The following is a 72,089-nucleotide window of genomic DNA, read 5'->3' on the forward strand; positions in this document are numbered from 1 at the left end:
CATCGAGAGAATGGAGGTACCCAGCCGACTGCTGGATGTGCAGAGGTTCACCGGCTGCTTAGCGTCCATCAGCCGATTCATCAGTCGGCTGGGCAAGAAAGCTCTCCCCTTATACCAACTCATGAAGAAGACCACTTTTTTCGAGTGGAACCATAAGGCGGACGAAGCTTTTCACCAGTTGAAGAAGATGCTGACTACTCCACCCGTCCTGGCGGCTCCGACTCCCAAGGAACCTATGCTCCTGTACATCGCCGCCACCAGCCGAGTAGTCAGCACAGTCATGGTAGTGGAGCGCAAGGAGGAAGGCAAGGCGCTGCCTGTCCAGAGACCAGTATATTACCTGAGCGAGGTACTGTCGACCTCCAAGCAGAACTACCCCCACTACCAGAAGATGTGCTATGGCGTACACTTTGCTGCCAAGAAATTGAAGCCTTACTTTCAAGAGCATCCAATCACAGTGGTCTGCACGGCCCCACTTGCCGAGATCATCGGTAGCCGAGATGCCTCTGGTCGAGTGGCCAAGTGGGCCATAGAGCTGGCTCCTTACACCATCTACTACCAGCCCCGCACCGCTATCAAATCACAAGCGCTGGCCGACTTCCTCGTCGACTGGGCCGAGACCCAGTACCTGCCTCTAGCGCCTGACTCCACCCATTGGCGAATGCACTTCGATGGCTCCAAGATGCGCACCGGCTTGGGAGCCGGCGTCGTCCTCACCTCTCCTAAAGGCGACAAGCTCAAATATGCACTGCAAATCCATTTTGCCGCCTCCAACAACATTGCCAAGTATGAGGCGCTCATTCACGGGCTCTGGCTTGCCAAAGAACTTGGCATCCGCCGGATCTTGTGTTATGGCGACTCGGATTTAGTGGTCCAGCAGTCATCTGGCGACTGGGACGCGAAAGACGCAAACATGGCGAGCTACCGTTTCCTTGTGTAGCAACTCAGCGGGTATTTCGAAGGGTGCGAGTTCCTCCATGTTCCAAGAAACGACAATGACCAAGCAAACGCCTTGGCACGAATCGGCTCTACCCGCCAAGCGATACCATCTAGCGTCGCCCTTCAACGCCTCCTCAAGCCGTCTATCAAGCCTTCACCAGAATCAGACTCCATTTTTGTGTCGGCTCCTCCCGAAGACGGCGGATCCGACTCCAGAGCTCCGGCAGACGGAACGGGGACTTTGGTGGATGACTCCAAAGCCGCCACAGTCGAGCCCGGCCCGGGGACTGCGGTGGCGGACTCAAAGATTCCAGAACTCGGCCCAAGGACCGCGCCAGTCAGCCTGGGGACTTCATCAACCCAGCAAGCGGCTGTTGACTCCAACCCGCCGCCTCCCAGCCTAGCCGCCCTCGTCCAAGTCGCAGTTCTAGTAGTCGAAGAAATAGCAGCACCCTCATGGGCCCAGCCCATCCTCAAATTCCTGGTGAACAAAGAGCTACCAACTGATGAGACCTCAGCTCGGCAAGTACAACACCGGGCGGCAGCCTATACCATAGTCAACAGAGAGCTGGTCAGGCGCAGCGTCACTGGTGTCTACCAGCGCTGCGTAGAGCCAGAGCAAGGCCAGTCGATTCTCAAAGACATCCATCAAGGTGAATGCGGCCACCATGCGGCTTCAAGAGCACTCGTCGCCAAAGCCTTTTGGCACGGTTTCTTCTGGCCGACTGCCTTGGAAGAGGCCAAGGAGTTGGTCCAAAAATGCAAAGGGTGCCAGAAGTTCAGCTCCAAGCGGCACCAGCCGGCTTCTGCGCTCAAGACCATCCCCATTGCCTGGCCTTTCGCAGTTTGGGGTCTAGACATGGTGGGACCATTCAAGACAGCACGAGGTGGTTTAACTCACCTAGTTGTCGCAGTGGACAAGTTCACCAAGTGGGTGGAAGCGAAGCCAATTAAGAAACTGAATGGTCCGACTGCCGTGACCTTCATCACCGATATCACAATTCGGTACGGCATACCACACAGCATCATCACCGACAACGGAACAAATTTTGCCAAAGGCGCCTTGGCCCGTTTCTGCGCAACACAGGGCATCCGACTGGACCTAGCGTCCGTTGCCCATCCGCAGTCAAACGGCCAAGTGGAGCGAGCAAACGGCCTCATCCTGTCCGTCATCAAGCCTCGGTTGATCGAGCCTCTGGAGCGCTCGGCTGGCTGCTGGCTCGACGAGCTGCCAGCCGTCCTCTGGAGTCTGCGCACGACTCCAAACAAGTCAACCGGCTTCACGCCCTTCTTCCTCGTCTACGGTGCCGAAGCCGTCATCCCAACAGACATAGAGTTTGACTCCCCACGAGTCACCATGTACACCGAGGAGGAAGCAGAAGAAGCACGACAAGACGGCGTCGATCTGCTGGAAGAGGGCCGGCTGTTGGCACTCAGCCGGTCCAGCATCTACCAGCAGAGCCTGCGCCGATACCACAACAGGAAGGTCAGGCCAAGATCTTTCCAAGAAGGCGACCTTGTGCTCCGGCTGATCCAGTGAACAGCCGGTCAACACAAGCTGTTGGCGCCTTGGGAAGGCCCTTTCATCATCAGCAAAGTACTGGGCAACGATTCCTACTACCTGATCGACGCTCAGAAGCCCCGAGCACGCAAGAGGGACGACTCCGGCAAGGAGACAGAGCGGCCATGGAATGCAAATCTCCTCCGAAGATTTTACAGTTGATGCAGTATGTACCACGCTACCTTTTGTATTAAAGCACCAAGACTTCGGGCCCCCCGAGACGAGCTCGGGGACTGCCCTCTTTTGTCTGTATGATAAAAATTATGCCTACAAGTATGTTACTCTTCGTCATGCCGTTTGGCACCGGGCTCGACAAGTCGACCCAGGGACTTGCCGCCTTGCACTATGAAATGCTTCCTGCAGTCGGATAAGTAGTGTGTAAACGCCTAAACCATCTCCTGTCAGAAGCCGCAGCTCGCAGAGCGACTGTACAGTGGGCAACAGTAAGGTAGAATGGGCACTCGCATGAAAAAATGGCTAAGCACTCAAAGCATAAAACATAGCTCAAGATGGCCTCCAGCCTTTCTCGCAAACCGACTCTCAGATAGTCGAACTGCCGACTCCTATCCAACTTGCTCAAAAAAAAAATCTCTTGAAATCGGCTAAGTACTTGCTTTCCCAAAGTAGCCTAGCACTTGATCCAGCAACAGTCCGCAGAGCGGCTGTCTGATTGGCAAGGTAGGCAACTAAGAGAAAGCGGCAAAGGAAAAAAGCCAAAAGAACAATGAGCAAGAAAAGATAGATATATATATTTACATAACATAGGCCCTTGGCCGAATTGTCGAGTAGAGGTTCAAAATACACCCCGCGGGTGGAATTGTGCGAATTAACAAGTTCTTCAAAGACTACTGAAGCAGATAAAATAAAAGATACAGCGGCAGCTCAGGAGGCAGCAGACGGATTCGGAGGGTCGGAGGAGGCGCCAGCATCAGGCGTCGGGGCAGCCGGCCGGCTAGTCTCGGCTTGATCACCTCCGGCGGCAATCGACTCGGTCGCACGCGGCTCGTTGCTGGAGGCGCGGTCGGGATGAGGCTGGCCTTCTACTCCGCCTTCTGGTGCCTCCGCCTCGCCCCCATCCTCCGCCTCGTCCTCCTCCTCGAAGCTGGAGCCAATCACCTCCACCGAGTCTTCGTCGTAGTCTGGGTTCATCCCAAACCACTCCGGCGGTACCTCCTCGCCATCTTCAGACTGCTCGGGGACGAAGATGCTGGTGTCGGTTGTTGGAAATATGCCCTAGAGGCAATAATAAATTGCTTATTATTATATTTCATTGTTCACGATAATCGTTTATTATCCATGCTAGAATTGTATTCATAGGAAACTCAGATACATGTGTGGATACATAGACAACACCATGTCCCTAGTAAGCCTCTAGTTGACTAGCTCGTTGATCAATAGATGGTTACGGTTTCCTGACCATGGACATTGGATGTCGTTGATAACGGGATCACATCATTAGGAGAATGATGTGATGGACAAGACCCAATCCTAAGCCTAGCACAAAGATCGTGTAGTTCGTATGCTAAAGCTTTTCTAATGTCAAGTATCATTTCCTTAGACCATGAGATTGTGCAACTCCCGGATACCGTAGGAGTGCTTTGGGTATGCCAAACGTCACAACGTAACTGGGTGGCTATAAAGGTTCACTACAGGTATCTCCGAAAGTGTCTGTTGGGTTGGCACGAATCGAGACTGGGATTTGTCACTCCGTGTAAACGGAGAGGTATCTCTGGGCCCACTCGGTAGGACATCATCATAATGTGCACAATGTGATCAAGGACTTGATCACGGGATGATGTGTTACGGAACGAGTAAAGAGACTTGCCGGTAACAAGATTGAACAAGGTATCGGGATACCGACGATCGAATCTCGGGCAAGTATCGTACCGCTAGACAAAGGGAATTGCATACGGGATTGATCGAATCCTCGACATCGTGGTTCATCCGATGAGATCATCGTGGAACATGTGGGAGCCAACATGGGTATCTAGATCCCGCTGTTGGTTATTGGCCGGAGAGTTGTCTCGGCCATGTCTGCATGACTCCCGAACCCGTAGGGTCTACACACTTAAGGTTCGATGACGCTAGGGATATAGGGAAAGTATGTACGTGGTTACCGAATGTTGTTCGGAGTCCCGGATGAGATCCCGGACGTCACGAGGAGTTACGGAATGGTCCGGAGGTAAAGATTAATATATAGGAAGTATGGTTTTGGCCACCGGAAGTGTTTCGGGCATCACCGATAGTGTACCGGGACCACCGGAGGGGTCCGGGGGTCCACCGGGTGGGGCCACCAGCCCCGGAGGCCTACATGGGCCAATAGTGGGAAGGGACCAGCCCCTAGGTGGGCTGGGGCGCCTCCCACCAAGGCCCAAGGCGCCTCCAAGAGGGGAGGGGGGCAAACCCTAGGGCAGATGGGCCCTAAGGCCCACCCCAGGTGCGCCTCCCCCTCTCCCCCTTGTGGCCGCCACCCAGATGGGATCTGGGGGCTGCCGCCACCCGTAGGGAGGGAACCCTAGGTGGGGGCGCAGCTCCTCCCCTTCCCCTATATATACTTGAGGTATTGGAGGCTGCAAGACACACGAGATCCTCTCCCTCTTGGCGCAGCCCTGCCTCTCTTCCTCCTCGTCTCTTGTAGTGCTTGGCGAAGCCCTGCTGGAGTCCCACGCTCCTCCACCACCACCACGCCATCGTGCTGCTGCTGGATGGAGTCCTCCCCATCCTCTCCTTCTCCCCTTGCTGGATCAAGGCGTAGGAGACGTCACCGGGCTGTACGTGTGTTGAACACGGAGGTGCCATCCGTTCGGCACTAGGATCATCGGTGATTTGGATCACGACGAGTACGACTCCATCAACCCCGTTCACTTGAACGCTTCCGCTTAGCGATCTACAAGGGTATGTAGATGCACTCTCCTTCCCCTCGTTGCTAGATTACTCCATAGATTGATCTTGGTGATGCGTAGAAAATTTTGAATTTCTACTACGTTCCCCAACAGTGGCATCATGAGCTAGGTCTATGCGTAGTTTCTATGCACGAGTAGAACACAAAGCAGTTGTGGGCGTTGATTTTGTCAATTTACTTGCCGTTACTAGTCTTATCTTGATTCGGCGGCATCGTGGGATGAAGCGGCCCGGACCGACATTACACGTACTCTTACATGAGACTGGTTCCACCGACTGACATGCACTAGTTGCATAAGGTGGCTAGCGGGTGTCTGTCTCTCCCACTTTAGTCGGATCGGATTTGATGAAAAGGGTCCTTATGAAGGGTAAATAGAAATTGGCATATCACGTTGTGGTTTTGGCGTAGGTAAGAAACGTTCTTGCTAGAAACCTATAGCAGCCACGTAAAAACTTGCAACAACAATTAGAGGACGTCTAACTTGTTTTTGCAGCATATGCCTTGTGATGTGATATGGCCAAAAGGATGTGATGTATGAGATTTATCATGTTCTGGTAATAGGAATCACGACTTGCATGTCGATGAGTATGACAACCGGCAGGAGCCATAGGAGTTGTCTTAATTTATTTATGACCTGCGTGTCAACTTAAACGTCATGTAATTACTTTACTTTATTGCTAAAGCGTTAGCCATAGTAGTAGAAGTAATAGATGACGAGACAACTTCAAGAAGACACGATGATGGAGATCATGATGATGGAGATCATGGTGTCATGCCGGTGACAATGATGATCATGGAGCCCCGAAGATGGAGATCAAAAGGAGCAAAATGATATTGGCCATATCATGTCACTATTTGATTGCATGTGATGTTTATCATGTTTTACATCTTATTTTCTTAGAACGACGGTAGCTTAAATAAGATGATCCCTCTCTAAAATTTCAAGAAAATTGTTTCCCCTAACTGTGCACCGTTGCGAAGGTTCGTTGTTTCGAAGCACCACGTGATGATCGGGTGTGATAGATTTTAACGTTCGAATACAACGGGTGTTGACGAGCCTAGCATGTACAGACATGGCCTCGGGACACATGCGAAACACTTAGGTTGAGTTGACGAGCCTAGCATGTACAGACATGGCCTTGGAACATGGAAGACCGAAAGGTCGAGCATGAGTCGTATAGAAGATACGATCAACATGAAGATGTTCACCGATGTTGACTAGTCTATCTCACATGATGATCGGACACGGCCTAGTTGACTCGGATCATGTTTCACTTAGATGACTAGAGGGATGTCTATCTGAGTGGGAGTTCATTAAATGAACTCAATTATCATGAACATAGTCTAAATTGTCTTTGCAAATATGTTGTAGATAAATAGCTCACGTTGTAGCCCCTTGTTTCAATACGTTCCTAGAGAAAGATTAAGTTGAAAGATATTGTAAGCAATGATGCGGACTAGGTCCGTAGTCCGAGGAGTGTCCTCACTGCTACACATAAGGCTTACGTCTTTGATGCACCGCTCGATGTGCAAACCCCTACAACGTCGCCTGTGAATGTTGTGAACACCTGACAGACACATCCTGATGACTACTTGATAGTTTAGTGCACCATACTTTACGGCTTAGAATCGGGATACCAATGACGTTTTGAACGCCATAGAATATATGAGATGTTCCAAGAGCTGAAATTGGGATTTCAGGCTCATGCCCGTGTTGAGAGGTGTGAGACCTCTGACAAGTTCTTTTGCCAACAAGATGGAGGAGAATAGCTCAGCTAGTGAGCATGTGCTCAGAATGTCTGGGTACTATAATCACTTAAATCAAGTGGGAGTTAAACTTCCAGATAAGATAGTGATTGATAGAGTTCTCTAGCCACTATCACTAAGCTACTAGATCTTCTTGATGAACTATGACATGCAAGGGATGGAGTTGATCCCGGAGCTGTTCGCGGTGCTTAAGACCGCAAAAGGTAGAAATCAAGAAGGAGCATCAAGTGTTGATGGTTTAATAAGACCACTGGTTTCAAGAAGGGCAAGGGCTAGAAGGGAAACTTCATGGATGGCAAACCAGTTGCCGCTCCAGTAAAGGAACCCAAGGTTGAACCCAAACCCGAGACTAAGTGCTTCTATTGTAAAGGGGACAGTCACTGGTAGCGGAATTACCCCAAATGCATGGTAGATAAGAAGGCTAGCAACTTCAACAAAGTATATACGTGTTATTAATGTGTACCTCGCTAGTACTCCTAGTAGCACCTGGGTATTGGATACCGGTTCAGTTGCTATTGCTGGTGACTTGAAGCAAAAGCTACGGACTAAACGGAGACTGGCTAAGGGCAAGGTGACGATGTGTGTTGGAAGTGTTTCCAAAGTTGATGAGATCACCATCGCACGCTCCATCTGCCTTCGGGATTAGTATTGAACCTAGATAAATGTTATCAGGTGTCTACGTTGAGCATGAATATGATTAGATCATGTTCATTGCAATACGGTCATTCATTTAAGTTAGAGAATAATGGTTATTCTGTTTACATGAATGATACCTTTCATGGTCATGCACCCTATGTGAATGGTTCATTGAATCTCGGTCGTGGTAATACACATGTTCACGCCAAAAGATGTAGAGTTAATAATGATAGTACCACTTTCTTGTGGCACTGCCGCTTAGGTCATATTGGCGTAAGATGCATGAAGAAACTCCATGTCGATGGATGTTTGGAGTCACTTGATTTTGAATCGCTTGACACATGCGAGCCATGCCTCATGGGCAGGATGACTAAGACCCCGTTTTCAGGTACAATGAAACGGGCAAGTGACTTGTTGGAAATCATACATGCTGATGCGTGTGATCCAATGAGAATTGAAACATGCGGTGGATATCGCTATTTTCTCATCTTCACTAATGATTTGAGTAGATATAGGTATATTTACTTAATGAAGTACAAGTCTGAAACGTTTGAAAAGTTCAAGCGATTTCAGAGTGCAGTTAAGAATCATCATAACAAGAAGATCAAATTCCTACGATCTAATCAATGAGAATATCTGAGTTATGAGTTTGGCAAACACTTAAGACATTGTGGAATTGTTTCACAGTTAAAGCCACCTGGAACACCACTGGGTTATGGTGTGTCCGGACGTCGTAATCGAACCTTATGAGATATGGTGCGATCTATGATGTCTCTTATCAATCTACCATTTTCATTTTGAGGTTATGCGTTAGAGACAGCTGCATTCACTTTAGATAGGACACCATCTAAGTCCGTTGAGACGGCGTCGTATGAACATTGGTTTGGCAAGAAACCAAAGTTGTCGTTTCTTAATGTTTGGGGCTGCGATGCTTAAGGTTTCAGCCGGAGAAGCTCGAACCCAAAGCGGACAAACACATATTCATAGGATACCCAAAGGTGACAGTAGGGTATACCTTCTATCTCAGATCCGAGGGCAAATTGTTTGTTGCAAAGAACGGGTCCTTTCTCGAGAAGGAGTTTCTCTCGAAAGAATTGAGTGGGAGGAAGATAGAACTTGATGAGGTTGTCGAACCTTTATTTCAACCAGAGAATGATGCAACACAGAAAGATGTTTTCTGTGGCACCTACGTCTGTTGAATAGGAAGTTAATGATAGTGATCATGAAGCTTCGGATCAAGTTGCTATCGAACCTTGTAGGTCGACAAGGATATGTACTACTCCTGAGTGGTACGGTAATCCTGCCTTAGATATCATGTTGTTAGACAACAATGAACCTACGAGTTATGGAGAAGCGATGGTGGCCCGTATTTCGACAAATGGTTAGAAGCCATGAAATCCGAGATAGGATCCATATATCAGAACAAAGTATGGACTTTGGTGGACTTGACCGATGATCGGCAAGCCATTGAGATAAATGGGTCTTTAAGAAGAAGACGGACGTGGGCGGTAATGTTACCGTCTATGAAGCTCGACTTGTGGGAAAGAGTCTTTTCACAAGTTCAAGGAGTTGACTACGATGAGAATTTCTCACCCGTAGCGATGCTTAAGTCCGTCGGAATCATGTTAGCATTAGCTGTATTTTTCGATGATGAAATCTTACAGATGGATGTCAAAACAAGTTTTCTTACTAGTTTTCGTAAGAAAAGTTGTATGTGATACAATAAAAGGTTTTGTCGATCCTAAGGATGCTAAAAGGTATGCTGGCTCCAGCAATCCTTCTATGGACTAGAGCAAGCATCTCGGAATCGGAATATATGTTTTGATGGAGTGATCAAAGCTTTTAGGTTTATACAATGTTTGCTAGAAACTTGTATTTAGAAGAAAGTGAGTGGGAGCACTACAACATTTCTGATAAGTATATGTGGATGACATATTGTTGATCTGAAATAATGTAGAATTTCTGGAAAGCATAAACGGTTGTTTGTAGAGTGTTTTTCAAAGGAAGACCTGGATAAAGCTGCTTACATATTGGGCATCAAGATCTATAGAGATAGATCAAGACGCCTGATGGTACTTTCAAAGAACGCACACCTTGACATGTTTTTGAAGGAGTTCAAAATAGATTAGTCAAAGAAGGGGTTCTTACCTGAGTTGTAAGGTGTGAAGTTGAGTAAGACTCAAAGCTTGACCACGGCAGAAGAAAGAGGAAGGACGAAGGTCGTCCCCTATGCTCTTGTCATAGGCTCTATACGGTATGCCATGCTGAGTACCGCACCTGATGTGTGCCTTGCCACATGTCTGGCAAGAGGGTACAAAGGTGATCTAGGACTGGATCACCAGATAGTGGTCAAAAAAATTTATCCTTAGAGGAATAAGGAAATGTTTCTCGGTTATGGAGGTGATAAAGAGTTCGACGTAAAGAGTTATGTCGATGCAAGCTTAACACCTATCCGGATAACTCTGAGTAGAGATACCGGATACGTATAATGGAGCAATAATTTGGAATAGCTCCAAGTGGAACGTGGTAGCAGCATCTACGATATAAAGTTTTGCGAAATACATAGGGATCTGAATATGGCAAGACCCGTTGACTATAACCTCTCTCACAAGCATAACATGATCAAACCCAGAACTCTTTGAGTGTATATCACATAGTGATGTGAACTAGATCACTGAGTCTAGTAGACTCTTGGATGTTGGTCACATGGCGATGTGACCTGTGAGTGTTAATCACATGGCGATGTGAACTAGATTATTGACTCTAGTGCAAGTGGGAGACTGTTGGAAATATGCCCTAGAGGCAATAATAAATTGCTTATTATTATATTTCATTGTTCATGATAATCATTTATTATCCATGCTAGAATTGTATTGATAGGAAACTCAGATACATGTGTGGATACATAGACAACACCATGTCCCTAGTAAGCCTCTAGTTGACTAGCTCGTTGATCAATAGATGGTTACGGTTTCCTGACCATGGACATTGGATGTCGTTGATAATGGGATCACATCATTAGGAGAATGATGTGATGGACAAGACCCAATCCTAAGCCTAGCACAAAGATCGTGTAGTTCGTATGCTAAAGCTTTTCTAATGTCAAGTATCATTTCCTTAGACCATGAGATTGTGCAACTCCCGGATACCGTAGGAGTGCTTTGGGTGTGCCAAACGTCACAACGTAACTGGGTGGCTATAAAGGTTCACTACAGGTATCTCCGAAAGTGTCTATTGGGTTGGCACGAATCGAGACTGGGATTTGTCACTCCGTGTAAACGGAGAGGTATCTCTGGGCCCACTCGGTAGGACATCATCATAATGTGCACAATGTGATCAAGGACTTGATCACGGGATGATGTGTTACGGAACGAGTAAAGAGACTTGCCGGTAACGATATTGAACAAGGTATCGGGATACCGACGATCGAATCTCGGGCAAGTATCGTACCGCTAGACAAAGGGAATTGCATACGGGATTGATCGAATCCTCGACATCATGGTTCATCCGATGAGATCATCGTGGAACATGTGGGAGCCAACATGGGTATCCAGATCCCGCTGTTGGTTATTGGCCGGAGAGTTGTCTCGGCCATGTCTGCATGACTCCCGAACCCGTAGGGTCTACACACTTAAGGTTCGATGACGCTAGGGATATAGGGAAAGTATGTACGCGGTTACCGAATGTTGTTTGGAGTCCCGGATGAGATCCCGGACGTCACGAGGAGTTACGGAATGGTCCGGAGGTAAATATTAATATATAGGAACTATGGTTTTGGCCACCGGAAGTGTTCCGGGCATCACCGGTAGTGTACCGGGACCACCGGAGGGGTCCGGGGGTCCACCAGGTGGGGCCACCAGCCCCGGAGGCCTACATGGGCCAATAGTGGGAAGGGACCAGCCCCTAGGTGGGCTGGGGTGCCTCCCACCAAGGCCCAAGGCGCCTCCAAGAGGGGAGGGGGGCAAACCCTAGGGCAGATGGGCCCTAAGGCCCACCCCAGGTGCGCCTCCCCCTCTCCACCTTGTGGCCGCCACCCAGATGGGATCTGGGGGCTGCCGCCACCCCTAGGGAGGGAACCCTAGGTGGGGGCGCAGCCCCTCCCCTTCCCCTATATATACTTGAGGTATTGGAGGCTGCAAGACACACGAGATCCTCTCCCTCTTGGCGCAGCCCTACCTATCTTCCTCCTCGTCTCTCGTAGTGCTTGGCGAAGCCCTGCTGGAGTCCCGCGCTCCTCCACCACCACCACGCCGTCGTGCTGCTGCTGGATGGAGTCTTCCCCAACCTCTCCTTCTCCCATTGCTGGATCAAGGCGTAGGAGACGTCACCGGGCTGTACGTGTGTTGAACACGGAGGTGCCGTCCATTCGGCACTAGGATCATCGGTGATTTGGATCACGACGAGTACGACTCCATCAACCCCGTTCACTTGAACGCTTCCGCTTAGTGATCTACAAGGGTATGTATATGCACTCTCCTTCCCCTCGTTGCTAGATTACTCCATAGATTGATCTTGGTGATGCGTAGAAAATTTTGAATTTCTACTACGTTCCCCAACATCGATGTACTCGGCGATCGCCGCAGCACGTTTAACGAGGGCATCTTCCGCAGCCGCCAGCTCCGGCTGGGCCTCCGACCGAAGCGTGGCCAACCGGTCTAGATCCAACCCCGGGTACCACGCCTTGACGAACTCCAAGGCCCGGCGCGCTCCAGCCTGGGCCGAAGAGCCCTTCCAGGCCTCAAGACGACCAGCCGCGACCTCCAGCCAGTTGGCCGTCAGGCTGGGGGTGCGCGGAGCCTGCATGTCTGGCCAAAGGGCGGCAATCGCCTGGGCACCGACGCGCTGGAGCCGGCGCAGCATCCGGTGAGCCGGTCGGAGGCGAGCCTCGATGCTCAGGATGTGCTCGTCAAGAGTTCGGGGGGCATCGGCGGCGATCTCTGCGCCCTCCGCCCTCCGACCTTCACGGTCAGCCTCGATGGCTTGGATGGCGGCCTGCGACTGCCCAGGGAAGAAGTCTAGACAGACACGAAGAAACGAAGAAGCAAGTCAAAACCAGGAGTCAGCACGATCTAAGTCGGAAGCTCGAAGAAAGAAAATAAAGAGGCTCACCATCAACGATGTCTTCAATCTCATGGAAGCCGGAGGACAGCAGCGCCTCCTTGTCAGACCAGGAGGAGCGCTCGCTCGCGAACTCGGCCAAGAGGGCGGTTTCCGTCTCCTCCGCCTCCCTCTGCGACTTCACAAGCAGCTCCTTCTGCTCTGCCAACTGAGTGGCCGGTAGATCGCGCTCTGTGGCGAGCTTGCTGCACTCCTCCCCTTTGGCGCGCAGGGCGGAGTTGGCTTCGCTGAGCTGCTGTTGAAGAGCAGCGTTGGCTCCTGAAGGAAAGGAAGAAAGACAACAGTCGTCAATAAAGTGGGTCGCCGGGGAGATCCGACCTGGCTGCTCAGCAGCCGGCCCAAATCTCGGGGACTACAGCCCGCAGGTGCGCTAGCGCGCCCCCGCAGAGAAAAAAAAGGGGGACTTACTCCGGCTCTCCGCCAAGTCGGCGGTCCGCTTGCCCAGCTTTTCAACGTTACGGTTGAAGGCAGTGACGCGGAGGTTGTGGTAATCCTGTGACAAGCATTTCAGACAAAGTTAGTACCCAGAAGTTCATCAATTGAAGTTTCGGGCCGCCTGCTCAGCAGTCGGCCCGAAACTCGGGGACTACACCCAGTGGGTGCGCTGGCGCGCCCCCATACAGAGGAGCAAGAAAACAAAGACCAAAGGAAAAAAAACATACCCGGACGGCTGCCCGCGACGCTAGGAACGCCTTGGTGCAACTCTGGAGAGCATCGCCCTCAGCACGGAGCTTCGCCTGGACGTCCAGGAGCGCCCGGTTCAGCGGCCCTGTGCCGCCTCCTCGCACCCACCCAACAGGTGCGGCGCTCATCGCTTCGGCGTCTGGGGCCGCCGAGCTGGCGGTGCCGGCTTCCAGGGGGCGGGGTGCCGAAGTCGCCTTCTCCAGACGACGGCGCGTTGGCGAGCCGACTTGGAGGAGTAGCCTCGTTACGGCCTCGTCTTCGGTCGGCGGCACCAGAGGGTCCGCTGGCCATACATGCTCCAGATCCTAGCTAGACTTATCTTCAAAGGGGCAGGCCACTCAGGGTCAACCCACATAGCTGCATTTAGGCCTTCCTATTTGTTAAAAAAAATAGTTCACTGCCAATATTCAGTTCTCTGCTAAAATTCATATAACTTTTAGCACTGAACTTGTAGAATTACTAAACTAAAAAGATGCAACAAATCTTCTTCAAGAGCAACACTCGCTTAAAAATATTCAGTTAATTGAATTTTTAACATTGAAAACTGAACTTTTAACACTGAATGGAATTCAATTTACTGCAAAGATTCAATTAACTTTCAACACTGGACAAAATACAATTTATTGCAAAAACTAGCAAGATGCCCGTGCATTGCATGGAACATCAAGATGCATTTTTTTTTACAAAACACCTGTTGTGATTGACCCATGCAGGAGTAATCCCATGTATAAAAACTAATGATATCTCAAGAATTTTATCGGAAAAATGGTATCTCGAGAATTTCATCAAAAAAATTATATCTCAAGAAAGATGAGAGATAAGGTGAGGAGGAGTGGGGCGTGGTTGTGACTGATGGTCGGACTGGGCAGAGGCATTGGGATGGACGGCGCCGGCAGCGGCCACCATGCCAGATTGTTCCAGAGACTTCCTTTTTTAATTGCTCAACAATGAGTTCGTGGGAGATAAGGATGAACGAGGCAAGGCCTTATCTGTAAATATGAAGAGCGGTGCGGGTATCTTTTGTAAAATTGTCATAGTTTGTTTTCTATCCGTCAGATATAGATCGGACGGTCTATATTACAAGATGGCAGGCACACCATCATCACCAACTCGGTTTTTTATAAGAGTAGAGATACATTTAACTGCAAAAGTTCGGTTAACTTTTAGCACTCAAGATCACAAAAGTTCACTGCAAGTTCTTCAACTAGCTGCAAATTCAGTTAACTGTCATTTAACTGCACAACTGACCAATTCTTCTATAGAAGCACAAAAAAGCACATGGTAATGCTAAATCATTTAGCTACTCACCTTCTATGCATAAGCTAGGAATCCCCTCCCGCTATCCAGTGATTCAAAGGCCACTAGTTTCTCATAGACGGCTCCATGCTCACATCTAGCAGCTAGATCTGTACCTAGGCCTCTCCTTTCAGCGCATAAGATGGTGGCAGGTTGCTAAAACGAAAGGAAATCAGCTTCAATGCTCACTAAAATTCCCTATTTCCCAACAAAACCCTAACCCTAGCTGCCCGAGATAGAGAACTAAACCTGGCTGGTGACGGAATCACCGTCGGATGAGCTGGTGGACAGATCGTCCCAGGAAACCATGGTGATGAGCCGCAGATGAGCTGGTGGCAGCGAATGGCGATGAGTTTCTACCTCCAATGGCATCGAGAAGGAGGAACACAGAAAGGGAAAGGGGGGAGCAGGGGGCGTACGTGAATGAAGGAAATCAGACGAAATTAATTCAGATAGGTCGTCCTGCGGGTTAATTAGTGAAAATGACAAGGGGGTGTCTATAAAATGTGCGGCAACCACTGGCTCGGGCCAACTGGTGCCACTTGTCTCGCTGTGATTGGCTTTGGACTGAATTGCCACATTGTGAGCAAGTTATAGGATGGTGGAGTTAGCATTTGCAAGTTCTGTGACTAAATTATCACATTGTGTGCAAGTTCTAGGACCTCTTATGCTTTTACGTCTACACAAGATTGCCACACTTGTGGATTCTCTGCCTTGGGGAAGCAAAGGCAGTGAGGAATAGTGCCTCTACCTTAGTTGGAGAGCCGTTGGATCAAAAGAAAGCATCCAGATCAGACGAAGTACTGTAGCATGCAAACTATTCACGTGGTCCTGTTTAGATCACTGTTTAACGGTACTGTTCAGGTCCTATTGGATCAGATCTGGGCGGCCCATTATTAATCCAACGACTGAAAGACTAGGAAAGTTAGAGGCATTGTTCCTCTGTGTGTTCGCTTCACCATGGCAGAGAGTCCACAGCCGATTGCCACGCCATCCTTGCCCATCATCGGCACCGACCATCTTTGTAGTAGCAGTAGCTATGCACCTATAGGCTCTTTCTGAGGAGCAATGCTACATCAACGAACTTTTACAGGCGTTTTATGGGGTGAGGATTACTTGGCAATCTGTGATTGGATCAAGAGGGAGGGAAGGGCCCCACCCCGACCTAAAACGAGGGGAGGGGCAAGTTTAGTTGGTTGGGAGTGTCCGTTGATTCTCCGTATAAGCCTGTCGATGTAGCATTTATTTTTTGCTTTCTGAGTGTTAGATTAGTTGAGTTCAAGTCTACTTTTTCTTGACAATCAATACCATGATATATTATAGTAGCAAACTGTACATGGTAGAGATACATGAGCTGACTTCAGAGATTACAAAATAAAGTCTAAAAGAAACGAGCAAATCTTCGAGATCTTCAAACTCTTCTTTCTTCCATGACACAAGCTTGTATTTTCTGAAGGCAGCCATATGAACATAACAACAGTATCAAACCATAGACTTGTAAATACTAATGAGGGTTCTCCCATTGTTTTAATTTGAGCCGCAATGCCAAGGATGCGATGCACGCACGCCACCACTAAAGTAATCAACCAATATCAGCAAGAGTACCACCAGTATTTCAGGGACAAAAACCGAAACAACCAGGCTGACATTGCTGAGAGCTGAGAGTATGAATCACCATTGTCGAGGACGTAGGAGTTGGGACAGATACTGCGAGGATCCTCCTCGCGGCGACCATGAGAAAAAAAAATCGAAAACCAATCAGGTGAAGCAAGATTTGAAGGACCATACCTAGATAAATTTAATCTTCCAACACCACCATTGACGCCGGGAAAAAGATTTCGTCATCGAACGAAGGAACGAAGAAGACGACTACCAAAACCCCAAATCAATCTAATGAAAACATTACTATTATTAAGAACTCCACACATAGACCGGGTTTCCCAGCCCTCCTGACATCGGTAAGGCCGACAGGAGGAGGGGGAACCGATCTATGGTGAAGGCGGAGATGGTGGCGCCGGCTAGGTCTTTTTCAGTAGGAGGTGGCGGCGACAAGAAAGCGTCTCCACAGTTCAAAGCCTACTTTTAATAACCCAACATTATGTTCGGCCCCTCCTGTTTTGTGTCTACCCTTGTCTATTCTGCATTGTAATCCTGTTTAATCAAACTTAATTATCTCATGGCTGTTTAGAACATGGTCTCACGCGTGTGTTAAAATATCGGTTTCGCCAACCTAGCTACGTACATGCCCCCTCAAGTCAAGTCAAGTCAAGTCAAGTCCTCCTCCACGTGACGAGAGTCAGACACACACTCCACCATTAACGACCGCTGTCCAACTCTTGCCTAGAATGAAATTCTTACGAACTTACCGCGAAGTATCCCCACATCATCGCTCAAGCAAATGGCCGTAGCAGTATTGCAAGCTACTCGTACTTATTAGAGCCTCCGAGGTCGTCTCCGAACTACGTAGTAATTCCTCGCTCTAGTTCTGATCTCCGTACTGTAGATTCATCACGGGTTGCCCAGATCGGGAGATACTTCGTTCGATTTGTCCGCCCATTCGTCCCCTAGCGGCCATCCGAGACTGCAAGCTGAGCTGAGCCACCCGGCCGGCAATGGCGGAATCCGCGGTGGCCTCGGTGGTGCGAGCGTTCGGCACGCTGGCCGCCAAGGAGGCCGCCTTCCTCCGCGGCGTTAACGCCGACGCCGACCTCCTCAGGGCCGAGCTCCGCCGCATGCAGTGCTTCCTCCGCGACGCCGACGCCAAGCGCCGCGCCGGGGGGCGCGACAGCGAGCGCCTCAAGAACTGGGTCGTGGACGTGCGCGATGCGGCGTACGACGCGGGGAACGCGCTCGAGGAGGCCGACTTCCTCGCGCGCCACCGCCACATGCGGCGCGGGTTCTTGGGCGCCCTACCATGGCTCGCCAATCTCGCCGCGCTTCACACGTTCGGCGTGAAGATTAGGCGCGTCCGGGCCAGGATCCGTCAGATCTCCGACAGCGCCGTGGCCTACGGGATCACGGACCTCGGGGAGGCCAGCGCCTTGGCTGATGTCGAGGAGCAAGAGGTGACGCCTTATGACCTCAGCTGGAACAGTGCAGATAGTGATTTTTTTTGTTGGGTTCCACGAGGAGAGGGATGCTATATTCAAGGAGTTGTTGGATCCTGAGATTTCGCCGATTTGCGTCGTCTCCATAGTTGGGATGGCTGGATCGGGCAAGTCCACCCTCGCAAGGAAAGTTTACAACGACCCACGGGTTAAACAACACTTCCATTCCTCGTGTTGGATTTCAGTGTCCGAGAATTACAGGTTTCTTGATCTGATCAAGGATATTGCTAGGAGTGTCCTGGGCATTACAAGGGAAAATGTAGTTACTGCAGAGCAGTGATGGTGGGGCAATCAGTGGTGGCAAGTGGAAGCAAATGACCAGTGAAAAATTGGAAAGTATGGGCGAGGAAGATGTCAAGGAACTTCTGAGCGATTTCCTGGCTCAAAGAAAATTTCTTGTAGTATTGGATGATGTTTGGAAGAGTAGTTCTTACGATAAGATAAGTAAGATCCTCAGTGTCTTGCCGGATGTGAACAATGGTAGTAGGATCGTTTTGACCACCCGAGATATGGATGTCGCAAGGCATGTCAACAGGAGAAGCAGCATTCATGAGAAGAAGCTTTTGGATGAGAAGGAGAGCTGGGAGTTGCTTGAGAAGTGGTCCTTTCCGGAGTACCGAGATGTAAGCAGTGCTGATCGATCACGGTTGATGGAGATAGGGAAGAAATTGGCAGTGAAATGCAAAGGGTTGCCGCTTGCTCTTGTGGTCTTGGGAGGTTATCTTTCTAGGAACTTGGACTATGACATTTGGTCAGGATTGGTTGGTAATCTAGACTGGGAAGCTCGCAGGAATGATGAGCCATTCTGGAAGATCATAGATAGAAGTTACAATGACCTCCCAAACCATCAATTGAAATCATGCTTTCTTTATCTAGCCTCCTTTCCAGAAGACTATGTCATCCGTGTAGCAAGACTTTGCAAATTGTTGATTGCTGAAGGACTTATTCCACATCGGCAGAATCGGACAATGGAAGATACAGCCAGAGAGTACATAAAGGAGTTGGTACAGAGGTGTATGCTCCAAGCCGTTGAAAGGAGCAAGTGGCATGGCTCGATAAAGAGTGTGGTTCTCCATGACGTGATTCGTGAATGGGCTATTGCAGAGGCAAGGAGGGAGGGGCTGTTCAACATATGGAGCAATCCGACAGATTGCGATCAGGCACTCTCTGATTCAGTAACGGCTTACCGAGTTGCTCTCCATAACTTTGCTGGACGTACTGAGATTAATGTGGCCATGCCCAAGTTGCGGACCTTGTTGGTGTTTTTCAAGTTACCGGCAGTATCTGTACTGTGCAGGCTGAAATTTCTCAGAGTGCTTGATCTTCACGGCCTAACAGGTATCAAGTTATTACCATCTGGCGTTGGCATCTTGATACATCTAAGATATTTTGGATTGAAAAAATGTGGATACAGATCGGTTGGCGTTCCTTCCTCAGCTAGCGATCTCTTAAACTTGCAAACCTTTGATGCAAGAGGGTCCAGAATAAGATCACTGCCACGGTTCTTTTGGGATATTCCAACCATGAGGCACCTGTATCTTGGTGAGGTCAGGCGCTGGGTTCCTCCGGAGGTTGGATGGCTTGGCTCGTTGCAGAGTTTCTACTTTTGTGAAAAAACACAGATGCGTGCTGTGAGCGGGCATATGACAGTCAAGGAACGACGATTGGCTGAAAATGGAAACAAACACATTGCTCGCAGAAACGTGAAAAAATGGGCAGCCTTATTCAGAGCTTTGGAGGGAATGGAGCAGCTCGTGTTCTTACACTTGGAGAGTTGGAGAACACAAAGGCGCACAAAATGGCTAGGGCGGGTCTTCTCGACACAACTCTTCGACAGCATTTCGCGCCATAGGCATCTTCAAGTGCTAGAGCTCGCCGGAGACTGGCTGTGCGGGGTTGGCCAGCTAAGCAAGCTCCCTCATTGCCTCAAGAAGCTCAAGCTGATAGCGTCTGAAGAACTGAGTAAAGACCCGATGCCTGTGCTGGGCATCCATCCGAATCTGGTGGTGCTTGTCTTGGAGAGCGCTTTCAAAGGGAACAGCATGATATGCCATGCAGGAGGATTTCCTAGACTGCGCCACCTGACGTTTGAACACGTCGGGCGTCTCGAGTCTTGGAATGTCGAAGCTGGGGCATTTCCTTCACTAACCCATCTGAATCTTAGTGTATCGAGCTTCCCCGTCGTTCCTCCTCTTGGTCTGTTTCATGTGACTTCGCTGCAGACGTTGCTGTTGAAACAGCACCCTATGGACGAGAGCAGTATTTGCTTAAGTACTGTTGGCAAACTAGAGGAGAGGGGGTGCGAGGTCATCATCAAACGGTTGGGTTAATCATGCCAAACTATCCTTGTCAAAGTACTGGGTTAGGGAACTTCAGTGTACTCTTTTCTTTTCCTCCCATGATGACTCCTTTGATTCCTTTGCAAAAGATCAGCTAGTTTGTAATGGTCTCATCCTTTCTTACCGGGCTTCCTGGTCTCATCTTTGTTGACCCAGCATTTGGATAACTTAACCTTGTTTTATTTTCACTCATTTTGTAATGTTAGACCTACTACCTGGCAGTGGCACACAAGATTTTCAGATCTTTGTTATGAAATGCAAGTGTACGGCATTCCATACTTCTTTCAGTAGTGCAGCAGCATAGCCAAATATCGTTCTTGCTTGTGTCTTGCGATTCCAGATGTGCAGCAAATACATGGATGCATAGTTGTTGCTCTGGCTTAGCTGCCCGAGAAACATCTGTTACATGCTTTCTCCCAAGTCCCAATGGCATGTTTTGTCTGTGCAGCTGATGTGCAGTAGAAACAATTGTGTTCAGTGAATGTTGTTGTAAGTACTGAAGCATGAACAGATTTACATAGAAGCTCTCTATTTATCATTATTCTGTATCCGGTTTGCTTTATTTTGATTTTTGATTTTTTTGGAGGGATTTGACATAGAAGTGTTGGCCGTTATTCTTTTATGTCCCACTAGGCGTAATGAATTGAAGTGTTGCTGTTAACATGATCATTGAACCACTGAAGTGAAGATCAGTTTGGGGCTCTGGGCACCCAAAGAACCTCTGAGATGTAAGAGCATCTCCGCCCGTTGCCCTCCTAGGAGGCGCTAAAAATCGCCGCCTGGGGCGTACCGGCGTTAAACCGCGTGCTGGGGGCGTGATGCTCCTCAGTCGCCGCGCCCATGTTTTTTTTTGAAAAACAAAATCCGGCACAAACAAGGCGCAAATTTAACCAAACTTCGGAGAGTTCATAACATATTTAAAATATTTTACAAAAGAAGAAAAAATCACTACTAGACCCGCCGTCGCCCTCGCCTATCCTTGCCGCCCGCCGCCTTTGAAGCTTTACATGCCGAGGAGCCTGTAGAACTTTGTGTAGTCGCCGCGGCTGCCGTCCCTGCTGCTCCCCTGCCCAAGGTCGCCGACGCGCGGCGGGTTGGACGGACCGGGGGCGTCCTCGTCCTCGTCGCTGTCGAGGATCACCACGCCGTTCTCGCCCTCGCGCCCACGCTGGCGGGCGGCTATCTCCTCCAGGCTCGGCCCTGCCGGACCATCTCGTCGCGGAGGTAGTCGTCCCGCGCCCACTTTAGGGCATCCTCGTCGGAGAAGCCGCGCCAGACTATGGCTTCGTACTCCGCGGGGAGGCCGGGCTCCACCTTCGGCCTGACGAGCCGGGCGGAGGTGGGGGAGGGCTCGGCGATGCGGACGTCGGAGCTGCGGGTGCGCTGGTTGATCGGCGTGTCCTGGGGCTCCAGCTTGACGGGGAGGAGGGAGGGAGAGCCGGACGAGCGGCCGGACGAGGAGGAGGACGCCGGGTCCATGCGTCTCGGCGTCCACGAGCTCCCACACCGGCGGGAGAAGGAGGGGGGAGCGGGGTACTCCAGCCTGGGCGTGTTGCCGCCCTCTATGTACTCGAGGACGGCCTCCAGCGTGTGGCCAGGCTCGCCCCACCTTTGGCGGCGGCCGTCGGAGTTGAGCCTTCCGGAGGGCACGACACCGTTGGTGGCCTTGAGCTGCTCGGTGTGGCGGCGACGGAAGTACTACTCCCACAACGGGCTGTCGGGGACGTACCTCGGCCCTTCCCTCGCCGCCTGCGGCAGAGAGGCACGGATACGGGCGATCTCCGCACGACGCGCCGCCCCGGTGGGCGGCGGTGGCACCGGGACCCCGCCGGCGCTGATCCTCCACACCCCGGGCACCCGCATGTCCGGCGGGATGGGGTACTCGGCCTCATAGAGAAGCCGAGCTTCGTTCTCATGAAGGTGGCGGTGGCCGAAGCCGTTCGCCGCCGCGCCGTCGCCTGGAAAGCGCTCGGCCATTGGGTGAACTGGAAACGGCGAGCGAGAAGAGAGGGAGGAACGAGGGCGTCGAGGAACGGGGGCGTCAGCGGTGGAGAGTTTGTGCGTCACCGGTGCGGGAGGGGTCGGCTTATATAGGCGGCGCCCGCGTGGCCGTCGTGTGTACGCGTGGCGGGCGAAGGACGCGCGTCGTCCCGTCTTCACTGCGCCGCCCGTGAGGTATCAATGGAGGAGGCTGACCGGCGCGGCAGCTTTGGCATTGATTCCGCCGCGGGAACTGAGGCGATGAGAACGACGAAGCGACAAGAAGAGCCGAGTCGCTGCCAAGGAGGGCCCGCCGATTTTCGCGCGAAAAATGATTCGGCTGGCGCCCCCAAGCGCCCCCAGCGTGCCTGGTTCGGGCTGGATCCGCCGGCGTCAATTTCAGCTTGAGCAGGCGAAAAAATGGTCGTTAAAAGCGTGACTGGGCCGATTTTTCAGCACCGGCGGCCGAAAAATCACCTGGGGACCTTGTTGGGGACGCGGTTGAAGATGCTCTACAAATGGGTGCCTTGATTTGACACTGTTGCAACTAATGCGAAAGACTCGTAAACAACATTACTTGCAGTTTTCGTCAAGCAGAGTAGGAGACCCTAGCTGTGGATTGGTGCGATACTAATTGTATCTTGACGTGATCCAGGCGACACATGTGTCTACTCCCTCTACACCAAAATGTAAGACTTATCACAAATTGTGCCAAGGGAGGGCACAAAGGGAGGCTAAAGGACTCTGGCAAGCATGCATCCCGCTGAAGATTAAAGTATTTCTTTGGCAGATGTTCCGTGATCAACTTCCTACATCTATTAACATAGCTAAACAGAACGGTCCGGCGACGGGTCCGTGCGCGTTATGTGGGAACCCTGAGACCGCAAACCATGTCTTCTTTCTATGCCCACTTGCTAGGTTCGCCTGGAGCGTTGTGTGCAAGGCGGCGGGCGTCCGCTGGGACCCGCGTTCCTCCTCCGAACTTGTAGGGCTACTTGATTCGGTCCAGGGATAGAACAAGCGTGTGCTGTGGATTAGTATAGGGGCGCTGTTATGGTCCTTATGGCTCACTCGCAATAAACTTACCATTGAGGCTGAGGGCATTCTTCCGTCGCACCCAGCTAATATCATATACAAATGATCTATTCTCATGCAACAGTGGAGTCCATTGGCGAAGCGGAAGGACTTTGAGATCGTGAAGCACGCGCAAGAACGAATTCACCAAGTGTGTGTGACGGCTAGGGAGCCGGCGATGCCTGCCTAGGGTGGGAGTGCCCTTTTGTTTTGCGAGCCTGCGTTCTCAGATGCTTAGGCCTTGGCCTTGTAACTTGCTCACTGCCCTGCTTTGAACCCTCTAGACTCTCTTGATGCCGGTGCGCCTAGGGCTTTTGGTTTGTGAAATGTTTCAATCGGTTGCTACTCTGCCTGTTGTGTGGGCTTTATTAATTTAAAGCCGGACGCTTCTAACTTCTTCATTCTAAAAGGAATGTAAGATTTTTTGCAGTTCAAATATTTTGGTCCAGACGTAATACTTTCTAAGGAACATTATATACAGTATGTCATGTGACATGAATCAATAAGATATTATGGATAATGATCTCAGTTAGCAAATGTATTTACAGATTTGGGCTCGTGATTGAAAAAGTTGTGCTTCTTGCTAGGACACTAGAAAATTCTTCTGGTAGTAACAGCGTGCGAAATTCCTCATGCATATACCACATCCAAAAGGCAACAAGAAATATCCTGAATTCCGCTGGTGCCAGTTTCTCTGGTCCGGGTCCGGTTTTCAAATTATGATCCTGATGCTGGTGTGTCGGAAAGGGTACAATCAGAGAAAACTGTGTCAGCATGAAGATGCACGGAAAAGCCGACGGGATTCAGATGTCTACTTTGGTGCAGAGAACTTTGTCTCTTCCAAATTAACCGTGTGAACTAGATTGCATTTTGTGATAAATCATGTACTACAACTTTCTCCCGCGATGGAACTCCAGGACGAGTTACATGCAATGCTTCCCGCCCAGGACGAGTTACATGCAATGCAAGCAACTCTCCCCAGCCTTTCCCCCCCTGCATGCATGCGAAATTAACGTGTCCACATTTGCTCCTCCAGAAGCAATAGCATTATCCATTTCACCACTGTTGCAGAAATCCATCCACGCTTCTCAAAAGGGAGAACTAAAAATCTCTCTTTGCAAAAGTTTCATGTAGCTAGTTTGACGAGAAGAAAACATTTTCTGTTAAACTATCAATATCAACGAAATGGTTTTTTTAAAGGATCGCAATAACTGGTGATCGTTCCTCTTCTAGGGACAAGTATGAACGATCCCTCCCTGCGAGACCGAGAGCGTGCGATAGGGTGCGAGGCCGAGCCGTGACCGGTTCAACAGCCGTGAGTGATTAACACTGGCTATGGCTAGCCGTACTTCGCGCGTAGGTCGCTGGATAGCAACCTAATGCGTACCCTCCTGCGAACCAGTCCTCTTTATAGGCCAGCCCATTTTTGGTTTTCTTCCCACATATTAAAGGAAGGTCCTACTTCCCTGATCAGTTGTTTTTTTTCTTTTTTCTTTTGTTTTTCCTTCTGGTTCATTCTTATTTTTTATTTTCTAATTTCATAAACATTTTTTCATCCATGAAAAATTTTGAATTTGCGAACATTTTTGTAAATCATGAACAATTTTTTAATCACGAAACATTTTTTCAAATTCATAATTTATTTGCAAATTTTATTTAGAAAAATTGCAAAATATTTTGTAATTCATGATTTTTTTTTTCAAATTTGTGAAAAAAAATTTATTTGCAAATGTTTGCGAACACTTTTGAATTCATGAACCTTTTTTTAAATTCATGAATATTTTTAGAATTTGTGAACATATTTTTGAATACATGAACATTGATTGAATCCACAACCATTCAATAAAATTCATGAACATTTTCCCAAATACACATATATTTTTCAAATTTGAGAATATTTTCTAAACCCGCAAATATTTTTCCAAATTCACACACATTTTTTATTTTTTAAACATTTTCAAAATTAATGAACATCTTTTGAACTTGTGAGCATATTTTCAAATTCACGAATATTTTTTAGAGTCTGCGAACATTTTTGGAAATTCATGAACAGTTTTTGAGTTCATATTGTTTTTGAAATTTTTGAACATATCATTGAAATTGCAAAGATTTTTTTAAAATCTCGATCATTTTTTGAATTCATGTTTTTAATATTATTCTGCAAAAAAAATGAATTTTGGAACATTTTTTGAATTCATGATTTTTCTTAAAATTTCTGCAGTGGCCGGCCTTTTAGAGGTTTTAGAACAGGAAACAGAGCTCTAGCCTATGTAGCAATAGCACACGCCAGCAAGTGAATAAAACGACAAAATGGGTCGGCCCTCTACGAGCCGACCTGCGCTTTTGGTCGCTATGCATCGACCTGTGTGCTAAATAGGGGGTCCCGTCAATGCTGATCGATCCTGGAGACGACAACGTGAAGGCGTACTCCACGCTGTAGGCTCCTTCTTCAGCACTGAAATGTGCCAGCAATGCCATCAATTCTTTGGGTTGCTACTAGGATTGCCTTATGCCGTAGGTCGTACTTGGGCATTTGGTTTTGGTTGGATCACGCCTTTTCGGCAATGTAAGGGTCATGGTGGTGTTGCGGTAGTGCTTTCTTCGGCAATGTATATGGGCCGTGCCGTCTTCGCCCTTCGGTGCTAAATAGAAAGATCACAAGTCAGAACCGCCCTAAGGAAAGACTAAACATGACCGGCCGAAACATAAGGAAAATGCCCTAAGCCAAAACGGGAAAGAAATTTGGTGGATTGATCGCAGCGTGCCGCGGCTCCAGGAACCTTCCAAGCCATGTTAATACGGCATGCAATCTCGTGTGATCTCCTATACTATAGAAAGAGGAGACGCCATGCCTTGTGTGCTCGGCGATTCCCCGACCGCGATCTCCACCCCTCCCTCGCTTTCCACTCCACGCATAGGTCGATCGATCGACATGCCTCGCACGAAGCAGGTAATGAAGCTGGTCGACAACGGCAAGAAGCGGGATCTGACGTACAGGACCCGCCTGGGCAGCCTCGTCAAAAAGGTCTCGGAGCTCTCCACGCTCTGCGGCATCGACGTCTTCCTCCTCTGCGTCAAGCCCGGCCCGGCCGGCGGCGAGGTCACGGCCTGGCCGGAGGACCGCGACGCCCTGCGGGAGCTGGTCGCGCGCTTCCGCGGGACTCCCCCGGAGAGGGTCAAGGAGAACCTCAACGCCGCCACCTACCTCCAGGGCGAGCTGGCCAAGGGCCAGCGCAAGCTGGTCAAGGCCAGGCACTGCCGGCTGGACGGCGTGCTCACGCAGTGGGACCGCCACCTCGACGACCTCTCCGTCCACGACCTCAACGAGCTGTACCGGACGCTGGGCGAGACGCTGCAGAGGGCGCAGCGCCGGATCGCCGAGCTCGGCGTGACGTCGTCCGCGCTCGCGGTGGTGACCGCGCCCGAGCAGCAGCATGGCCCGGCGTTCCCTGGCAACGCCTTCGACTTCGGCTTCGGCTGCTTGTCCTCGGGCGCCACCTCCTCCGTGGCCCTACCCCTACTAGGAGCGCAGGACTACCACTACCTTCCCCGAGACATCCCGCCGCCGCCGCCGCTCTCTGTCCAGCCGCCCTACCTCGGCTTCCACATGCTGCCGTCGGGCATCGCCTTTGGGTCCCCGCTGCCGCTGCCCCTTCAGATGTCGGCGCCGTCGGGTTTCAGCTTTACCAGCGCAGCAGGCATGAGCATGACGATGGACCGCCTGCATTACGACGCCAACGCCGTCGTCAATGGGGGCACGGCGGCAACCGGTGCGGCGTTTTATGATGATTTTGGCAGCAGGCAGGGGCAGGGTTTTGGTACTGGTGCGGCATACCACCACCAGGATCTACTTGGGTATGGCTGCTTTGACGCCGGCTACGATGTTGAGCCCCGGGCTGCTGCCGGGGTTTGGCCGCTGGCTACTCCGAATAATAATCAAGTGGTGGACGCTGCCGCCTACCAGCTGCAGAATGATCCATCTGCGTTATGGTCGGAGAATGGCGCCGGTCACCTTGCCCTGCAGGGCGGACAAGAAGAGCGGGGTCGGCTGCGGCGGTTTCACGGGAGGGTGTAGCGTCAGCCTGAACATGCATGCATGCATGATGTGTTCAAGGTTATTTTGTGTCTATCCACAAGACTACACAGTTAGATAATGTTAGTAAAATGTTTTTCTTTGTTGCACCAGAGTACTAGTATAATCAGATATTAGTCTCTTTAAAGCATGCATGCAGTCATTAAATATTATTTAATAGAGATAGATGCCTTTCTTATCAGCGTATGCGTGCTCTTATTAGCATAACCTATCCTGAATACATGCCCTTAGTTAATTAGCATAACCTATATAGGTTGCTGCATTATATGAAAATTTTGAACTTGGTATAATATCTAATAACAGGATGCAAATATTGTTTTTTTTTGTAAACTTTAGTTTATAAAAGTTTTGAGTTCCTACTTGATATGTACAGAAAAGTCTCAAGACACAAATATCCACCTTCTATGCAAGTGTGATCACATACAAGTCTGCTTAGGTTATGTTCACAATAGATGATGCAGCACTCAAAATACCCAATTTTGGTCATAAGTCTCATCAGAATAAATTCATACGACCAAGCAGTGAACTCCCAAATGCGACTACAGAGATGCGCCAACACCGTTGAGCGAGCCAATCGAATGAATTTCAATCAAGCAAAGTTCGGACGATCCATGCAATACCATGGTGTTATAATTAGTGGCAAGGTAGACACAAAATGAGTGAGTGAGCGACTGTGGTGGTGGTGGGGTGGTAGGGGTGGGGGGGGGGGGGGGTAAAAAGAAATTCCAACCGTCCGTTTTTATGTCCGGACGTGGTCCGTGGACATGATACGGGAGGAGGCCATCTAACGCTATTCACAACTTAATCCCGTTGGGAGGACAGAGAGTGGAGAGGAACCATCCATGTGGTGTGATATTGTGGTGTGGTATCTGGCTAGGAGGAGAGAGAGGAGAGGGGGACCATGCATGCGAAGATAAAGAAAAGAGAGGATGACCATGTGAAGGCTTTTTGTTGGTCAATTGCATGTTCGGACTCTTGCATATCTCTCCTCAGTTTAGTTTTGATTTGCGGGGAAACAGACGTTTGAACCACTTTGCATTAGATGTCAAAAGTTGACACAAGTGGCCAGACACCACAATCCAGACATACACCTAAATTTTGAGGGTCTCCTTTGAAGATGCCCTAAGCTGGTGTTTGCTAATGATCAGGGTGGGGGCAACAACCCCCTCCGGTCCTCCCCCAACTAAGCCATAGCTCCACCAGTAGTTACAAAGAAACATTTAAACCTTATTAATGTTGGGATGCAGTATTTGAGGAACTTTAGGGGAATCTTGTGTTGATACCAAGAACTACAGTACCGCCACCGCGAGCAGTCCTATCAGTCCTCCCTGCAGAGCAAAGCAACAGTGAAGCCACAAACAATAAAGTGATATTTACTGCGTACACAGTAGATGCTCAATATTAATCCAATCCATGCTGAAATTACAATACAAGATTACCTTTTTCTCTTTCTTGACTGCCTCCATTTTTGCTATTACGCTACTGAAATTCTGCTCGTCCCCCATCGCATCCATAATGATCTTGCCTTCACCTGCTGTGAGGTTGAATGCGCCGATACGTCGGCCCTCTTTCAAATACTAGGCTCTTTAACGCATGCACGCAATCCTTATTTAATAGAGATAGATGCCTTTTCTTATCAGTGTGCATGCTCTTATTAGCATAACCTATCCTGGATAGATGCATTTCCTCTCAGTTTACATGCCCTTAGTTAATTATCATAACTTGTATAGGTTGCTGCATTATATTTAAATTTCGAACTTGGTATAATATCTAATAGCTGAACGCAAATATTTTGTAAAGTTTAGTTAATAAAAGTTTTGAGTTCCTACTTGATCTGTATAGAAAAGTCTCACGACACAAATATGCAACTTCTATGTAAGTATGATCACATACAAGTCTGCTTAACTTATGATTACAATAGATGATGGACCACTCAAAATAGCCAATTTTAGTTATAAGTCTCGACAGAATAAATTCATATGACCAAACAGTGAACTCCCAAATGCGAGTCGCAAGGCGGCATAACAAATTTCTCAAGACACAACTATGCACCTTCTATATGTAAGTTTGTTGATCACATACTAGTCTACTTAGGTTATGATCACAATAGATGATGCAACACTCAAAATACCCAATTTTAGTCATAGGCCCCATCAGAATAAATTCATACGACCAACCAACCAGTGAACTCCCAAATACGAGTCGCAAACCGACGCCAGCGCCATTGAGTGAGCCAATCAAATGGAATTTCAATAATGCAGAGTTCAGATGATCTACGCAATACTAATATGTCTGCTCGCGTTTACAAACGCACCCCCCCCCCCCCCCCCCCCACCCTCGCGCGTGACTTAGCCGTAGCTCTACCCTGGTCACAAATAAATATTCAAGCCTTATTAGATGTTGGGATGCGGCATTTGGAGAACCTTAGAAATATAGGAAAAGAAACGAGTTGCCCCCCTCTCCTTCCCCACATGCACATGCATGGATGCAGGAGTTTAAAACGAATTTCAATCAAGCATAGTTCGGGCGATCTAGGCGAATACCATGGTGTTACAGTTAGTTGCAAGGTAGACAAAAGAATACCTTGGGGGCGAAACACAAAATATGAGTGTATGTGAGTGTGTTGATTGGGCCGGGGCGGGGGGAGATTAAAAAAACATAACCTATTACTGGGCCTGGCCGGGGCAAAGAGCACGCTTGTTCAAGGGGAAGCGTGAGGTTTCCCGCTGTGGCGCTCATATACCTTGTCAGTACCAACCCATATACCCGTCTAGAAAAACAAAGTATTAGCCCATATACATTCCATAAAGAAGTGGCAGCCCATACTTGACAAAAACACCTCCCTAGTCCCTAGAGACAAAATGGGGACCTCAAATTCTAACGCAACGAACACAGGCGAGCCCGACTTGACCCGCCCATCAGCATCGTGAGACATTGTAGCAAATCGGACCCTAGCAAACCGGGTTTTAAAGTTTTCTATTTTATTTTGTTAAACGCAATGATTTTTTAATTCAATTTTTTTAAACATCAAAATGTTTTGAGTTTGTGAGAAATTTCTGAAACAAGAATATTCTTTTAAATTATGAAGAAAATGGCTAACATGAACATTTTATGAAAAATCCCGAACATTTTAATTTATGAGGAAATAAATATAATAATAATATGTTTTGAAACTGCAAACTATTTTGGAAAAACAATATTTTCAAGAATCCCCAAACATTTTTTAATTATAAATAAAGCTGGTAAACAGAAACATTTTTTTGAAGTTTTGAACAACTTATGGAAAACATTTTTTTGAAAATAAAAGGAAAAAAGAAACATAAAAGAGAGGAATGATAAACTGGCGAGCATCAGATTTCTCAGGCCTCCCAACAAACACCCTCAAAGTTGTTTGATGATGACCGAACGAACGACAATTTTTCTGGGAAAGTTGCATATTTTTTTTTGCTTTATTTGCGGACATGGTAATTTTCACCTCCTATCATGGCAAATCCTACAAAGTTGTCAATAGCAACTTTATTTGGTTTAGCATTCGATGGGAAAATGCTCCCTGGGATGTTCACCAGTTTTTCCGGTCCAAAATAAACAAAAAAACTACAAAAAGGAAGAAAAGGAAAATATAAAACAAAAAGTGGGCCAGCCCATCTCCCGCACTCGGGGTTAGATCCCTTTGCTAAGCCCTGACTATGTGCCGCAGTAAGCGGCACATAGGATATTCCGGGAAATAGGGAAACTGAGCACCGAAATTAGTTTTCTCAAATAAATTTATGAAATAAAATCTGAATAAAATACAAAAAGTAAACAAAACGTAAGTTCGTAAACTACTCTTATATATACACCGTATTGTACTACTGCCGCTTTATAAAAAGAACTGTGGGTGTTAGTAGCATGTTGAGAGAACTAGTACCGAAGTAACATACGTGTGCACTAGACCCAAGTTCAAGCATGCAAGAATATATGCGCTCATTTTTTTCAAAAAAAAGAAAGAAAAGAATTCCTGCGCACACGGCATTTCTTGCTTCCACCGTCTTGCAGAGGACAGATTTGACACTTTCCACAAGAAGAAGAAGAAGAAGAAGAAGTCCCTCTTTTGCAGCAGACGTGTACGGGTACCGATTGAAAACGTTGCGTACAGTACATACTGGAGAAGCTGCTTCCTTCATGCACAGGGTGTACGACGGCCGGCGGTACATTCAGACTTTCCGGAGTGCCTTAATTCACGGCAGCAGCGAGACTTTCAGCCAGGAGTCGTTAAAACGTTTGATTTGATGTGGTCGGCCGGGCAAAACGAAACGAGTTTGCCACCGCGCGCGGTCAGCAGTCGTCGTTCACCCACCACCATGCAATGCATACCCGCCGCATGCACTGCGCGCTGAGGTTGGTCTACCACCGCACACGTACTGCTGCTACAGGACTAGTAGTACGGGGTGAGGAGGCGGTCGGCGTCACATTAGGTGACCCGAAAGCGACGCCGTCGATCGTCGTCACCATCAATGCACGTATATATGATCGGCGACACGCGTGCACATCATCAGCTCCGTTGTCATCTCTCATCAGGGCAAGCAAAGCAAGTGGACCGAGGCTGGGTCCGATTCGATTCAAACTTGAAACCTTTGAATTACTAGTGCGGTCTGATCTGTGGCCCTACGCGTGCCGGGCAGAAGAGTTCGATCGCCACCGGCCGGTCCCGTCCGGCCCTGTTGCGAGTAACTCGCGCCGTCGTCGTCTCCGGCGACGACGAGATTGATCCGCTCATCAATGCGGTTGGGGGGAGCCGATCGAACGGACCATTGAATGCGGGAGCGGGACGTGTACTGCGGGGTGGCACACGTTACGTCGTCGTCATCCTAGCCTAGCTAGCGTGATCGGTGGAGCGCGCGCGCGCGTGGGCGACGGCGACCGCGAGGCCAGGGTTCAATGCGGCGTTGGGCGACGACTGTTTCGGGCCGGGCGGCGCCGGCAACACCAAACGATCGTACGCTTCGATAGCTTCCTGTGCACCTCATCGGTCGATCGCAGCATCACGTCCATCGGTTCATCGTCGCTACTTACTCAGTACTACTGCTGACTTGCGCACATGCGTACAAACAAAATCCACGGTCGATGTGTCGATCTATCTCTAGACGAGCGATCCAAGACGGCATCGCGAGATATCTCATCTAATCATCGCCCATCATCTATGGCGAGCACTGTAGCAGCAACCATAATGTATGTGATGACCTGCATGTGTAGGTCCCCTCAATTCATCTTCAAAATATCCCTCCCTCGTCATGCCCGCAAGGCGATGGGGAGGGCGCACTAGTAGAAAACAGGGCTATGGTCCAGGCCGGCTCAGCCCATTAGTCCCGGTTCAGTATAGAACCGGGACTAATGTGGGCATTGGTCCCGGTTCGTGAGCCCAGGGGGCCGGCCGGGCCACGTGGGCCATTGGTCCCGATTCGTCTGGACCTTTTGGTCCTGGTTGGTGGGACGAACCGGGACCAATGGGCCTCGCTCCTGGCCCACCACCATTGGTCCCGGTTGGTGGCCTGAACCGGGACCAAAGGCTCCCCTTTAGTCCCGGTTCTTGCCACAAACCGGGACCAATGAGGTGCCTATATATACCCTCGCCCGCGAGCAGAGCACTCCAGTGCTCTGTTTTTCTCTGGCCGGCGAGGGGAGGGGTTTGTGGTGCTCTAGCTCACCTCCTATGCACATGAGGTGTTCGATGGAATGCCCGAGCCACACTACTTAAACTTTCTCCTCTCGAAGCTCGACCTCCAAGCTCCATTTTGCTCGAGATTTGTCTAGATTTAGCGGTCCGTCATGCCCCGTCCCCGTCTTCACCGCCGTCGATCACCCGCGCTGATCTCATCAACGACACCACCGTGGTGAGCCTCTTGTTCTTATCTTCTTTCTGAAAGGAAAAATATTCTTACTTGTCTGTTTAGATAGATACTTGTATCATTTTCTTACATTTATTATTGCATCTTATATAGTGCGATGGTTTTGGTATCCGCCCCCGTCGGCCCTCGTCCTGTCTATGATTCGGATTTGGTATGTATATTATCTTCATAACTATTGGTTCATTTATTGTTTATGAAAATTATGCCGACCAACGTGATATAGATTTTATTTATCTAGGATGTATGTGAATCGGAAATGCCAACCGACCCTATTGTCGAGAGGTTAAATTTAGTTGAAGAAGAAAACAATTTGTTGAAGGAAAAAATAAAAAAAATTGAGGAGGAGAAGATGATATTGGAGTTGCATGTTGCGGATGTCGTCGATGATCACAAGATCAAGATGGATGCAATGCGCTTGAAGATTAGAAAGATTAGAAAATATGCCATTCATACCGAGGCTTGGTATCATTATGCCGTTGGATCAATTGTTACCTTGGTTGCGATTATGATCGTATTTGTTTTCGCATTGAAATGTTTTACATAGTTTCAATGTATGGTTTAATTAATTAGATGCTCTGGAGAGCTATATGTTGTTAGATGAGAACTATGTATGCACTTTGGTTTTAATGTGATGATGAACTTCTATTAATTTGGACACTTAATTATATATAATGCACGCAGATGAACCGGCAATGGATGTATGGTGACAGACACACCCGCGAGTACATTAAGGGCGTGCATGAGTTTCTCGATGCGGCTGAGGCAAACAAGCAGAATGGTTTTATGTGTTGTCCATGCACTGAATGTGGGAATACGAGGTCTTACTCTAACCGAAAAATCCTTCACTCCCACCTGCTTTACAAGGGTTTCATGCCACACTATAATGTTTGGACGAGGCACGGAGAAATAGGGGTTATGATGGAAGACGGCGAAGAAGAAGAGTACGATGACAACTATGTGCCCCCTGAATACGGTGATGCTGCAACGGGGGGAGCTGGTGAAGATCAAGAGGAACCAGACGATGTGCCCAATGATGCTGCCACGGGTGAAGCTGCTGAAGATCAAGAGGAACCAGACGATGTGCCCGATGATGATGATCTCCGCCGGGTCATTGTCGATGCAAGGACGCAATGCATTAGTCCAAAGGAGAAGCTGAAGTTCGATCGCATGTTAGAGGATCACAAAAAAGGGTTATACCCCAATTGCGAAGATGGCAACACAAAGCTCGGTACCGTACTGGAATTGCTGCAGTGGAAGGCAGAGAATGCTGTGGCTGACAAAGGATTTGAGAAGCTACTGAAAATATTGAAGAAGAAGCTTCCAAACGATAACGAATTGCCCGACAGTACATACGCAGCAAAGAAGGTCGTATGCCCTCTAGGATTGGAGGTGGAGAAGATACATGCATGCCCTAATGACTGCATCCTCTACCGCGGTGCATACAAGGATCTGAACGCATGCCCGGTATGCGGTGCATTACGGTATAAGATCAGACGAGATGACCCTGGTGATGTTGACGGCGAGCCCCTCAGGAAGAGGGTTCCTGCGAAGGTGATGTGGTATGCTCCTATAATACCACGGTTGAAACGTCTGTTCAGAAACGAAGAGCATGCCAAGTTGATGCGATGGCACAGTGAGAACCAAAAGAAAGATGGGAAGTTGAGAGCACCCGCTGACGGGTCGCAGTGGAGAAAAATCGAGAGAAAGTACTGGGATGAGTTTGCAAAGGACCCAAGAAATGTATGGTTTGCTTTAAGCGCGGATGGCATTAATCCTTTCGGGGAGCAGAGCAGCAATCACAGCACCTGGCCCGTGACTCTATGTATGTATAACCTTCCTCCTTGGATGTGCATGAAGCGGAAGTTCATTATGATGCCAGTTCTCATCCAAGGCCCTAAGCAACCCGGCAATGAAATTGATGTGTACCTAAGGCCATTAGTTGAAGAACTTTTACAGCTGTGGAATGGAAACGGTGTACGTACGTGGGATGAGCACAGACAGGAGGAATTTAACCTTAAGGCGTTGCTGTTCGTGACCATCAACGATTGGCCCGCTCTCAGTAACCTTTCAGGACAGACAAACAAAGGATACCACGCATGCACGCACTGTTTAGATGACACTGAAAGTATATACCTGGACAAATGCAGGAAGAATGTGTACCTGGGCCATCGTCGATTTCTTCCGACCAACCATCAATGTCGAAAGAAAGGCAAGCATTTCAAAGGCGAGGCAGATCACCGGAAGAAGCCCGCCATGCGCACCGGTGTTCACGTGCTTGCTATGGTCAATGATTTACACTACGTAATCTTTGGAAAGGGTCCCGGTGGACTAGCTGTTCCGAATGACGCTGAGGGACACGCACCCATGTGGAAGAAGAAATCTATATTTTGGGACCTACCCTACTGGAAAGACCTAGAGGTCCGCTCCTCAATCGACGTGATGCACGTGACGAAGAACCTTTGCGTGAACCTGCTAGGCTTCTTGGGCGTGTATGGGAAGACAAAAGATACACCCGAGGCACGAGAGGACCTGCAACGTTTGTACGAAAAAGACGGCATGCCTCCGAAGCAGTATAAAGGTCCTGCCAGCTACGCTCTTACGAAAGAAGAGAAAGAAATCTTCTTTGAATGCCTGCTCAGTATGAAGGTCACGACTGGCTTCTCGTCGAATATAAAGGGAATAATAAAAATGCCAGAGAAAAAGTTTCAGAACCTAAAGTCTCATGACTGCCACGTGATTATGACACAACTGCTTCCGGTTGCATTGAGGGGGCTTCTACCGGAAAACGTTCGATTAGCCATTGTGAAGCTATGTGCATTCCTCAATGCAATCTCTCAGAAGGTGATCGATCCAGAAATCGTACCAAGGCTAAGGAGTGATGTGGCGCAATGTCTTGTCAGTTTCGAGCTGGTGTTCCCACCATCCTTCTTCAATATCATGACACACGTCCTAGTTCATCTAGTCGACGAGATTGTCATCCTGGGGCCCGTATTTCTACACAATATGTTCCCTTTTGAGAGGTTCATGGGAGTCCTAAAGAAATATGTCCGTAACCGCGCTAGGCCAGAAGGAAGCATCTCCATGGGCCATCAAACAGAGGATGTTATCGGATTTTGTGTTGACTTCATTCCTGGCCTTAACAATATAGGTCTCCCTAAATCGCGGTATGAGGGGAGACTGACTGGAAAAGGCACTCTGGGAAGAGACTCAATAATATGCAGGGACGGATATTCTTGGTCTCAAGCACACTACACAGTTCTACAGAACTCTACCTTGGTGACCCCGTATGTCGATGAATACAAGAACAGTCTGCGCTCCAAACACCCGGAGCAGTGCGACGACTGGATTACATGTGAACACATCAGGACTTTCAGCAGTTGGTTGGAAACACGTCTCAGAGGTGACAACACTGTTTGTGATGAGTTGTACTTGTTGTCCAGGGGACCATCTTTGACTGTATTGACTTACAAAGGATACGAGATAAATGGGAATACATTTTACACGATCGCCCAAGATCAAAAGAGCACCAACCAAAACAGCGGTGTCCGCTTTGATGCAGCAACCGAGAGCGGAAAGGACACATATTATGGTTACATAGTGGACATATGGGAACTTGACTACGGACCTGATTTTAAGGTCCCTTTGTTTAAGTGCAAATGGGTCAATCTGTTAGGCGGCGGGGTACAGGTAGACCCACAGTACGGAATGACAACAGTGGATCTGAAAAATCTTGGGTACACTGACGAACCGTTCGTCCTAGCCAATGATGTGGCACAGGTTATCTATGTGAAGGACATGTCTACCAAACCGAGAAAAAGAAAAGATAAGGAAGCGAATACATCATACGATGAGCCAAAGCGCCACATAGTTCTTTCAGGAAAAAGGGACATCCTGGGAGTGGACGGCAAGACAGACATGTCTGAAGATTATGAAAAGTTTCATGAAATTCCTCCCTTCAATGTCAAGGCTGACCCAAGCATCCTGATAAACAATGAAGATTATCCATGGTTACGGCGCAATAAGCAAATGACACAAGCGAAGAAAAAGTGAAGACTTTCTCCCGCAATAAGCAAATGCTATGTGGGTGAAATTATGATACCATCCCAACTTTCAACTTTTTCAGAATTCATTTGAAATGCTTTCATGTCTTATGGTTCGAAACTTTGATACTTCGAAAGTGATTGTCCATTTTGTACACGAAGTGCATCAAGTTTTTGTCGTAACCCTCTCTACTTTTTGGAACATGCTATGTGGGTGAAATGATGATACCATGCCAACTTTCAACCTTTTCAGAGTTCATTTTGAAATGCTTTCCAATTTCAGAGTCATTTAGCTCAAAGAATGAATTAATAGCAAACAGAATGAACTACAAAACTTTTATGAAAATAAAAATAATCAATTAAAATATTATGTTATGATCAACTAAAATAAAACTATAATATTCTTCAATAGCAAAAAGAATATAATTTTTGTGACCTAAAATCAAACTATAAGTATTTAATTATAAGTATAAATAAAAAATAAATAGCAAAGAAGAAAAAAAATTCTATTTTTATAGTAAAGTTATTCATAAACTAGTGATTCACACAAATTTTTAAAAATTCAAATTTAAACTATTCAAAATTTAAAACTAATGGCACTAACAGAAAGTTTATAATTTTTGTGACCTAAAAGCAAAAAGAAATCACTAAAAAACTATAAGTATTTAGTTTTAAGTAGAAATAAAAAAAATAAAAAACCAAAAAAATGTAGAAATAAAAAAGAAAAACCAAAAAAATGCCTCCTACTGGGCCTCCACGGCCTGAATACGACTAGAAACCCTACATGGGCCAGGATTCAGGCCCGCAGAGGCCCAATAGGCCCACAGGCAGTAGCAAGTTTAGGCCCGAAGGCCTGCATTAGAGAGGAGCTCGAATGGGGAGGCACAGCAGGGCTTATAAACCAGTGCCGGCGCCCTTCAGCTAGCGATGTGGGACTAAACTTTTGGGCGCTGGCAGCACAAGGGCATTGGTCCCGGTTGGTGGCACCAACCGGGACTCAAGGTGGCATTGGTCACGGTTCGTGGCACCAACCGTGACCAATGGCCCCCTTTAGTCCCGGTTGGTGCCACCAACCGGGACCAAAGGCCGCCGCTTCCCGCCCTTTGGGCTGCTGAAAATTGGCCTTTGGTCCCGGTTGGTGGCACCAACCGGGACCAAAGGGGGGCATTGGTCACGGTTTGTGCCACAAACCGGGACCATTGCTCCGGCTATATATACAACCCTTGCGAAATTTTCGCCAACTGCTCCATTCCCCATCGCCGACGCCGCCAGGCTGCTCGTCCTCCTTGTCGCCGTCGCTGCGCCCTGCCCCATCGCCGTCGCCGTCGCCGCGCCCCGAGCCCCGCCTCCTCGATCGTCCTCCTCATCGCCGTCGTCCGCCCTGCCCCGAGCCTCGCCTCCTCGATCGTCCCCGTCGCCGCCGTGTGCCGCCCCGAGCCCGCGGCCGTCCCCGTCGCCCTGTGCCACCCCGCCCCGAGCTCGCTGCCGTCCGCCCTGCCCCGAGCCCCGCCTCCTCGATCGTCCCCGTCGACGTGTGCCGCCCCGAGCCCGCGGCCGTCCCCGTCTCCCCATCGCCCCGCGCACGCCGTCCCCATCGCCGGCATCCCCGAGCCCGCCGTAGCTCCTTTCCCGTCGCTGGCCTCCTCTCCCCGTCGCCGCCCGCCCCCAGTGAGCTCCCCCCTTTCCCATCCCCGTCGCCGACGATGCCCATTGCCGCCGCTGCTCTCTGTTCATATATGCAAAAGTTACTTTTTTAGAAAATCATCTATATATGTTCAGAAAAGTTCTATATGAATGTGGCTATATATATATATGTTCAGAAAAGTTCTATATGTATGTGGCTATGTTTGTGTATGTGGCTATGTGAATATGCAAAGAAGAGGAGATGAAGAAGATGATATATTTTCTTATTCGTGGGTGTGTCGAGAGGGTCATCGATAACTTTAGTGAATTTTAGATTATTTTCATTTTAGGTCATTTTAGGCGGGGAAGAAGGGGAAGAAGAGGGAGAAGAAGAGGGGGTCGAGAGGGGGTCTAGGGTCGCCGAGGGGTCGAGGGTCGTCGAACATGAGAGGAGGAAGAGGATAAAAAAAGAAGAGGAATAAGAAAAGAAAAAAGAGGAGAAGAAAGAATAGAGGAGAAGATCTCCTCTATTCTTTCTTCTCCTCTTTTTTTTCTTCTTCTTCCTCTTTTTTTTATCGGGAACGAGGGTCGTCGAGGGTCGCCGAGCGGTAGAGGAAGAAGAGGATAAAAAGAAGAGGAAGAAAAAAGAGAGAGGGGTCGACGGTCGCCTAGGGGTCGACGGTCGAGAGGGGGTCTAGGGTCGCCGAGAGGGGAGAGGAAGACGGGGAGAAATAAATAAGAAGAAGAAAAAAGAAGAAAAAGAAGAGGAGAAGAAGAAAGGAATAGAGGAGAAGAAGAGAAAAATAGAATATATATTCTATTTTCTCTTTTCTCCTCTATTCCTTTCTTCTTCTCCTATTTTTTTCAATTTTTTTTCTTCGACACGTGGGGGGGGGGGGGGGTCGAGAACGTCGGACATTCATGAGAGAGGCGAAGAAGAAGGGGAAGAAGAGGGAGAAGAAGAGGAGAGGAAGAAGAGGAAGTCTTCTCCTCTATTCTTTCTTCTCTTCTTTTTTCTTCTTCTTCTTCCTCTTTATTTTATCGGGAACGAGGGTCGTCGAGAGGGTCGCCGAGCGGTAGAGGAGAAACCCTAAATAGAAAGTATCGTCGGTGTGAGATACATGTACCGTCGGTGTCGGACACTACACCCACATCCCACAAGTGGCGCGGGCTTTGACGCCCACGTCACTTGTGGGACGTGGATGTAGTGCCGGACACCGAAGGCCACATGTATCTCACACCCACGAAACTTGCTAGCTATTTAGGGTTTCCTCTACCGAAAAGAAGAGGAGAAATAAATAAGAAGAAGAAAAAAGAAGAAAAAGAAGAGGAGAAGAAGAAAGGAATAGTGGAGAAGAAGAGAAAATAGAATAGAGAAAATAGAATATATTCTATTTTCTCTTTTCTCCACTATTCCTTTCTTCTTCTCCTCTTTTTTTTCTTCTTTTCTTTTTCTTATTCTTCTTCTTCTTCTTCTTATTCTTATTAGCCGGAAGTAGAGAGAGGTTTCCTAGTGTCAAAGTATTGAAGAAATCCATGCCTTCATCATTAGCCGGAAGTAACCAGGGCATGTTGGTACGAAGTTCTGCAAAGTTGTTTTGGAATGGAGTCCTGGATAGAATAATCCGCCTTTTGGTACCAATTCAGCAAAGGCCTTCCAAATAGCGATATTCGGAAGGCTCTTGCTGAACTTTGTACCAAAAGGCGGATTATCCTATCTGGGAGTCCGTTCCAGAACAACTTTGAAGAGCTTCGTACCATCATGCACATGTTACTTTCGCCTAATGATGAAGACATGGTTTTGTTGAATCCTGAGACACTACGCAACCTCCCAACCCCTCGGCGATCCTATCGAACATGAGAGGAAGAAGAGGATAAAAAAAGAAGAGGAAGAAGAAAAAAAGAGGAGAAGAAAGAATAGAGGAGATCATCTTCTCCTCCATTCTTTCTTCTCCTCTTATTTTTCTTCTTCTTCCTCTTTTTTTTATCGGGAACGAGGGTCGTCGAGGGACATAGATGTAGTGTCGTCGTTGTCGATATATACCCCCTCCCGATAGCTTACTATGATTAGGTAGCTAGTTCTACGTTTGGCACTAATATATCCATCTATCATGTTTGAATAATAATTGCCATGTTGTAAATATTTGTAGAAACTATGGACACCGCCCTAGACGAAGCAACAAAAGAAGCGTTGTTGAGGGACATAATCGCAGAAGGAAGTGATGCCATCTCGTTGTTTCTCAACGAAACCGATGGTCTGGAAGGAGAGGGTGAACAAGCTGGCTACGGTGACCTAATGCCGGTGCAAGAAGAAGAACATGAGGACGGCTCCGGTGACCGAACCGAGTCCGGCCAGGTATATATATTAGTTAAGCCTATGCTGACTAGCTGATTGATGCATTCATTGTTTTGGTATGTACACATATTAATTAAGTCTTTGTTCTTTTTTCTAGCCCTCCGGACGAGCACAACTTCGGTAAAGAGACGAGGCCCGAAGAAAAAGTTGAGCTCGGATGAAAAGTTTGAGATCATAGCAATCGCGCCCGACGGCCAACCTATTGAACCCCTCCGGACAAAGAGCGCATTTGTTGCTCAGTGCGGGGTTCTGGTTAGGGACAAGATTCCGATAAGCATCCAGCAATGGTTTAAGCCGGCTACAGAAGACCCTGAGGTCTCTTATGTCAATGATATGCAGAAAAATGATCTTTGGACTGAGCTGAAGTCAAATTTCACCCTACCGCCTGAGGATAATCCAGAGAACCCAGTTAAAGAGAAATTAATCAAGTCTTTTGCTCTGAAGAGGATGGCAGAACTATTCAGGAGGTGGAAGAAAGAGCTGAATAAGTTTGTCGAAAATAATGAGACACCAGAATTTAAGGGCAGATATGAGAATATCAGAGATCACTGGCCCGCATTTGTGGCCCACAAGACATCGGAAAAGAGTAAGAAGATGTCGGTGACAAACAAGCAAAATGCTGCGAAGAAGAAGCTTCACCATCACACGGGGTCAGGTGGCTACCTCGTAGCCCGGCCTAAGTGGTCCAAGACTGAGAATGATCTGGTTCATAAAGGGATCGAACCAGAGACAATTAACTGGCCAGACCATTGCCGGACTTGGTTCTTCGGGGCTGGCAGAACACTGGACCCTGTAACAGGGAAGTGCATTTGGACGAACGATCAAATGGACATACCAGTCAGTAAGCTTAAGCAGTATATCGAAGAAGCGCAGGAAGGGACGTTCTTTCCAGACAGAGAGAACAACAAGCTCACAATGGCCCTCGGGAATCCTGAGCACCCTGGACGGACACGAGGCACGCCAGGCTCCATTCCGTGGAAGGTTGGGTTTCCGGACGCAGGCGGTTACAAATCCCATGAGAGGAGGAAAAAAGTGCAGCAGACCCAAATGCAGGCGCTGCAAGCAAGGGTAGACGCGATAGAGGAACGAGAAGCAAATCGCAGCAAACGTACTGCCGAAGCCTCCCCCGAAGCTACCCCGCCATCTTAGCGCAGAAGCAGCGTGGCTTCCACCGAGCTGCTTCAGCCGGAGCATGCCTTGACGGCTCCTGCCAGCTATCCCGTGGATGCTATAACAGAGTCTCAAAATTGCCACCTTATGACGCAATGGATGAATTTGAAGGTCAAGGCGGCTGTTGGCTCTGTTTTTCCTACTGAACCCGGCGCAACTTTTCACTGCCGGCCGATTCCAGAAGGATATGCTAGGGTGATGGTGGATGAGATAACGGAGGGATTTGAGGACCTCCAGCTTGACCACCCTACCGGTGAAGGGGAGACTCGGCTGGGGTCTGCTCTGAAGACTCCATGCCTATGGCGGAAGGAGCTCATCAACCTTCCGAACTAGACGCCACCGCCTCCACCGCCTCCTCCTCCGGCGAGTGACGATCAGGGCCCTCGGACGGCTCCTTCTCCGGCGCGCGGCGGCACTCCGCCTCCTTCTCCGCCTGCGCCGACGCGCCCGAGCAGCCAGCCTCCTCCTTCTCCGCCTCGTCAGCAAGGGCGGAAGAGACCTGCCGCCGCTCCAGCTGCTCCAGTGCGTCGTAGTCCTTCTCCTCCGCCTCTTAAGCAAGTAAAGAAGACAACCGCTACGTCTGCTCGGTCGGCGTCTAGCAGTACAACCAGAGGCGGGAGGACATACAGATTCGGTCCTTCTCTGAAGACTCCAAAGAAGTTACCATACGAGAGGACCCAGGAGGAGAACGCCGAGATCGCGCGAGAAGAAGTGAAGAAATTTTTGAAGGGGAGAAAGCAAAGAAACATCCACCTCCGGAGGAGAAGGTAGATCGGGTGAAAGTGAAGCGCACTCTGGCTGCCCTGACAAAACCACCGAAGTCTGATTCGCCGAAAGGAAACTATGACCGCATTATTGGAAAGGAATTTGCCGAAGCGGAGCGGTCGGGAAGTACTGTCAGTGATCAAAGGCTGAAAGAACGACGAGCTGGGAAACAAATTGCCCAGCTCGGCGAACAAGCGAAGCAATCGTGCCCCCCGCTCAAGGTGCCTAGCCACAACGTCGATAATGATCCGAGGATGGTGCCCGGTTATAGCAATCTTGCAGATTACCTGCCCGACGAAGTACATTACCCATGGACGTGCAGATACAAAGATACGAGTACGGGAAGCCTCTCGTCAAAGGTGAAAGATCTCTATCAACGATGATGCGAAGATTGCATGATTGGTACTTGAAAATCTGCAGAGACTCTGGGGGGAGGAGTACTTTGTATGCGAGAGTTAAACCGGAGCATGACCTCGTTGGAATTGATCTGTTGCCTGTTCCATTTGAGGAGTTATATCAGTTCTTCAATCAATTGGCCCTCGATAAAACAACGGTCGCTTGCTACTGTCTGTAAGTAGTACTACTTCTGTCATTAAGTTTCTCTATATAGCTTAGCTCTTTCATTGCATGTATTTATAATCATCCTCACTATATTATGCAGATTGAAGATCGTCGAATTGAAGAAAAGACAAGTCGGTGATATTGGGTTCATTAACACATATCTCATAGATGCAACTCAGGTTAAACTTCATGCCGCAGCTACCGAGGCCAGCTTGCTACGATCGTTCGTAATAAATCAAAACAAAGATATAATACTCTTTCCTTACAACTTCAGGTGAGTGTTACTGTCTTGTGCGTATTCGGTTTCCCTTATATATTAGTCAAGGTTATAGTAATGTAATTGATGAGTTATGCATGTGTGTGCAGTTACCACTATGTTCTCCTAGAGATTAAGCTTGAGCAGGGAGTAGTAACCGTCTTGGATTCTAAACGAAAAGATCCCAAGGAGTATGCGGACATGACTGAAATCTTCAAGAAGTAAGTTAAATCGATCATTATCCACCATATCAGCAACTTTGTTCATTTCCTGATATCAAGTAATTGTTTTCTTTGTCCGGCAGGGTTTGGAGAAAATTCACCAAAACAGTTCCGGGACTGCCGAAGGAGCTGGAATTTAGACACCCGAAAGTAAGTACTATAGTAGCATGTTCCGCGCATCTCCTAGTGATTCAAGCGCTAGTTTCATCAATACCATTTAGCATTCTTGCTTATCAGTTTGATTGACCTCTATTTCTTGTAAAGTGGTTGTGGCAGGAACAAGGGAATGATTTCTGTGGATACTACATCTGCGAGTCCATCCGCCACACGACCTGTGAGCGGGGCGGGTACTCTAACGAACAATATGAAGTACGTAAATAACAACATTCATAATTTTATTTTATTACCATCATTTGTGTTGAGTTTCATTCATTTATATATATATATATATATATATATTGACCCCCTTCTTCAAATTAGATGTTTCGGAAGCGGGATGAACTCCTAGCACCAGCTCGCATGCGAGCAATTCAAGAGGAATTGGCGGCATTCTTTCTTGACCACGTGATCCCTGAAGACGGAGAATTCTATGTGGACCCTGAGTCCGTATGATTACATTTGTAAGAGATAATTATTGTATATATGTAGCCGGTAGTGTCAGATAAATATACGAGAACTTGTTGTTCGACCAATCTCTCGGAGAAGGAGAGGTGGTCGATATCACTTCTCTCTGTATATATGCATATATGTTCATGACGATCTTCTGTTTCCTTCGTTTGCTTACTAGCTAGCTAGCGTGTCTAGTCCTCTCTATATACGTATGTATAGTACGTAGCGTCGACCAAGCACGGACATAAGAGAGGACACTTCTCTATATTAATTATAACTAGCTAACACAATATATGAAACACCTAAATTAACCCCGCAAAACCCCCAACCCCCCCCTTTCAAAAAAAAAAACAAAAACCCCAGCCACAGAAGTGCTGACGCGTGGATGCCTATTGGTCCCGGTTGGTGCCACCAACCGGGACCAAAGGGTCTCCTGACTGGGCTCTGCGCAATGCCCACGTGGAGGGCCTTTAGTCCCGGTTCTGGATTGAACCGGGACTAAAGGGGGGAGGTATTAGTACCGACACTTTAGTCCCGGTTCCGGAACCGGGACTAAAGGCCCTTACGAACCGGGACTATGGGCCCTTTTTCTACCAGTGGCGATCTCAGATCCCGCCGCCGGTCGCCCCTCCTCCTTCGCCTCCGCCTCGGGGCGTGGCCGGGCAAAGCCCGTCCGGGCCGTCGGCAGCGGGGCCTTGGCGTCCTCGCGCGTGTGGGGCTGCACGGGTAGGCCTCGCCATGGTCGGGCGTGGTGTTGGTGTTGAGCGCTGCGGTGTGGCAGCTCTCGGGACTGACGGCTCTGCCTTGCGGCGGTGGCAGCGGCCCGAGGGAATGCGGCATGACGGGCGGCACGACGACCATCTTTGGTTGATTGGCGGCGCGGATGGTGGCTGCTGCTGCTCTGCCTCCTGGCAGTAGGGGCCATCAGCAGCGGTGGATCTCTGCCCATGGGCGGGCCCTCAGGCGCGGCAACGGTTGGAGCAGTGGGGATACACGTGCATACACTTATCTCTATGAACCCACATACGCACACCCTATCCCTATGAGCACCTGCAAAAGACTGAACCGGCATATCATCTTGAAATTTACAAAGTTACATTACGCACCTAGTCGTCGACTGGAACGTCTCGTCCCACTGAATGCGTATCACCGAAAATCCTGAAATAAATGTGAGCATCAAGACTTGAACCCTGGTGGGCTGAGGATACCACAGCCCCTCTAACCATCCAACCACAGGTTGATTCACAAGTGTTGTCTTCTTCCTCGTAATAATCATGCACATGTATAACCAACCACGGCCACGCATATAATTTCTACTATAGCACTATCCTAATCCATGGCTAATGCAACTATCTTCTATTCGCTCTGCTTTTATAATTAATTGGACAATTATTTTCTACTCTCTTTGTCTCAAAATAAATGTCTCAAACTTAATACAACTTTATAATAAAGTTAATATAAAATTGAGACTCTTATTTTGAGACGGAGGGAGTACTTAATTACAGAAAGAGTCAAAGCTTTTGTCTCCGTTTATATAAAAAAAAGAGCAGCCTAAGCACCTATATTATTTTGGGACCCAAAGCAGATCAGGCTCCTTAGGGAGTGAAAGTGGATCACAATGGTGCTTTGCCAACGACATCATCTAGAATGAAACATCTTTGGTCTTAGAAAGAAAAGCAAAATCGAAAGTGCTATAGTGAGCTCGAGGTCGATCACATGATCTTGAGTTTACAGTAAATTCCAAAAATACTAAATTTTTAATCCTTTTTTTTTCAAAAACATTGATTTTTTACATGCATGAAAGTTCCACGATGGAATCATATTTATGGAGGTGTGGACAAAAACACCCTTTTTTGAGCATCAATTTTGTTTTCTTCCACACGTTCATAAATATGGTTTTATCGTGAAAATTTGCATGCATGTAAAGAAAACATCATATTTTGCCATTTTGTTACAATTTCTCATGATTTTACTGTTCACCCAAGCTCATATGAGCTCGAGCTCACAAACTCCATGTCCAAGCAAAATGCCATTTCTCCGAGAAAATTGTACCAACATGCTTGTACTAAATGAAAACAAAAAAATTTACGTCACTCCCAAAACCAACTGTAGGAATAAAACAACACACATAGAACCTTCGACCAACCTAACTAACAATAGGGGAAAAAAATTCAAAATACGCAACTAATTTTACATGCATGCGCCATCGTCACCACCCATCTAATAAGTGAGCAGTATGATCTGCACGAATGGTGACTGAAATCGTGTAGCCATAACGTTGTCTGAACCCTTTTGTACTAAACCACATATATAATCACTTGACAATCCTTCGCAAGCCAGCGTACACCAAAAATGAAAACATACTCCATCGTTAATACTACGCATGAATTACGCGACTAGTCTATTTCATCGCTAATACGATGTGTTGTCTTCTTCCTCGTAATAATCAGCCATGATCCCACCGAAACACGATAGTTCCTAAATGTAAGTCTTTTTAGCGATTTCAATATGAACTACATACAGATATATATAGACAAGTTTTAAAGTGTAGATTTATTCATTTTGCTCTGTTTGTAATCTATATTAAAATCTCTAAAAAGACTTATATTTAGAAACGGAGGGAGTACATGGCTATTCTAATCCATGCGCCGACTCCAAAGTTGGAGTGCACGCTGCATCGGCAACGTCTCTCTTCAACTACTTGTTGCGCGCGAACTGATTGCTCGCCTCGATGCGGCGCAGGACTCGCGCCCCCTGTCTCCTTCGGAGGCATGGCTACGCCGGAACCTTAAGCTCAAGTACTTGGGCCTGGCTTCTCTCGAAAGATCAATTGCCCGCCAGCGTGTGCGCCTGTCTTGGCTCCGGGAAGGCGACACCAACTCCACCTTCCTTAAGATCCACGCCTCCCAACGTAAGCAGAAGAACCGCATCCTACAGTTGGATGTCGATGGCTCGCTGATTTCCGACGAGGCTGGGATGGCCGAGGCTGCGTTCAAGTATTTTGCTGGCATTCTTGGTTCCTCGGACGAGCGCAACATCACCCTCGCCCTCAACGCTTTCGATGATCGCTCCTTCGATCTATACGAATTGGAGCTTCCTTTCTCTGAGGCCGAGATTTGGGAGGCCGTTAAATCCCTCCCTTCAGGCAAGGCTCCGGGCCCGGACGGCTTCACTTCTGAGTTCTTGCGCGCCTGCTGGGACACTGTTAAGCATGACATCTGTGATGCTTTCGACAAGCTTTATCACCTCAATGGTCTGGGCTTTCAGAAGCTTAACGAAGCGCTTGTCACCCTCCTCCCGAAGAAGCCCGCCGCCGCCACCCTTGCGGACTACAGACCTATCAGCCTAATTCACCTCCTGGCCAAGCTTTTCACCAAGGTGTTGTCCCTGCGGCTTGCTCCACGTCTTGGGGGAATGGTGTCGGCCAACCAGAGTGCGTTCATCGCAGGTCGTTGCATTCACGACAATTTCATCCTGGTTCAACAGACCGCCCGCCAGTTACACAACATGAGAGCTCCTCGCATTCTCCTCAAGCTCGACATTGCGCGCACCTTCGACTCCGTCTCATGGCCTTTTCTCCTACAGCTTCTTGGGCACCTTGGCTTTGGCCCAAGGTGGCGCGAGTGGATCTCCATTCTGCTCTCCACGGCGAAAACACATGTGCCAATCAATGGCCACCCGCCCCCCCCATCTGCCACGAAAAGGGTCTCTGGCAGGGCGACCCCGTCTCTCCCATGCTCTTCACGCTAGTCATTGACGCGCTCAACTCCCTCCTCCAGCATGCCGTTAGGACGGGTGTGCTTCGCCGCCTCACCGAGCGTCGGATGGCCTCGAGTATATCCTTGTATGCCGATGACGTGGCTATCTTCTGCCACCCGGACCCCCACGAGCTTCAGGTCATCCGTGAGCTGCTCCGTGTCTTCGGCGCCGCGACTGGGCTGCGCACCAACTTCCGGAAATGCTCCACCACGCCAATCCATTGCACGGCCGAGCAGACCACGCTCATCGAGGGCTCGCTTGCCTGCCCGATTGCGGCCTTCCCCATCACATACCTCGGCATCCTGCTCTCGACCCGCAAGATCTCCGCGGCGGCCCTTATGCCACTGGTGGAGCGGATGGCGCGCAAGCTGCCGACTTGGAGAGCGTTCCTCCTATCGCGAGGTGAGCGTCTTGCCCTGGTGCGCCATGTTCTTGCCGCCATGCCCGTCCACCTGCTCATGGCCATGGCGCTCCGACCCGCTATCCTTAAGAAGATCAACAGGATTATGCGCGACTTTCTCTGGCATGGCAAGGCCGATGCCTCCGGTGGAGGCTGCCTTGTTAGTTGGCAAAAAGTGTGCCGCCCCCTGGAGTTGGGTGGGCTCGGCATCAGGGACCTGCAGCGCACCGGCATGGCGCTTCGCGCTAGGTGGCTCTGGCTTCAGGCCACTGATCAGTCCCGCCCCTGGCGACACCTTCATTTGCCCTTTGATCCTGAGGCCCAGGCGATCTTTGATGCTTCTTCTTACTAGATTCTTGGCGATGGGACCTCCTGCTTGTTCTGGAGAGACCGGCGGGTTGCTCGGTCAGCGAGCTCGCGCCGGCTGTCCTCGCCCTCGTCCCCAAGCGCCGGAGGCATTCCACGACCGTTGCGCAGGGCATCAACAACCGGGCCTGGGTGGGAGATATCCAGGGTGCCTTGGGGCCGGCTGCGATGGTTCAATACGTCGAGCTTTGGCGCGCCCTGCAGCCCGTTGCCCTAACTCTCGACCCCGACGTGTTACGTTGGAAGTGGACCGACTCAGGCATCTACACTGCGAATTCCTGCTACCGAGCCATGTTCATTGGCTCCACCATCGCGCCCAGTTGGAAGCTCATCTGGCGTACGTGGGCCCCGCTGCGGATCCGTGTCTTTGCATGGCTCACCATCCAAGATCGCTGCTGGTCCGCCGCCCGCCTCGCGCGGCACGGCTTGCCGCATGACGACCGCTGCATCTTCTGCGACCAAGTGCTGGAAACCCTCGATCACCTTCTTGTGCAATGCCCATTCTCCTGGATCATCTGGCATGACATCTTCGCCTGGTGCCAGCTGCCTATCCCCCCTCCAGGCACCGATGACTGCTTCCTTGCATGGTGGGCTGATTCTACCAGGCGGGTTCCTGCGGCCTTGCGGAAAGGTCTCGCCTCCCTCGCCCTCCTCACTGCATGCATGGTCCATCTGGCGCCACCGGAATGCATGCATCTTCGACCACGTGCAGCCCTCCACTACGCTACTTCTACAGATCATCAAGGATGACGCTCGGGCATGGGCTTCCGCCGGGGCCAAGGACATTGCAAACTTTATGCCTTCCTGATATGTAGATAGCTAGGTTGGGGCCGAGTATCCCCATCTATTCTGCTCATGTACCACTTTTCCACGCCAGCCCTATGTACGTGGTAAAGTGATACTCGTGTATTCCTGGCACTCTTGCTCTCTACCTATCAATGGAATGATACGCATCTTGCGTATTCGCGAAAAATATTCTAATACATGGCTAATGCACTGTGTTGTCTTCCTCAGTCCTCCCCATATAACAATCCAAAGCACCGTAGACGTGTCCGGGGGCTAATTAATCACACCTCCTCGCCAGATTAGCCCCCACGGGCTCAGTGCTCCAGCTGCCAGTGAGCCCTTTCCAATGCTTCATCATGGACAAGTGCTAAGCATGCCACATAAGCGAAAATATAACATGACACAACAATTAAGGAGGAGAGAGAGCACTTTGATGATCCTAGGAAGAACCAACGCCAAACGCGTGAACCTAGGCAAATCACTTAAATGAAACAACTTGACCAATGCATGAAAAACTTTAGGTGCTAACTCAGTAAATAAAGTGAGCTTAGCAACAACAAATTAAGCACCTATGCATTAGAGAGTTAAGTGGCTAAGCAATTTAATGCACTTAGCACCTCATCTAAGCACCTTTGCATTGGAAGAGGCCTGACGTCTCAGTGTTGTCCATCCGTCACCATTAGACTAGCCACAATGGAGAGTAACATACACTAGTAACATACACATATCTCTAGACTATGTTACTACCTTCATAGTGGGTAGTAATATATGTGTGGTGTCATGCAAAACTCCATTTATTAGGTTATAGACTCATACTGCATTGAGACATGTGATGTTACACTAACTAGCTAAGTTACTAGAACTACATCTCTCTTCATTAACTCATTGTCACATAGACAAATTTGCTAAGTTGGACTCGAAGTTACTGCTGAAATTACTCCCACTCTGGCTAGTCTTAGCAGGGAGCAAAGCAAAATCAATGGCGTCTAGCACACACAACCTCGCCTGATTAGGCTGGTCATAGTGGGAAGTAACTTCATAGTGCAAAGTGTCATAAAAGTAGTATCATATATGGTTGCATTTATTAGCTCATAGACTCAACATTTCTTGGGAAGCGCTACGTGATGGTAAGTACTCCAAACACCTCTCTCCTCATTAACTAGGTGCCACATAAGTAAACTTGTCTTGGGATGTATTATGTTACTAGCAAAAGTTACTCCCACTATGACTAGCCTTAGCCCCACGGCCTGCAGTCCAATTAAATCGCGGAATTAAACCAAAACCCAGAAGGTTGGGTGCACGCCGCTGTCGGGAGTAAATACGCATGCGTGTCATGCAATGCCAATTGCCAATGCGACTGATTAATTGGCTCAAATGACTTTGCACATGCACGCATCAATCCAATCCAGTGGCAGCGGCAGCGGGTGGGCGATGAATCATGTGTACATGGCTTTAATTGTGCTTCATCTTTGATTAGTTTGACGATTAAATCGTCGCAATTACTCGTTGCCGCGATTAATTGCCCCGCTAATCCCACGCTCCTACGTGGATTAGGATTCATGCGTCGGTATCCGCATGATCAATGCGCATTAATGGAGGCACCGGCAACAACAGCCGCAGAATTGCTCAAAGATAGAGGGAAAAAGAAAACTCGGTACGGCCGTGAAAGAACATTTGTGCTTCGTCAGTTTTCTGAACTCTCAAGTGTCCAAGGTATTGGCTGCAGTTTTGGAAATATATACTGGGTGATGCAGGTAGATCAGATCACCGTTTGGGACACCGTAACTTCACTCAGAGAAAAAGTTCCGCCGCTCATCTACTTAGTTCAACATTTATAAGGAAATTTATACAGATTTGCATCAAACTTGTATAAATTTTCTTAGAAAAACTAAATGGTCCTCGGAGTCCGGTAACAAGAATCCGACACGTCGCCTATCTACTCCAGAAGAGTTCCATCCTCACTACAGTAGTTACTGAGTAATTCGTGTGGACTTTCAAGCAGCATGATTTGGTTTTACGTCTAATAGGTCTTACAGCTATAGGGTAACTAGGCGGGTAGATGGATTGCTCCACTTCGGAATCGCCAGTTAATTACGGCGTGATCGTGAAGCTGTACTCGACTCATTCACTTCCTTGTTTACCGCCACGTATTGGTCTAGCGTCGTGCTGAGCTCCTATCGTTTGCTTCACTCATCCAGCTATTAATGTTGCACGTGGTACGTGTGCATACGACGAGTTCGTCGGATCGAGATGTTGCACCACGGTTATTATGCAAAATCTTCACCTACAGGCTGAGTTGTTTAATTTTCGGTTTCATCAACCTACCACGTATGATATGATCTCATCTAAATCCACTGAAACAATTCGATCTACATAGTTTTGAATCGAAGGGCTCGACATCATACCCATAAAAAGAGGTGCTCGATGTTGACAAAATCTAGAAGAACGGAAGACATTCTAGCATGGGCGGAGAACACGAGGTTTATTTGTGATAGACCGTCTTTTGTCCTTCAAGAATGATATGGAAAAGGTGCTTGAATAAGGTGTCCAGTGGACTAGCATGCACCTTATATACTACTATAAGGTTAACACAAGGCTTGCTCCCCACAGACATACTTTTTGTCCTTTTGCATTGATACTGTAATACTCCCTCCATCCCAAAATTCTTGTCTTAGATTTATCTAAATACAAATTAATCAAGTCACATATTAGTATTAGGTACATCTGTATCTAGATAAATCTAAAACAAGAATTTTGGGACAGAGTGAGTATTTTGGAAGCGGAGATATGTATGAAAGATTCCAACTCATTAGATGCAACTTATTTAGCCATAAATTTGTAGTTATATAACAGACATGATTATGCTCCCTAGCTGAATGAGGGACACAGCAAAATCTTCAAAAAGAGAAGAAAACTCTAACAATGGACGGGGAAAAAATGTCAAAGGGCCGGGGGGGGGGGGGGGAGATAATGGTTGATCGCCACGACTTTGCAGAGCGTTCAAACACCCTTTACACACACCAACAATAATTTTGCCTTATTGAATCATTGATAATTCATTTATCATAGAGATAATCATTGATAATTCTAAAGGATTAGGAAAATTATATTAGGGTGATGACTAACTCTTTTCTAGGGATTTTAGATTACTAGAAATACATATTTTGATTTGTCGCAAAAGGCTTTGGTCATCGATTACCATATTAATATCTGATGTACCACAATGTGTTTAAAAAAGATAATTTTTTTATCTAATAAGAATCTGTCGAGACTAGAGAGGGATGTGCCTAGGAGATTCAACAATTTCGTCGAAAAAGCAAGTTCTTCGAAGAAAATTAGAGTACACAGAACATAATAGAGGTGAAACTAAACTTGGCCGAAAGTAACGCAGAATAATAATAAGCTAGACAAAAGTAAATCTAAGCAACGGTACACACAAAACTAAACGTGGCATATGCAGCGGAAATGTAAAGAATTCAGAAATGTCTTCAAATCAATTACGGAGAAAGAAAGACGGGAAGAAATTCTGCGAATGCAGATTAATTACAGAAGTAAAAAGGACCAAAGTAGTAGCGCCTGTATGCTCAATGGAGATAAGGATTTGTTCGACCAGTTCGAGTTGCTGGTGCAACTCTATGCTTGGTTGGAGGCCTGGGATTTAACTCAAAAGACCAAGCCTTAACCCTATTCTCCTTGAGCTAAAGTTTCTTAGATTTCTCAAAATCACTCATGGTAGATCTTCAAGGTGGTCTCCGAGACCTTCACAAACATGTTCTTATGCAGTCCACAATTACTCTTGGTTGCTCTGAACATACACCTAGCTGTCTAGTGGATGCACAGTCCACAAGAGTGATAGGTTAAGTTAGGCTTCAACCAGTTCTCCATTGATGCTCCACCACTTTGTAGTTTTGGGTCTGTTTTTTTTCCTCATAGGATTCTCACAATTTATTCATGAGGATATGTTGTTGAAACAAACTATTGTCAATTCTCTCGCAGAGTAGCCAGCCATCTAAGTTGAAGTGGGGTGACTATGTATAACAGGGAGCAATCTCGAGGGCCGATTTTACCATTGGAGGTACTAGCCAACCAACATACACACGACACGTGGCGAAACAGTCGGATTTCAAATGCATCCAACAAACTAACTTGCGAAACAAGTCATCTGACTCCTTTATTAGGAATTTCACCTAGAATGTCCCGAAGAACATCATCTCAAACACCAAACAAAAATGAAACGCATCAAAGAGACTTCCAAGTCTTCACTCGAAGAAATATGTATGGTTTGAGCACACACCAAAGACCTAAATCTCAACTTTCACTTAGTCCCTCCTTAATAGTACGAATTTCCCTATGACTCGAAGAAAATGAAACTATGAAATCAAAGTCTTCACTACAACTTGATTTTCTGCAAAGCGAGTTGATTGTTCCTCGGACAGGCATTCCAAAGATATTCATTGTCACCATAAAATTTAGGGGTCATAACTCTCATGTTAAACCAAATCCATAGGGACTTTCACCTGAGTACACTCACAAACATATTATTCCTTAAAATTTTTATCATTAATCATCCAAAACCATCTAGGGGACACTAAATGCACTTACAATCTCCAGCCTTTTTGATGATTCATGACTATACCAGTTAAAGCTTCATGAGAGGATAAATAAGTTAAAATTAAAAACATTAGAATTATAAATTCAAAGATATATAGATAGATGATCGCCCTAGAAATGGACATATCGAAGGATTTCCTTTTGAATATAATGCACATGGCATGTTTGAACTACTAAGATCTCCTATATATCTTAGAATTTGAGGGAATGCATTGCATATACTCCCTCCGTCCCATAATGTAAGACGTTTTTTAAACACTACACTAGTGTCAAAAAAACGTCTTATGGGATGGAGGGAGTACTAGATAATCCGTGGGAAAATATACAATCAACACAACAATGATCTCTGAGGAATAACCACACGCTAAAGTGATGCTCTAAATGTAGTGAAATAGAGTCTCCCTGGTACTACCCTGGGGTTATGGGCGGTACTTCAGTCGCCTGAGAAGGAAGTGGTAGTACCGCGCGTAACCGCTCGGTAGTACCGGCCGGCAGCACATGTCGGGGTTTCAACGGTAGAACCGCCAACGCCGTACCGGTTGTAATGCCAGTACACTACAGCCGAGAGTGCAGAGCAGTAGAACTGCCTTGAGCACCGGTTGTATCGCCCGGTCATAGCCACCCATGCCAAGAACTCAACTTGTGTACATTTAGAAATAGACGGTTTAATGGGAAGAGATGGCTTGGGATGGAATCAAAGTATTGTAATGTGGTGATGTATACTCCAAGATTGCAAGAAGCTAACAATAAATGCCAACACTTGAAGAATACAAACACCTAGGACCTATGCAATCTAGTAAGGTAGATGTCGGTGTCAAAACCGGCGGATCTCGGGTAGGGGGTCCCGAACTGTGCGTCTAGGCCGGATGGTAACAGGAGGCAAGGGACACGAAGTTTTACCCAGGTTCGGGCCCTCTTGATGGAGGTAAAACCCTACATCCTGCTTGATTAATATTGAAGATATGGGTGTTACAAGAGTAGATCTACCGCGAGATCAGAGAGGCTAAACCCTAGAAGCTAGCCTATGGTATGATTGTATGTTGTGATTGTTGTCCTACGGACTAAAACCCTCCGGTTTATATAGACACCGGAGAGGGTTAGGGTTACACAAGGTCGGTTACAAAGGAGGAGATATCCATATATGTATTGCCTAGCTTGCCTTCCACGCCAAGTAGAGTCCCATCCGGACACGAGACGAAGTTTTCAATCTTGTATATTCATAGTCTAACAGTCCGGCCAATGGAGATAGTCCAGCTGTCCGGAGACCCCCTAATCCAGGACTCCCTCAGTAGCCCCTGAACCAGGCTTCAATGACGATGAGTCCGGCGCGCAGTTGTCTTCGGCATTGCAAGGCGGGTTCCTTCTCCGAATGCATCATAGAAGAATTTGAATACGAGGATAGTGTCCGACCCTGCAAAATAAGTTCCACATTTCACCGTAGAGAATAATGCTTCCACAGATCTAATCCGCTAGCTTGTTTTGGCAACATGACGTTACGTCATGGCCCGGTGATTATTCGAACCGTTTCTCTTAACCAGCTCCACACATAACGCGAAGCGGTTTCTTGACACGTCTTGCCAAAGCGGAGATCATGTTCCCCTAATTACGGGATTCTCATTAATGCGGTTCGTGGGTAACCCAACCGTGTCTAGGACTCCTAGATTATAGGTAAGTCCTAAACGGCTGCGGAGAGGAGGCTTGATATTCACCCTCTTTATAAGGGGACAAGGTTTTCGCTTTTTCCCTCCCGTGCTCAACCAAACCCTTCCCCCGCCTCGAGTTCCAACACCCAAAGCTCAGGTTAGGTGCTCCGGACCTTCAACCATGTCCGGATCCAGCCTTCAAGGCCGATGGACGCCCTCTTCCGTTACGGAAGAGGACATTAAGAAGTTGAGGGAGGCCAGATATCTGACCGCCGAGGTTTCGCATCGGCTGCCTGCTAGAGGGCAGGTCGTCCCTACTCCCGAACCCAACGAGAATGTTGTGTTCGTCTCCCACTTCCTCTGAGGTCTAGGCCTCACTCTGGATCCTTTAGTTAGGGGCTTGATGTTCTATTACGGGTTAGATTTCCACGATCTAGCCCCGGACTGCTTTCTCCATATTATGACATTTATTGTCGTGTGTGAGGCCTCTCCGCGTTACTCCTCACTTTGGCCTGTGGCTCAAGACTTTTGAAGTAAGGCCGAAGATGATCGAGGGGTAACAAGCAGCGTGCGGAGGTGCATCAATAGGCAAGATGGCAGGAGCTCCATGGCCGAGAGGTTCCTTTCCAGAGGTGCCCGAATTATGGCAACGGGAGTGGTTTTACGTCACGGCTCCCAGAAGTACCAAGTGGGCGGCTGCCCCCGCTTTCCGCTCGGGCCCCCCACCACAACTGATGTCATGGATTAGCAGGGGTCTGAGCTGGGGTCCAGCCAAGGACGTGCCTATACTGCAAAGCTGCATCCGAGATCTCTTCGAGGGAGATTTCAATTTGGTTGCGGTAATACAAGTTATGCTGGTTCGTCAAGTCCAGCCTTGCAAACGCCAGCCCCTGCGCTTGTGGGAGTTCAACCCAGAGGGACCATGTGCCATTCAAAGTTTCCTCGGCCTGACGCACGAGGAGATGTACAAGTCATTCTTCGGACCTCAAGTGGAGTGTTCGGATATCACCGAGGACGTGGGCCTGAGCAGTAATCGCGCCGCTGAACAAGTAAGAAATCCTCTAGCCGAACACACTGTCTTTTATTTGAGGTTATTTTTGAGGGTTCGCCTTTTGACCAGGACTGGCTAACGAAGGCGAAGATGATTCGGTGTTTGGCCTCCCTCCCTGAGGGTTTGGAAAATCCGGTATTGGAGAAGATGCTCGAGGTCGCACCTTGTCCGGAACCCTTGAAGGAAGATACCGAGGGGGATAATACGAGCGAACGCGGGCCCCCATCACTACCCGCTCCGACCGAGGGAACGAGCGTTTCCACGAAGGAGGACGACCGGGGGAGGAAAAGGACTGCTTCCGAGGATCCGGAAGCCGAAGCCTCCAAACGGGAGAAGAAGTCTCCCACAGAGGGTCCTGCCTCGGGGGGTGCTTTTGCCGCACAAAGTCCGCGAGGGGATCTGCCCTCCAACGAGTCGTAAGTGATCCAAAATATTTTAATAGTAAGAGTATGCTATCTTTTTCCTCTGAGAAAACAACCACCGCATATATCTTGCAGTTCGGGCCTCAGCCCCTCTCAAATGAGTTCGTCTTCGGGGGATCTTCTTCCGGAGATGATGGAGAGCGAAATGCCTCCCCCGGACTCCTCCGCTCCAGAAGCTGGCGACCCCGAAGTGTCGTCGCGGAGGGCCTCTTCCGGTGAGCCCAAAAGATAGTCCCATACACCCCAGAAGTCCCCAGTGTCCGGCTCCCGAAGAGAGCGTACGAAAGAGTCCGGCACCGTCTAGTGTGCGGTCGGACGTTCTGAGGGAGTTCGTGGGGCGAGCGGCCATCTCAGAAGAGCACCGTACGCTGATGGGTAAGGTGATGGAGAGAATCTCGTCCGCTGAAAGCGGATTACATGAAGCCTTTATGAGTCTATTGACAAGCTTTGAGGTATGTGAGATAATATGTGATAGTACTGCACATGTTATAGTAGCCCCTGAGACTCTGGTTGTCGTCGAGAACGACAGTGAACAGAGGATCAAATTCCCAGGCAATAACCAATCTGCTTTTATGTGCAGGTGGTGGGAGCTCCGGTGGCTGGCCGGACTAGGGAGTTTGCCCAATTAAAATGACAATTGGATGCGGCAGACGCCGACATCGAGCTTGTTAACAAGAGGCTTGACGAGGCACAGGTTAAGTGTTATTATCGGGTGAACGCCACATAGTAAGAACATCATAATGCCAGTATCTTTAATATGTTGTGACTGCAGATGGGGCTGTCATCGTGGAAGCCTTGCGGGCGGAACTTGCCAGAGCCAAGGAACAAGCGAGGAGTAGTAATGCGGCTGCTTTGAAGGCGGCTGAAGAGTTGAAAGCCGAGAAGGCCGCACATTGCGAGAGCCAAGAGAAGATGGCCAAGATGGCCGTAGAATTGAAAGACACTGCCGACCGTTGCCGAGTCCTTGAGAAAGAGAACCAAGCGAAGGCAACGGACCTTGAGAAGGCCGCGGCGGCAGACAAAGACACCCGTTCTGCTATGATAGCGAAGAAGGAGGAGCTACGGGAAGCCGGGGATATTGCGGCTGGAAAACCCTTCATGTTACGGAGGAAGTTCGGAGATCCACGGTATGCCCCTCTGGATCGGCTATGGAGCTCGGTAGATGCGTATATGGATTTGGCGGCGAGCGCTGCCGATGCGGCCAAGTACTTCCAAGGTCAGACAGATCGTGAAGTGGACAAACTGTTCTGGACGCAATTCCATGTTCCAGAGCGCCCGCTTTCATTGACTGACCAACTAGCCGAATGGGCCAAACTGAATAGGTTGTCCGGACTCGCCGTGAGGTCTGTTGTGGATCAATTATGGCCGGAAGGGCCTAAGCCGAACATCTATTTCAGCTTAGTGCAGCAGCTCCTTGATGCGGTGCCGCGCATTAATGCGATGAAGAGGTCGGCGTGCATAGAAGGCTCGCGGATGGCCCTTGCCCGTGTTAAAGCATACTGGGCGGAGATGGACGCTACCACTGTTGCAGCGCAGGGTTCGGCCATAGGCCGTGTGGCTGCCGAACACTATTTCGAGGAAGTTCTCGAGGGTGCTCGTTTGATAGAGGCCCAGTGCTCGAAAAATATTATGTTTGAGTGATATGTATTCTCATTGTAAACATAATGCTTTTATGAAGTTTTTATAAGGCTGTGTTTATACTTTGCCTGAAAGTAGTATGATGCCTCCTGTGCGGTCGTTTATGTATACATGTGTATAACCTAAAAGATTGCAGCCGTCGGCTTCAACGCCCACGCATATAATGCGGAGGTGCTCGCAAAAAATGTGTGTTCACACTTAACCCAACGTCTTGGTCCTGATAAGGAGGTGATAGCGCAGCGAGCGAGGCAACCGGACTATAATGCTTGAACATTTTCACTTAGCCATAGGAGTTTGACAGTGGGGCTACTAGATAGCCCCTGGTGGCTCCGCACTCTCCCGATCGCGGGGTGCGTATATGCCTGGCCGGAAAACGGCCCTTCGTTAAGGTGGAGGAATTCTAACATTCCGATAGGTCATCGAGTGGTTGACCAGTCTCACGCTATATCATGACAGTCAGTTTTCGGCTTTCTCTACTGAGGCGCTCATCCGGATGAACCAGGGCACGATCGCAGTAGTTCTCCTGGTGCTACCTTAGCCGGTAAAGCGGAACGTAAGGCACCAAAACACAGGAGCCGGGCAAACCCAACATTTGACCAAAGACAATGATTCGGAGCTGATGTATATAAGGACGAACTCGCGACGCCGAACACTCCCTAAGGTATTCGGTCTTTATGGTATGAACCGGGCCGAAATAGTGCCGCTTGTAAGAAGCCCCTTGTGTCCAGGTACGTGCATTATTCTAACGTGGCCACATGCCAAGACATCAGCATCCTTCTCAATTGTGCCGAGAATTCGGTGGATATGTATCAACAAGAGACAGTAAAAAAGGTTTACGCAGGGTCTTAATCTAAAAAGAATCCTTGGAGCGGGTCCCTGCTGCACGTCTGCGCCCGTGTCTCCGTTGTGCCGTATCCTGGACGGGTGTAGCACGATGATTATCTGTAAAAGAGAGGAGCTTAGGTAAAAAAGCTGTCGTGCAAAAAGATAGTTTTTTTAAATAAACCATGTATAATTCAAGGTGAGTAAGAATTGCCACTTGTCTGTGCACGTTGAGCCCCTTGTATTGTAATAGGGGACCTGCTAATTAGTTGGTGAGGCCGTTTTTAGTGTGCGGCTGTTACGGCAGCCGCACGCTCTTCTGCGCGCAGAAATCGCTTAATATTTCCGTTCACTATAATCAAGGTTGTCAGAATCGCGATTCTCTTATACGATTCTACGACTTTACGATCCAAACTAACCCCTATGATTGTACGATTTTAGTTCATAGAATCTACGTTTCTACGATCCTGATAGTGAAGATTCTACGATTTGCAATCTTACCATCGGAGCTCCGATCCAATTCAAAATCGCGATTCTGACAACCTTGACTGTAATGATGCCACATGGACTGGGCATCTTGAGTGTGAGGGAAGCGTAGTGTGGTATTGCATTAAAGCGAGCAAAAGCTTCGTGTCTAAGTAGTGCTTGATAGCCACTTTCGAACGGAGCAATGTGGAAGGTTAGATGTTCGCTACGGAAGTTATCGGGGGAGCCGAATATAACGTTTAGTAGCAGGGAGCCTGTGCAACGAGCCCCTGGGCCTGGCGTTACTCCTTTAAAGGTAATATTGCTATGGCGAATTTTCGTTGGGTCTATCCCCATTTCGCGGATTGTATCCTGGTATATCAGGTTTAGACTACTGCCACCGTCCATCAGGACTCGTGCGAGGCGGTATCCGTCAATTATTGGGTCTAATACCAGGGCAGCCCATCCTGCACGCTGGATACTTGCTGAGTAATCACGATGGTTGAAAGTGATCGGTTGAGACGACCAGTGGCAGGACTCCGCGGTGATAGGCCTTCGGGCGTATTTTTCTGGGAGTGCCATTTTGTTTTTTCCATTGATCACGTGTAGCACGCTTATTGTTTTGACTTTTGGTGGAAATTTATTTTGTTCCCCAGCGTCTCCCTTCAGAGGCTCATTCTCATCTTCGCTTGGTGTATCCTCCCTCTTGTCTACGGTGTTGAGCTTGCCGGACTGCTTGAAGACCCAACATTCTCTGTGGGTATGATTGGCTGGTTTGCCAGGGGTGCTATGGACCTGACATATTTGGTCCAGAATTTTATTCAGGCTGGACAGCTCGTCTCTGGTGCCTTTAGAGGGCGGCTTCTGACCTAGCCGAGAGCTTTTGAATCCGGCGTTTACTGTCGTGCTCTTCGTGCTATCTCCTTTGTTCCGGCGTTTGTTATTGCTGTTGCACCGTGATTTCCCGTTTCCATCTCTAACTTCGTATGTACTGGGGTCGCTAGTGCTGCATCTGGCTAGCCAGCTGTCCTCACCCGCGCAAAAGCGGGTCATGAGGCTTGTTAACGCTGCCATCGTTCTCGGCTTTTCTTGGCCGAGGTGTCTGGCGAGCCATTCGTCACGGACGCTATGTTTAAAAGCTGTCAATGCTTCGGCGTCCGGACAGTCGACAATTTGGTTCTTTTTAGTAAGAAACCTGTTCCAAAGTTTTCGGGCTGACTCTCCGGGCTGTTGAGTTATATGGCTCAAATCATCCGCGTCCGGAGGCCGGACATAAGTTCTTTGGAAATTTGCCCGAAAAGCGTCTTCAAGCTCTTCCCAACTCCCAATGGAGTTTTCGGGGAGGCCTTTAAGCCAATGGCGGGCTGGCCCTTTGAGCTTGAGGGGTAAGTACTTGATGGCGTGGAGATCATCTCCTCGAGCCATATGGATATGGAGGATATAGTCCTAAATCCAGACCCCAGGGTCTGTTGTTCCGTCGTATGACTCTATGTTCACGGGTTTGAATCCCTCTGGAAATTCATGGTCCATCACCTCATTGGTGAAACATAGGGGGTGTGCTGCACCCCTGTATCTGGGTGTACCGCGTTGTTTGGATGTTTGTTGTGTTACATTGTAAGCTGGGGCGCGCTTGTGTGGTCCATAGATGGATCTGGTTGCGCCGTCCTTTTGGTGCGAGCCCTCGCGTGGGTCGCGTATTGACTTGTGAGTGGCGTTGTTTGCCGCTTGATGTTGGCTGTGAGGTCGTCTATCCGGCCAGGTGGCCATTTTGATTTTTGGTTGTGAGGGGTCCGAGGCCTCCGCATCGAATTCAGGTAGCAATTTCCGCTTTGGGTAGCTCTTTGTGGGGCGATAGGCGCCGTACTTCGCTGCTGTGTTGGGTACTTTACTCCATCTGATTTGGAGTGTGTCCTGCGCAGCCTTGAGCCTTTGCTTCTGCTTTTTTAGGCTCCTCGCGGTGGCAACAAGCCTTAGACGGGCATTCTGCTGCTCCGGGTTCCTGTCCGGCGTTGTGTCGTCCGGACTATTATCTTTGACAGAATTGGTTTGTTCGGTTTGATTCTCCGTATTGCCATGGTCCGGCAGTGATTCGCCCTGCTCCAACACTGGGTCTGCGTGATCGTTATTTCTGGTGAGGTGGGATTTGGGGAGATGCTTGCGCCGCCGCTTTGACTGCTTCTCGAGGGAACAAGCCTTTGGTGCGTCCTTCCGTTCCTCGTCGTCTTCTTTTGGTGTGTCCACCATGTATACGTCATATAATGAAGTGGATGTCCAATGCCCTATGGGCGGTGGTTCATCTTTGCCTCCCGCATCGTTGTCCATACCGTCGATGTCTGCGGAGTCGAAGTCGAGCATGTCGGTTAAATCATCGACAGTGGCTACAAAGTGGGTGGTGGGTGGGCGTCGAATTTCTTCATCGTCTGCATCCCAATCCCGTTGGCCATAATCCGGCCAGGGCTCTCCTGACAAAGCGAGAGACCTTAGTGAATTCAGAACGTCGCCGAAGGGCGAGTGGTGAAAGATACCCGCGGCGGTGAATTCCATGATCGGCGCCCACTCGGATTCGATTTGCAGGGGCGCGGATAGTTCGGGGTCCGGAAGAGAGTCCGGCACCTTGGAGTCATGGGCTGTGCGGAGATTTATGCTGGTATTCGGCTCGATCGCCATTGAGACTGCAACTCCTGAGGCGGTGTCTAACCACCCGTCCTCGATTGGCGCAGCCGGCTCCGAGCTAAGGGTCGGAGGTGATGCGGGCGCGGCCTCTGGGGTACCGTCCGGTGGCAGAGCTAGGTCATACCCATCGCGACAGTGCGGCGCGCCCGGCTGTGGCTCGAATCCGTCGAAGATCAAGTCCCAATGGATGTTGGCCGTGTAATTCAAACTTCCAAATCTGACCTGATGGCCAGGGGCGTAGCTTTCAATCTGCTCCAAATGGCTAAGCGAATTAGCCCGTAGTGCAAAGCCGCCGAATACGAAGATCTGTCCAAGGAGAAAAATCTCACCCTGGGCCGCATCGCTATCGATGATAGTACGAGCCATCAAGCCTAACAGCGACGACACAGAGGAACTCTCAATGAAAGCACCAATGTCGGTGTCAAAACCGGCGGATCTCGGGTAGGGGGTCCCGAACTGTGCGTCTAGGCCGGATGGTAATAGGAGGCAAGGGACACGAAGTTTTACCCAGGTTCGAGCCCTCTTGATGGAGGTAAAACCCTACGTCCTGCTTGATTAATATTGAAGATATGGGTGTTACAAGAGTAGATCTACCGCGAGATCAGAGAGGCTAAACCCTAGAAGCTAGCCTATGGTATGATTGTATGTTGTGATTGTTGTCCTATGGACTAAAACCCTCTGGTTTATATAGACACCGGAGAGGGTTAGGGTTACACAAGGTCGGTTACAAAGGAGGAGATATCCATATACGTATTGCCTAGCTTGCCTTCCACGCCAAGTAGAGTCCCATCCAAAAACGAGACGAAGTCTTCAATCGTGTATCTTCATAGTCTAACAGTCCGGCCAATGGAGATAGTACGGCTGTCCGGAGACCCCCTAATCCAGGACTCCCTCAGTAGATAAGATCTAAAAGGCGAACGAAAACCTCTCCAGGAGAGGGCGTTGACCGAAGCCACGTGTGTAAGAATCAAATGGTTTGACACCATGAATATTTTAACCTTGGTCCAAGACGAAAACTCATCTTTGAAGCACAAGTACCTGATGACCCACAAGTGTAGGGGATCAATCATAGTCCTTTCGATAAGTAAGAGTATAGAACCCAATGAGAAGCAGAAGGAAATGATAAGCGGTTTTCAACAAGGTATTCTCTGGAAGTACTGAAAGTAGCGGTAATAGATAGTTTTGTAGGAAGGCAATTAGTAACAAGTAACAATAGTAGCAAGGTGCAGCAAGGTGGCCCAACCTTTTTATAGCAAAGGACAAGCTAGAAAGTTCTCTTATATTAAGCAAAGCGTTCTCGAGTACACATGTGAATTCTCGTCTAGTCACATTCATCATGTTTAGTTGATTTGAGTTCACTATTTTGGCAATTTGATATGTGGGTGGATCGGTGCTAGGGTGATGTTCTTACTTGAACAAGCAACTCTCTTGTGATTACCCTCTCTTGCAATGTAGCGACCCGACCCAATACGGTCAAGTCTTATGCTTTTTGTGCCATCCATGGATCAGTATGCTGGTACACACAGTACTTCGATGAAATACCATAACATCACATGTATAATAAATACCATATATCCAGAGTATACCTTATATTTATCACAACAGAAACAAATAAATAGGGGTGTGGAGTCCCATCAACGCCAACGACAAGTTGAGTGTAGAACGTAACCCTATATCGTAACTCTTACTCATCATAGAAATATGTGCAACATGATAAGCTGCAGCCATTTAGGTCAGTACATTGAATGTACTGACAAGATCACAATAGAAACAGATGAAAGACTATTCTATATGCAATATGGCTTTGTGGCTCTATGTATAAGTTTTTGCAGAAAAGCTAGTTTTTCCCTATAACAAAAGATTGTCAAGGAACATTCACTACAGAGTTATCTAATATGACATGGTTCTGCCAACCGATGTCTCAGAGCCGATAATTATAAGTTGCCAACAATTAATTATCACTCCAGTGTTGAGAGTTTCGAGATAGATCCAAGTCTAGAGGCTCAAATTGTTCGTAACCGGGGACACGGCTAATTGATTAGGTTTTACTCTATAGAGTTTTGCACACGTACCCACAAGATTTGATCCCTAACAACCGCCAGTGACCATCCAACCCTACCATTCGTCTACTTCTCGTAGCACTGGACCAATCAGAGTCACTATGATGATCAACCAAGCCAGAGCCCATAATGACTTGTGGTTGCACAGGTAAGCTTCCCATCATGAAGTATTCATCCGTCTCTTTGAGTCTGGGTGGAGCTTTCCGCATCAGCACTGACCAACTCCAACTCACAATGCATCCACTAGGTACTCCAGGGTGCCTCACAACCAATTCCACCCAGTAGTGTGTATTGAAATCTTGTCTCAAGTCTTGAAGTCTTGAGGTCTGGAAGATGCGGGCCTTGAAGATACCATCATGAAGTAATCGTCATTGACATAGAGTCCTCCTTCTCACACCACTCACTAATACTCATACCAAACCCCATTTACTACGGCGTAGCATTAAAATAAATAACGTTCCCAGGGCTTATTAACAAGGGTGTGGGTTCCTACCTCATGCTTCTACCCACTACAAGATTCAATATAACTACTGGAGGAATTGTTGAAAATGGGGACACTAAATGCAATAAAACATAGGTATGAACATATGGTCAAAGTGAACTTGCCAGGTAAAGTTGATGAAGATTATATTGCTCTCATAAATAACTTCATAGAACTATTTGTAACTCTCCGATGAAATCTATATGAAGTCAAACATTGCATTCATATAAGAAATCACATTTAAGAAGCATTTCTAGCAAGCAAAATAACAATCAACAAATAAAAGCAATAAAGAAAACAATAAGAAAAACCAAATAAAAATCAAAGGAAAACTCCAAAAGAAATCTGTAAAGAAAGTACTAAAGAAAACTCTATGACTTAACTACTCAACACCAAAATAGTTTTTGTCCTAATTAAAACTTAACAACAAAGAAAAATACTAAACTAATAGCCTAACAGAAAAGAAACTACAAAAACAACTAAGTTAAAAGAAAGAATTTAACTAATGCTTTTAACTTGCAAAAGAAAACACTTTAGAAGCTAAAATAAAACCTAAAATATTAACTAGAAAAGTCTTAACACTAAGAATATAACTAAAACAAGCTTAATTAATAATAGAACATTGTTTTTATTAACTAACATAAGGGTTAAGTAAAAAAACTAAATGACAATAATAACTACATTAAAATAAAAGAAAACAATTTTTCTATCACTAAAAACTAGCATAAAAGGTTTTGTTTTTAAACTCTAAGTCAAAAAGATTTAAATTACACTAAAATTACTTTTATTAATTCACTAGTTAAATAAAACTACTAGAAAACATGAGAAAAATAATTAATTAAATACCTATTTTATATAAAAGATATTAGCAATCTAGTGATTTGAACAAAAATCATCAAATTCAAATTTAAAAATTCAAACATGAAAAAGTTTTGCATCTACAGAAACTTTATAATTTTCTCAACCTAATGCAAAAAGAATCAACCAAAAACAATTAAAAATCATAAAATATATAAAGAATAAAAAAACAGAAAACAATCTATAGAAGAAGAAAACAGAAAAAAGAAAAATACTAAGCCTCGGTTAACCTACATGTGGCCCACTGTGGTTGGGCATGCTAGCGAGCTGCGGTTGACTACCAGCGAGCAACCGATAAATAAGAAAAATACTTCAGCTAAACTAAAAAAACCAAATAAACCAGCTGGTCCACTTATATTATTTCGAAATGGTACATGTCTTAATCTACGCCGTCGGTTGAGATCGAACGATGGAGAAATCACGGCGAGGCTCTCCGCGGGGAAAGACATCGGCTGTGGCGAGGAGGTCATCGACGGCGAGGCTCCGGTGGTCTCCGGCAACGATGGAGGTTTCCAGTCGATGCGGAAGACCACGACGGCTCGTCTGGTGGTCGAAAGTGAGCTTGGGGACGACGACGACGAGTGAATGGAGTAGGCGGGGGTCTCAGCTACTCACGGCGCGGTCGAGCTTTGTGTGTTTGCTTCGGCGGGGTGTGGACATGAACCTCCGTGTCTGGGCCGTGCGTGAGAGCGTGGCGAGGGTGTGGGTGGAGCAGGGGGTCGGGGTGTGGACTAGGGCCCCGAGATTGAGTAGGTTAGGGTTTCGGCAGTGGCTGGACGGCGGTGACGGCGAGAGGCGATGCGAGGGTTGGCATGCAAGGGCAAAATGCTGCAGAGGAGCTGCCCTTTTTATAGGACAAGTTGGCTTGGAAAAGGGGCAACAATAAGATCGAATCTCGATCGGGATTCGATTCGGGTGCACTGCTGTTCGCACACGTGTGCATGGAAGAAAGGAAGAGGAAGAAGAAGGCACACGGGGATCGAGTGGTCGGTGGGACCTGCATGTCCGCAGTAGCGAACAGAAGGAAGGGGATGGGCTGCCCGATCCCGAAGCGATTCGGTGCGCGCGAGAGAAAATGGGCCGGCCTCGCACTATAGGTCTTAGTGGGCTTCGGCCATTTTGTTTCAAAACACATAAAAGACCATGAAAGAAAAAAATAGTATAGAGACATATAATATATCAAAATCTTCAAAAAAAGACAAGGAAAAAGATGAACTAATTCCCAGAGCAAAATAAAGTACCTATAAATTCTGGAAATTCAAATAGTGATACTGTTGCAATGAAAATAAATTAAAATCATTTTTTAAATACCAAGACGATTTCAAATTTATTTTCTCCTAATTTTTCATTAAAGGGAATCATTTTACCCTTATTTTCATATTTTTATTTTTAGGATAAAATAATTTGAATAAAAACTTGAAATGAGTTTGAATTTGAATTCTGAACCATTTGCAAATTCTTTTCTATTTTCCTTGGCCAAATATATTTCAAATGTCTCTGAATATTTTGAATGGTCATATTCCTTCTCTCTTTTTAACTTCCAACTCTCTTTCTTATTATTTGAAGAAGCCACTTTATATTCTCTCATTAAAATCCTTTAGTTGCATAAAGTTTTTATGAAATTGAAATACTTTCAAATGGAATTCAAATATTTTCAAAACACTTTTTCATTTCTTTAATGGAAGAATTCATGTCATCTTCACTCCAGGGTTTTGTGTTTGAAATTGGATTCATGGGACACCAAATGCAAGATTTATAGTTTGGCAAAGTCCTTTTATTCCCTCTCATTCAACTTTCAAAAGTTCATGACAAATAGAGTAACGCTTTAAGCAAGATGACTTGATGTAGACAAAGTAAACTCAAGCAATATGAATAAACCCTATTGTTTTATCCTTAATGTCAACAATACAAATATGTGCCCCGCTACCCCTTCTATCACGAGGTGAGGACACCGCAAGATTGAACCCATTACAAAGAACATCTTCCACTGAAGATAAATCAATCTAGTTGGCCAAACCAAACAGATAGATCGGAGAGAAATAAAAGGCTATCATAATCATGCATAATAAAGTTCAAAAAAGACTCAATTACTTTCAATGAATAATCTGATCATAAACCCACAATTAGTCGGATCCCGACAAACACACCGCAAAAGAGATTACATCAGATAGAACACCAAGAAGTTCGAGGAGAACATTGTATTGAAGATCAAAGAGACATAAGAAGCCGTCTAGCTACTAGCTATGGACCCGTACGTAGGTTTGTGGTGAACTACTCATAAATCATCGGTAGGGCAGCAAGGTTGATGTAGAAGCCCTCCGTGATAGATTCCTCCTCTGTCAGAGTGCCGGAAAAGGCCTCCAGATGGGATCACGAAAGAACAAAAGCTTGCGGCGGCGGAAAAAGTGTTTCGGGTGGATCACTGGGGGTTTCCCAATATTTTAGAATTTATAGAAGTTGAATTAGGTCAGACGGAGCCCACAAGGTAACAAGGAGCACCTACCCCCTAGGACGCACCTTGTTGCCTTGTCGTCTCCTTGTTTTTTATCTAGTCTGCTCCTGAAGCATCTAGGGTCTCTTTTGTCTAGAAAAAAATCATGAAAAAAGTTTCATAGCGTTTGGACTTTGTTTGGTACTGATTTTCTGGAAAACAAAAAAAAACAGGGAGAAAATAGCAACTGCCACTAGGCACTGGGTTAGTACGTTAGTTCCCAAAAATGACATAAAATTGCATATTAAAGCATATAAAGTATTCAAGATTGATAATATAATAGCATGAAACAATCAAAAATTATTGATATGTTGGAGATGTATCACCTTTCGATGAGAATTCCCTCTTAATAGTATCGGAAACACCGTCTTCGGTCTTTTCCATCTAGAGGGAATGCCTAACCGTGTCGTGCCAAACGGACTAAATCTGAGAAGCTAAGGCACACAATTAGTCCGCAAAATGTATTTTGATCATCACCAAAACAATCAAGGCGGAAAATTCCCTAACAAGATGTGATCTGGATCAAAACCTTCATCTACTCATAGAACCGCTCATGATGCCACCGTTAGGAAACATAGTAAAAAACAAAAAAATTGTCCTACGATCAAACTAGGAACACTATGAAGATATGGTTTGGATTGGATCGTTACCAACTCTCAGTTGCAGCATAAGAAGAGTTGGTGCAGATCGTACTTGAAGTCCCTTGAACCGTCCACGAATGATCCCTCGAACAGAAAATCGAAAGCATGACCTCTAACAGTTTGCAAGCATACGGTCTTGATACATCTCCAACATATCTATAATTTATGAAGTATTTATGCCATATTTACAACAATTTTATATGGTTTTGGTATAATTTGAATGGAACTAACCTGGACTGACGTTGTTTTCAGCAGAACTACCGTGGTGTTGTTTTTTTGTGCAGAAATAAAAGTTCTCGGAATTGAATGAAACTTTTTGGAGATTCTTTATGGAACAAATGAAGAATATTGGAGCAAAGAACCACTGGAGGGGGGTTGCTGCCCACTAGGCACCCGGGCGTGCCACCCCCTGTGGCGCACCTTGGTGGGTTGTGGGCCCCTCGAGGCCCATCTCAGTGTGAGACCGACGCCAAAAAATCCTATAAATACAGAAACCCCCAGAAATAACCCTAGATCAGAAGTTCCGCCGGTGCCAGTCTCTGTAGCCATGAAAAACCAATCTGGACCCAGTTACGGCACCCTGCTAAAGGGGGAAATCATCACCAGAGGCCATCTTCATCATCCCGACGACCACCATGACGAGCAAGGAGTAGTCCACCCTCGGGGCTGGGGGGTTGTACCAGTAGCTATGTGTTTAATCTCTCTCTCTCTCTCTCGTGTTCTTTATTTGGCACAACGTTGATGCAGAGCTTTGTTAATATAGTTGGATCATATGGTGGTTTCCCCTCTCCATCTTGTTGCGGTGAATTAAGTTTTACCTTTGAGATTTCAATATTATGGGATTGAATACTTTTATGGACTTGAGAGCACTTGATGTATGTCTTGGCACTCAACTCGCGAATTCCCGAAGTGACATTGGGGTAATTTATGCATAGGGGTTGATGCACGTTTTCGTCTTTGTTTCTCCGGTAGAAATCTTGGGGAACTCTTTGAGGTTCTTTGTGTTGGATTGAGTATTATGAATCTGAAATTGTTTGATGCATGCATATCGTATAATCAACTCATGGATACTCGCGGTGATATTGGAGTATCTAGGTCACATTAGAGTTGGTTGATGTGTATCATATGGTGTTATTTTAGTAAGAACTCTAGGCTGTTTGTGACACTTATAGGGATAGCTCAAAAGATTGATCGGGAAGAATAACTTTGATGTGGTTTCGTACCCTACAAACAATTTCTTTTTATGTTCTCCGCTAGATAAGAACTTTGGAGTGATTCTTCATCGCACGTTGATGGATGGTTATATGATCCAATTATATTAGCATTGTTGAGAAATTGCACTAGTGAAAGTACGAAGCCTAGGCCTTATTTTGTAAGCATTGCAACACCGTTTGTGCTCACCTTTGTTACTCATTACATTGTTGTTTTTTATTGTTACTATTTTAAAAAAATCCATATCTACTATTATTACTACACTTGTATCACCATCTCTTCGGCGAACTAGTGCTCTAAATTTATGATGAACAAATAGAACTAGAACATTTTTTGAAATTATAAACAATTTTGAATAACACACTGCTTTTTAATAATTACCAATTTTTTTTTGAATTTATGAACAAATTTGGTAAGCAGGAACAATTTATTTAAAAGCCACAAAAGCTCAAAAAGCATCTATTTAGGAGCTTTTATGGCTTTTTGGCGAAAGTGCAAAATCTCCAAAAGCAAAAGCAAAAGCCCAAACAAACCTGGCATAAATGTAGTGAAACAAACTGTCCTTGGTACTAACCATAGACATGAGTTGACATTTGATATAGATCCAATAGACTCTCCCCAGTTTAGTTTTGATTTGCGGGGAAACGGACGTCCGAACCACTTTGCATTGGATGTCAAAGGTTGACGCAAGTGGCCAGACACCACAATCCAGACATATACCTAAACTT

General features: G+C 47.5%; 1 protein-coding gene and 1 pseudogene across 1 annotated transcript; both read left to right on the forward strand.

The window, feature by feature from the left end:
* Window positions 1–17,259: 17,259 nt before the first annotated feature.
* Window positions 17,260–20,407, forward strand: LOC125534077 (disease resistance protein RPP13-like; annotated as a pseudogene).
* Window positions 20,408–26,201: 5,794 nt separating this feature from the next.
* Window positions 26,202–27,879, forward strand: LOC147986713 (uncharacterized). The gene has a single exon (XM_087540128.1). It carries the CDS (start codon window positions 26,207–26,209, stop codon window positions 27,476–27,478), a length of 1,272 nt encoding a protein of 423 aa, XP_087396254.1. The 5' UTR covers window positions 26,202–26,206; the 3' UTR covers window positions 27,479–27,879.
* Window positions 27,880–72,089: the final 44,210 nt, after the last annotated feature.

Source organism: Triticum urartu, chromosome 2A (genome assembly GCF_056163025.1).
Source record: "Triticum urartu cultivar PI428250 chromosome 2A, HENAU_Tu73, whole genome shotgun sequence".
NCBI lineage: Eukaryota > Viridiplantae > Streptophyta > Magnoliopsida > Poales > Poaceae > Triticum > Triticum urartu.

Coding starts and splice junctions, on each gene's coding strand:
- LOC147986713 (XM_087540128.1), top strand. CDS start 26,207: ATGCAATCTCGTGTGATCTCCTATACTATAGAAAGAGGAGACGCCATG.